This window comes from Pyrus communis, chromosome 2, assembly GCF_963583255.1.
Source record: "Pyrus communis chromosome 2, drPyrComm1.1, whole genome shotgun sequence".
Lineage (NCBI taxonomy): Eukaryota > Viridiplantae > Streptophyta > Magnoliopsida > Rosales > Rosaceae > Pyrus > Pyrus communis.
The window spans coordinates 3990003-4060032 of NC_084804.1; the positions used below are offsets into that span (position 1 = coordinate 3990003).

General features: G+C 36.8%; 9 protein-coding genes and 1 pseudogene across 9 annotated transcripts; 4 read left to right on the forward strand and 6 right to left on the reverse strand.

Annotated features, from left to right (window-relative positions):
- Nucleotides 1-4225: 4225 nt before the first annotated feature.
- Nucleotides 4226-9922, reverse strand: LOC137723232 (putative receptor-like protein kinase At3g47110; annotated as a pseudogene).
- A 6508-nt stretch (nt 9923-16430) lies between these two features.
- On the forward strand, nt 16431-20298 carry LOC137724454 (shaggy-related protein kinase eta). Its single transcript, XM_068463196.1, has 12 exons — nt 16431-16783; nt 17246-17335; nt 17524-17583; nt 17670-17942; nt 18024-18098; nt 18226-18282; nt 18380-18520; nt 18626-18676; nt 18750-18845; nt 19072-19155; nt 19433-19534; nt 19704-20298. The coding sequence occupies exons 1-12, from the start codon at nt 16769-16771 to the stop codon at nt 19794-19796; spliced, it is 1137 nt and encodes a 378-aa protein (XP_068319297.1). The 5' UTR covers nt 16431-16768; the 3' UTR covers nt 19797-20298.
- Nucleotides 20299-20430: 132 nt separating this feature from the next.
- LOC137724453 (probable LRR receptor-like serine/threonine-protein kinase At5g45780) lies at nt 20431-25003 on the forward strand. The gene is made up of 11 exons (XM_068463194.1): nt 20431-21129; nt 21243-21375; nt 21666-21737; nt 22183-22326; nt 22438-22509; nt 22600-22659; nt 22812-22894; nt 22973-23119; nt 23204-23542; nt 23890-24281; nt 24497-25003. Exons 1-11 carry the CDS (start codon nt 21015-21017, stop codon nt 24815-24817), a joined length of 1878 nt encoding a protein of 625 aa, XP_068319295.1. The 5' UTR covers nt 20431-21014; the 3' UTR covers nt 24818-25003.
- Nucleotides 25004-29655: 4652 nt separating this feature from the next.
- On the forward strand, nt 29656-31653 carry LOC137726702 (uncharacterized). Its single transcript, XM_068465637.1, has 2 exons — nt 29656-30548; nt 31296-31653. Exons 1-2 carry the CDS (start codon nt 29806-29808, stop codon nt 31513-31515), a joined length of 963 nt encoding a protein of 320 aa, XP_068321738.1. The 5' UTR covers nt 29656-29805; the 3' UTR covers nt 31516-31653.
- Nucleotides 31654-32696: 1043 nt separating this feature from the next.
- On the forward strand, nt 32697-35556 carry LOC137726109 (large ribosomal subunit protein uL5-like). The gene is made up of 5 exons (XM_068464979.1): nt 32697-32810; nt 32918-33025; nt 33132-33174; nt 33279-33474; nt 35187-35556. The coding sequence occupies exons 1-5, from the start codon at nt 32808-32810 to the stop codon at nt 35383-35385; spliced, it is 549 nt and encodes a 182-aa protein (XP_068321080.1). The 5' UTR covers nt 32697-32807; the 3' UTR covers nt 35386-35556.
- A 122-nt stretch (nt 35557-35678) lies between these two features.
- Nucleotides 35679-37280, reverse strand: LOC137726107 (SAP-like protein BP-73). The gene is made up of 3 exons (XM_068464978.1): nt 37046-37280; nt 36376-36687; nt 35679-36092 (listed from the first exon to the last, which is right to left on the reverse strand). Exons 1-3 carry the CDS (start codon nt 37146-37148, stop codon nt 35743-35745), a joined length of 765 nt encoding a protein of 254 aa, XP_068321079.1. The 5' UTR covers nt 37149-37280; the 3' UTR covers nt 35679-35742.
- A 1696-nt stretch (nt 37281-38976) lies between these two features.
- On the reverse strand, nt 38977-40945 carry LOC137726361 (receptor-like protein 51). Its single transcript, XM_068465280.1, has one exon. The coding sequence runs from the start codon at nt 40874-40876 to the stop codon at nt 39443-39445; it is 1434 nt and encodes a 477-aa protein (XP_068321381.1). The 5' UTR covers nt 40877-40945; the 3' UTR covers nt 38977-39442.
- Nucleotides 40946-43690: 2745 nt separating this feature from the next.
- On the reverse strand, nt 43691-49509 carry LOC137723252 (cellulose synthase A catalytic subunit 8 [UDP-forming]). Its single transcript, XM_068462410.1, has 14 exons — nt 49267-49509; nt 49161-49220; nt 48630-48706; nt 48480-48534; nt 48244-48394; nt 47447-47713; nt 46846-47191; nt 46557-46694; nt 46235-46360; nt 45934-46146; nt 45557-45821; nt 45269-45468; nt 44778-45131; nt 43691-44593 (listed from the first exon to the last, which is right to left on the reverse strand). Exons 1-14 carry the CDS (start codon nt 49442-49444, stop codon nt 44006-44008), a joined length of 3018 nt encoding a protein of 1005 aa, XP_068318511.1. The 5' UTR covers nt 49445-49509; the 3' UTR covers nt 43691-44005.
- A 1079-nt stretch (nt 49510-50588) lies between these two features.
- LOC137726312 (uncharacterized) lies at nt 50589-53803 on the reverse strand. The gene is made up of 11 exons (XM_068465224.1): nt 53661-53803; nt 53453-53549; nt 53310-53371; nt 53155-53217; nt 52994-53053; nt 52861-52917; nt 52592-52634; nt 52007-52084; nt 51307-51622; nt 51094-51238; nt 50589-51019 (listed from the first exon to the last, which is right to left on the reverse strand). Exons 1-11 carry the CDS (start codon nt 53760-53762, stop codon nt 50930-50932), a joined length of 1113 nt encoding a protein of 370 aa, XP_068321325.1. The 5' UTR covers nt 53763-53803; the 3' UTR covers nt 50589-50929.
- A 7388-nt stretch (nt 53804-61191) lies between these two features.
- On the reverse strand, nt 61192-61881 carry LOC137723268 (uncharacterized). Its single transcript, XM_068462426.1, has one exon. The coding sequence runs from the start codon at nt 61879-61881 to the stop codon at nt 61192-61194; it is 690 nt and encodes a 229-aa protein (XP_068318527.1).
- Between the last annotated feature and the right edge of the window lie 8149 nt (nt 61882-70030).

Consider the following 70030-nt stretch of genomic DNA (forward strand, 5'->3'; position numbering starts at 1 on the left):
GATTACCACCCAAAAGTAATTCAGCTAGATTGTCGAGTTGACAAAGTTCATATGGGATGTATCCTTGCAACTTGTTATTGTTCAAATACAAACCTTGAAGATTCCCTAATCTTCCCACAGAAGTTGGAATTGACCCACTCAATTCATTGTATCCCAAGTCTAAGGATGTCAGCTTGCTCATATTTCCAATATCACTTGGAATGTTGCCCCTCAAGTTGCAATTGCTTATATCAAGATATTCAAGCGATGTAGAGAGATTTCCAAAGGAAACCGGAAGAGTGGTGTTTAATGGATTTTGTGATAAAAGGAATCCCCAAAGATTTGTAAGATTAGCGAAACAAGAAAGGATGTTTACTTCTGGAGTTGAAGTATCAATCGCCAAATTATTTTTGCTTAAGCTAAGATACTCAAGGGTTTTCAAGAGACAGAGCTTGGTTGGAATAAACCCATAAAATGAGTTCGTGGACATATCTATCCTTGTAAGCTTAGAACCATTGGATATAAAGTTGGGAAATGGTCCGCTGAGTTGATTGTCTGCTACAAAAAACTTTTGTAGGTCTGGCACCCCAATACCTATGTCCGCAGGAAGGCTGCCTGAGAGTTGATTTCCAGTAAGAGAAATTGCTACGATCTTGGACATATTGAAGATTGTGGATGGGATGGGGCCATGGAGATTATTAACATGGAGTCCCAAACTCTGTAAAATTTTCAGATGACCAATTTCATCTGGTATGGTACCTGCCGCAATTCATATTCTTAGATGCTACAAATCACTACATATATAAATTAATCTAATATAACAACAAACTCATCTTACAAGACTATTAGTTAAAATGTCGCATTTATAGTATTGATCGATTCACTAGTTTCACCAAATTATTAAAGAACATATAAATGAAAAAGGATCCTTATTTGTTAAAAAATGAAAAATAAAAAAAAATAAAAAAAAAACAACAACAACAAAGAGGGCGAAGATGGGTACATATTCAGCTACATAAAACATCTCGAATTTTGTATATGCTATGAAATTTCTTTATGCTAAAGACGTGTCCTTTGTATTTTTCTTTTTAACTCGGGCTTCCTTTCGCTCTTCATGTTGAACATGATGATTTCAATTTTCAATAGAATTCTCATTAATCATATCCCCAAGTTACGAAAAGCATTTTTTTTTCTTTCTCTTTTTGACAACAGCAAGGTGAGAGAGACTTAAAATTGAGTACATAAAAAACTATGAATCATTCATGAGTAAGTAACTATGACCCCACATTTAATAAAGAAATAATCATGATTGGAATAACAAAATACGTTACTTGGAAGGTACCTGTCAAGTTGTTGTAGCTAATGGTAATCTCTGCTAACTGGGTAGAGTTCCCGATACTTTTTGGTATGCTTCCACCGAAGTTGTTATAGTCTAATGAGAACTGAAGAAGCTCTTTGCATTGCCAAAATTTGGATGGAAGTGGACCATCAAGTTTGTTGCGAGCCAAACTCAAGATCTGAATACTAGGAAGATGCTGACAGAAATCGTCCGGAATACTACCAGTCAAGTGGTTTATTGTTAGAGCCAAAATTTTCAAAGAAGACATGTTGAAGACCTCCAAAGGAACAGGCCCTTTTAGGTCATTAACCTGCACGTACAACTTCTCCACCTGATCTTTACTACCAATCAAGTTTGGAATTTCTGAAAAATCAGTACATACGTGTTTAAGTCATCAGCTGGTCCTTATGATAAGGGTTACATATAAATTAGTTTTCTTAATGCAGTACTGCAATGACAAAGTTTAGCTACCTTCGAACATGTTATAGTCAAGGTATATGACCTTGAGCATGGTTAAGTTCCCGATTTCTCTTGGTATGCTACCTGTTAATTAGACAAAATATGTGCATGCCGGCCTATGGTTAAGAAAAGTACCAAAAAGTAGGTTGCATAATCACTAGAACAAGTTAAGCTGATCGAGTCATACCTGTGAAATTGTTGTGTCCAAGTAATATCTCCTCCAGCATTTTTAACTTCTCTACTTCTTTTGGTATGCTCCCTATAAATTCAGGAACGCATAATATGTGTGCCCAGAAAGAGAATAGGGGAAAAGAAATTAAAATACCAGATAAATAACAAGCATGGTGTTACAACTTAAAACACAAGTAATGATCACCAAGAGTTCCATATAGCTTTGTTTGATAAGTACATACCGGATAGCTCGTTGTTTCTTAGATCAAGTACTTGCAGTGCAGACAAGTTGAAGATAGCATTCGGTATGAAACCTGAAAATTGATTACCATACAAATCGAAGGTTTGAAGTTCAGATAAGGATCCGAACCATGACGGAATGGTTCCTATAAAGTTGTTAAAGCTGAACCTAATCAACTTCAACCTCCGTAGACGAGACAATTCCGATGGCAAGGTACCATGGAAACTGTTGTTTCTGAATTCCAACTGAACAAGAAATGATAGGTTTCCTAGTTGAGGAGGAATAGAGCCTGTGAGACCCATGTAAGAGAGATTCAAGGCTGTGACTCTAAGGTGGCCTACACCGCAAGTAACGCCAACCCAGTTGCAGATATTCGAATTCGAGGTAGACCAGTTGGTGGTCAATATTTTTTGAGGGTCACTGGTGATATGGGCTTTGAGAGCAAGAAGAGCAGCCTGGTCTGTGCTGATGTTGGTTTGAGCGGCTACTGTGCCTATTAATGAGTTCGGCATATACATACAACAGCTCAGGACGAGCAACAAAGTTAACGACAAGAGGGAACGAGTTCTTTCCATTGTCCTATACAGCAAACACTTTCTGAAAACTAAGAAGACACAAGTGTCTGCAATTCGAAGACTGCTGAAAAGAAAATAATTTATTGACTACAAGGAGCCAGATGTATTTTATGGAATTTAAGGAGTGGAAGTAATGCCTTCGTTGATCCAACTAGCTAACATATACTGTGCCAAAGTGGACTAAATTAGCAGCTTCCGAAGTGGAGTGGACTCAATTATCAGCATCCAAATGCCGGCCAAGGCGTCCTTACCATTCCCAAGATACTAATTAATAATATCTTTGACTTTAGAATCGTGCTCACCTGAGCAATGACGACCCTTTGAACTTCTTTTCTTGGAGATCTTAGGAATTTTATGATTGTAACCGTTTATCATATATATTACGGTCAAAATTTATTTTAAAATTTAAAATTAAATATAAATAGTACATAATAATTTTTTATCACATGATGTACGATGAACGGTAACGATCATGAAATCCCTAAAATGTCAGGAAAACAATAGGTTCCCTTTCCCTTTGATCTTCATGGTACTCTAACCAATTGAAAAGTGAAAATAATAAAATAAAAGATTTTTTTAAAAATTTTGGTGAATATCTAATATGAACACATATATGCATCAAATTCTCAAGCTCTATTGAACAACAACGAGATAATTATATTGCGGAAATAATTGAGTAATCCAAATTTGAGTTTGTGGAGGAGAGATCAAATGGAATTGATAATTGACAGTCTATCAGCCCAAGTGGTCATTTGGATTACTTGCGTCTAGTTTCATACTTGTTTTTCTTTTGCGTGTATTTTCATAATTTTTTAGATTTGATTGTGTCAAGGGTGAAGATTTAAGAGTTTGGATGATGAGGTGGAATGGTTGATAGCGAAGGACGTTCAGCCGTGTGGCTTCGAAAGTTTATATATATTTTTTATTTTCATATATTACTCATTGATTCTTATCTTACTCAGTTATTGACCAAAGTTTATTATACAATCACATTCCTTTTACCAAACACTTACAAAAAATGGTTCGACTTTTTGAACAATTTCCGAACCCATCATTAAAAAAATGAGAAATCAAATGTAAGTCTCAGTAAAAATAAAAAATAAAAAGTTGACATACCTCTCATCTAGATTTCCCCAAACGACGTTTTCTTCATTTATTGTTTGAAAGATTTGTGTCAATACGTCAAGGAACCAAAATACAGTTGAGTCTTTAAGTGTTTGGAGGGAGTGAGTCGTAAATCTTAAGTGAGATTTGTGAGAATTTTGGCATGAAATGGTGGCCACTTTGCAAAAGGAATTGCAAGAACTACTGACCAATTTGGTGGTCAAGGTTTTTGAGGCCATTTTTTATATGGACTAATTGTGCAGTAGGCAAGTCCTTTGGAGAGAGTGATACAATTGTTCCATGAACAATTTTTATTAAATCACAACAATTGTTCCATGAACAAAATACTCAACGAACACACCAAACTCATTTCCATTTAAAATTTACAGAAACAAAAACTAGTATGTTCTGTTGGAGAGAATGATAAAATTTATCCAACCCAGACAGGAAGCACTGGAAGATTTAACCGCACACCTCTGGCAGCGTTGTCCAAAATCTTCATCTTGATTTTCTTGAGTGTGGATACAGCTTCGAGCATGTTTATCCTCTCTTCCGGTGATTCGGCCGCGCAAGCAAGGGCTAATCTCATTATGGATGATAAACAATCATTACAGGTCTCAAAGTCATGATCTTCCTGATGCATCCCAAGCAAATTAGCATCCACAACTGTAGATAATGAATTTGAAACCCATTGCTTTAAACTCATTTCCTCAACAAACATCTCATCTGTTGGCTTTCTTTTTGTAAATGCCTCCATGAGTACAATACCGAAACTGTACACGTCCCCTCTTGTCGAAACAATTCCTTCTGTTCCATACTCTGCAATAATTTAAGGGAAAAGAAATTGATTTTTTTTCTTAGTTAAGGACAAGATATACAAAATTGAAAAATAAACTAGCTGCAACAATACATCACCTGGTGCCATATATCCAATTGTGGCTAGGGTCATGGTATGGGTAACATAATCTCCTCCACCTAGCTTTGCAATGCCAAAATCAGCAACATGTGCAACCATATCTTCATCTAGGAGTATATTGCTTGGCTTCACGTCACAATGGACAACAGATATTGAATAACCATGGTGTAGGTATTCCAATGCCAATGTAACATCTATCATTATGTTCAACCTTTGTAAGATATTCAAAGATGAGTTTTGAGAATACAACCACTTCTCGAGGCTCCCATTAGGCATGTAGTTTAGTATCACGGCTTCGAAATCAATTTGACTGCAACAGCTAATGATTTTGATAAGATTTCGGTGGCGAATATTGCTTAGCATTTCACATTCCATTTCAAAACTCTTGAAAGCCCCTTCCAGCTGTAAATTGAAAACCTTTACTGCAACATGTATCCCATCTGAAAGTGTACCTCTATATACCGAACCAAAACCCCCAGTGCCAAGTAAGTTGCCTTCACGAAATCCATTTGTCGCCCTTACAAGTTCTAAGTGTGAAATGCTTCTCCAAAAAAATTCAGGTGACCAGGTAGTACTTGTTACAACTTGCACATTCTTTTTCCCACGTCGTATCAACATTGAAGCAATTGCCACTAGGATTATTGCTGAAATGAATCCTGGAATAATATATTTCAAGATAGATGTACCAGCTTTCTTTGAATGTGGTTTGAGGTCTGTACGACTTTTGCACAGTGGAACATGCATGCGGGGGACACCACAAAGCAAAGCATTTGAAACAAATGACTGAGCAGAGAAGTTTTGGAAAAGTCCACCTGTTGGAATTTCACCTTGCAGTATGTTGAAAGACAAATTTAGATTCTTGAGATGAGAGAGTGCTTCTAGAGACTTTGGAATCACTCCGGAGAGATTGTTTTTGGATAAATCCAAGTGTTCTAGGCTTGTCATCTTTCCAAGTGTAATGGGAATGGGGCCTTCTATACCATTGGTTGACAGTGAGAGTTTAAGCAAATTCTGAAGTTGGCCAATGCTACTTGGTAGAATACCAGATAAATTGTTGTTTGACAAATCAACAATTGTCACAACTTTCAATTTTCCAATATCTTCTGAGAGAGGTCCAAATAGAGAATTAAATGACAAGTTTAGGTACAAGATATCTGTCAGTTCCCACATGGTACAGTATTATGGAAGATAAGAAATTGGACTGCAAGGATAGAACTCTAAATCTTTTGGCTAAATTACCTAAGCAGGAAGGTATAGAACCAGAGAGTTGATTACCACCCAAAAGTAGTTCAGCCACATTGTCGAGTTGACAAAGTTCATATGGGATGTATCCTTGCAACTTGTTATCATTCAAATACAAACCTTGAAGCTTCCCTAATCTTCCCATAGAAGTTGGAATTGACCCACCGAATTCATTGTCTCCCAAGTCCAAGACTCTCAGGTTGCTCAAGTTTCCAATATCGCTTGGAATGTTACCCCTCAAGTTGCAATTGCTTATAGCAAGATGTTCAAGCAATGTAGAGATACTTCCAAAGGAAACCGGAAGAGTGGTGTCTAATGGATTATTTGATAAATAGAATCCCCGAAGATTTGTGAGATTAGCGAAACAAGAAAGGATGTTTACTTCTGGAGTTGAAGTATCAATTGTCAAATTATTTGTGTGTAAGCCAAGAAACTCAAAGGTTTTCAAGACACAGAGCTTGTTTGGAATAAACCCATAAAATGAGTTCGCGGACATATCTAGCCTTGTGAGCTTAGAACCATTGGACATAAAGTTGGGAAATGCTCCAGTGAGTTGATTGTCACCTACCAAAAACTCTTGTAGGTCTGGGACCCCAAGACCAATGTATGCAGGAAGGCTGCCTGAGAGTTGATTTTTAGTAAGAGAAATTGATCTGATCTTGGACATATTGACTATTGTGGATGGGATGGGGCCTTGGAGATTATTAACATGCTATAACAATCTGTGTAAATTTTTAAGATGATCAATCTCATTTGGTATGGTACCTGTCCCAATTCAAACTCTTAGATAATACAAATAACTATATATTTAAACTGATAATATATAACAAAAAATATCTTTAAGACTACTAGTTAAAAAGTCACGATTATAATATAAACCGATTCGCCAGCTTCACCAAATCACTATAAAGAAAATATAAATAGAAAAGAATCCTTATTTGTAAAGAAATGAGGATGAAGAGGATGGATTATGGCCAGCATTGTAAGCCACAGACCTTTTGATATAGACGCCTCAGTTTTGAATTTTCTAAATCAAATATCCATGTCTTTCAGTGATTTGATTGAACTTTTTTTTTTGTCATAATTTGGTGCTATATGCACATTATATTGTAACAAATTTCCTATAATCTAGCATTTTGATTACACTTTCCTCTGTTAGAGATAATTGTAAAAAAAAAAAAAATTGTTGGTTAGATTCAATTTATTTTCACAAGAATGATACAATTTAGCAATAATCATCTATGATTTAAGATATTTTCTTTCCAAAATAGTTTAAAATATTTTTAAATCCCTCAAAATCAAACGTACTGAAATAAGTTTTTCTTTTAGTACTTTAAGAGAAAATGGGATTGAGAATAATATAAACGTATCAATACACAATGTGTATAAAATAAAACATACCAAAATAAAAATAATGTACCAATATTAACGATATGTATCAAATCAAACGTACCAAAATTGTAAATAAACGTATCAATTAATGATTTTTTGTAAATTCAAACGTACCCGCAGATAATATATACGTAATGTATTGTACCTAATAATAATTCGTCAACAACTATACTTAAAAAAACAAAACAAAAAAAATATAATTTCACAAAAATTTTGAAAAAATTACACGGAGCTTTTATGTTGATCACCAACTATTTGAAAAAGAAATAATCATTTGGAAAAAGAAATAATATAGTTTAATTACTAATATCTCTACTAAATGGAATAGTGCATCATGCAGATAAAATGATAAATTCAAAAATTATTTTAATTTTAAAAAATAGAGATGACTATTGGTCAAAACACTTTAATCAAATTTTAAAAAGGCACATTTAATCTAAATAATTTTAAAAACATTCTAATTTTCTCTTTTGTTTATACATATTCAGCTACAGAAAACATCTCAGATTTTGTATGTTCTATGAAAGTTCTTTATGCAGAAGATGGGTACTCTGCATTTTCTTTTAACTCGGGCTTCCTTTCGCTCTTTATGTTGAACATGATGATTTAAATTTCAAAAGAATTCTCTTTAATCGTATCCCCAGTTTACGAAAAGCAATTTTCCCCCTTTTTAACAACACAACAGCAAGGTGAGAGAGGCCTAAAATTGAGTAGTTAAAAAATTATGAATCATTCATGAGTAACTACCACCCCACATTTATTGAATCAAGAAATAATCATGATTGGAACAAAACAATATGTTAGTTGGCAGGTACCTGTCAAGTTGTTGTAGTTAATGCCAATCCCTTCTAACTGGGTAGAGTTCCCGATGCTTTCTGGTATGCTTCCACCGAAGTTGTTAGAGTCTAAAGATAACTGGAGAAGCTCTTTGAATTGCCATAATTTGGATGGAAGTGGACCATCAAGTTTGTTGCGAGCCAAACTCAAGATCTGGATACTTGGAAGATGCTGTAAATCGTCCGGAATACTACCAGTCAAGTAGTTTGCCGTTAGAGCCAAAATTTTCAAAGAAGACATGTTGAAGACAGCCAAATGAACAGGTCCTTTTAGGGCATTAGCCTGCACGTACAACTTCTCCACCTGATCTTTACTGCCAATCAAGTTAGGAATTTCTGAAAAGTCAATACATACGTGTTTAAGTCATCTGCTGGTCCCTATGATAAGGGTTACACATAAATTAGTTTTCTTAATGCAGTACTGCAACGACAAAGATTTCCTACCTTCAAACATGTTTTAAAGTCACGGTACATATTGTTCAGCATGGTTAAGTTCCCGATTTCTCTTGATATGCTACCTGTTAATTAGATAAAACATGTGCATCTCAGCCCATAGTTAAAAATGTAAAACTAATGAAAATGGCTTGAAAATTTTGAGTTTTAACGATAAGGACAAAATAAATGATAAAGTGAATAATATCATGATTGACTTTTTAGTGTAAAAATGGTTTTTTGTTAAAGTGAACAGTACTGAGAGTTTTTCGTTAAAATTCCCTATTTAAAAAAAAATAACCAACAAAGTAGGATACATATATAATCACTAGAAAGAGTTAAGCTGATCGAGTCACACCTATGAAATCGTTGTGTCCAATTAATATCTCCTTCAACATTTTTAACTTCTCAACATCTCTTGGTATGCTACCTATAAATTTAGGGAACACATAATATATGTGCAGCGGAAAGAGAATAGGGCCGGGGAAAAGAAATTAAAATACCAGATAAATCACAAGCATGGTGTTTAAACATAAGTAATGATCACCAAGAGTTGCAGATAGCTTTGTTTGATAAGTACATACCAGATAGCTGGTTGTTTCTTAGATCAAGTACTTGCAGTGCAGATAAGTTGAAGATGGCATTTGGTATGAAACCTGAAAATTGATTACCATACAAATCAAAGGTTTGAAGTTCAGATAAGAGCCCGAACCATGATGGAATGGTTCCTATAAAGTCATTAAACCTGAACCTAATCAACTTCAACCTCCGTAGACGAGACAATTCTGGTGGCAAGGTACCATGGAAACTGTTGTTTCTGAATTCCAGCTGAACAAGAAATGAGAGGTTGCCTAGGTGAGGAGGAATAGAGCCTCTGAGACCCATGTAAGACAGATTCAAGGTTGTGACTCTAAGGTGGCTTACACGGCACGTAACGCCAACCCAGTTGCAGATATTGGAATTCGTGGTAGACCAGTTGGTGGTCAATATGTTTTGAGGGTCACTAGTGATATGGACTTTGAGAGCAAGAAGAGCAGCTTGGTCTGTGCTGATGTTGGTTTGTGCTGCTACTGTGCCTATTAATGAGTTCCGCAGGTACATACAACAGCTCAGGACGAGCAACAACGCTATCGACAAGAGGGAACGAATTCTCGCTGTTGTCCTATACAGCAGACACTTTCTGAAAACCAAGAAGACATACGTGTCTTCAACTCGAAGTTTGTATATATTTTTCATTTAGAAAAATTTATCTGATAAAGACTGCTAAAAACAAAATGATTGTTGACTAAAAGAAGCCTTATGTATCTTGTAGATTTCAAATGCCGGGTGTCATTTTCAGCTGCATTTTTTTGGATTTTATTGTGATCCTCAACTATTTTTTATGTTTTTTTATGACTCGGTTTACATTATTCGCTGATTTGCATTGCTTTCGTAATTTTTAATTTCAGGGGAAAAAATTTTAAGCATAAAAAACATCAAAAGCTAGAGGGTTGACTGTAGACAAAGATAATAGCATTACGCGGAAGCGTCAATTATGAAACCAATAAACCAATACGAAAAAATATGACAAGTCAAACAATCCATGATTTATACTGATTTGACGTAAGCTTACGTCCAAATTGGAGACAACGAGGAAATTCCAATAATATCAAATTTGAAAATTACAAATAGAGTTTACTCTCAAATCTCAAAACCCTCTCACTCAAACAAAGAACAAATAGAAAAGATGGAAATACATACCAAATCCCTTCTCACCCAAAACCCACAAAACGTAGGACCAATATCATTGACACAGTGATTATCCACAAAGGGGAACATTTCTTCCTCTCTTCTTCCATAGAGCAGTCGGCCGGTCTATCTCTCCCAAATCTGCAACTTTTAGTTGCTGCCTTATATACATGGGCTGCTGCCTGCTGCCTGCTGCCTTAAATCCTAAAGCCACTCACCTGTCGTTCAAATGGGAAACAGAAAAGGCCAAGAGGAATGAGCCACAAGGTAAAAGGATGTTCGTCAGATTCTTTTTCTGGGGATTCTAGGGATCCCGTGATCATGATCGTTTATCGTACATTGTGCGGTCAGAAATCATTTCAAAATTTAAAATTAAATATAAATAGTAACTAACGAAAACTGATCGCATGATGTACGATAAACGATTATGATCATGGGATTCCTAGGATCCCCAGCGAGGATCCTTTTCCGGTAGGTAGCTTAACTCTCAAAAATTCCCAATGAGAAATGTGGTTAGTGTAATTCAAGCACACACTTCTTCGAACAATTTCAGCACTGCTTGAAAAGAACAAGGTTTTATTATTTGAGTTCGGACCCATTCAAGATTAAAAATTTGTTATTTACAATTTCTTGTAACGATGCCAAAAGAGAAGCACCGTTTGATTAAGATTACGAAGAAACGTCATTTGCGGGGAATGGTGGTTTGTTTGGTTTTGTTACTGTAGCTGCACTTGGAAGAAATCCTAAGTTGCCTGTATATCCCTTTTGAAGAGAATGAAACTCGTAATTCAGTGGAATTTTGGTGATGGCCATTTGGATTTGGCTCTCGAAGCGTTTGTGGCGAATTTGGTCTAGAGTATGTCAGATATTCGTTTGAGTTGGATTTAGTTTTGAACTGGTTAGAGATTCTGTTTGGATTTAATTTGGTGAATATGAAGAGCGTGGTTGCATCTAGAATTTGGTACTAGATTGTCTACATACTTTCTTTGTGAGAGATCAAATCACGCGTAGTTTAGATTTGGATGTGTTTGGTTGTGTTTGAGATTGTGTTAGAATTTGGTACTATATTTCCTACATACTCTCTTTGTGAGAGATCAAGTCAGATGTAGTTCAGATTTGGATTTGAGTTTGGTTGTATTTGGTCCTAGATTGCCTATGTACCATTTGTGGGATCAAACTAACATAGTTCATTATTTAGAATTTGGGTGCAGCTTTGTGCTATTTAGGTTTGAAGCAGCTTTGTGCTATCTTGACAGCAACATCCATCCCATCTAAAAATGTTCCTTTGGTATGTTGAGTCGAAGCTCTAAAAGCCAAGTAAGTAGCTTTCACTAGTTTTTTAACGATGTTCACTTGCTAAAAATTGAGAGTTTCTCTTAAATATGCTCTTGCACCAGTGGTCCAGCCATTTTTTCATCAAATGGGAAACGATTTCTTTTTGCATTGGCAAAACAAGCATCCACAAAATACTGCAAATCCCCACACCAAATCAACGCTACTTCTTCCTGCAAGTTAACAACCTCAGACAAGCCCAGGTTGGCCCAATCAATGCCTCATGCTCACGGGCCACAAGCACTCCAACCCATCAACTTTACAGATCCCAGAAATGCTGTAACCTCATGGGCATAACTGTTTCTTTTCGAAACCATCACATCTCTTTGAGTATAGTCAAAGCCCAACATCAAGCCATCTCCCTGTCGCGACACGTGATGCTTTAGGGACCGTGAGATTCATCCGCCCTAGTACCCTACGGGCACTGCAGTGGGCTCCCCAGTAGCAGCAGCAGCAGAGGCCGCAGAGTTCAGACGACGACGACCGACCAGGCTTCGACCAACACATCTAACTACACAGTTGCCATTTTATCCAGTTTTGACCAAAAGTGTGAACACTGTTCCTCCACTGACGACCGACGCTACAGTTTATGGTAGTAACTATTTAACCCACTTTCTTCTCATATTTCTATGAAACTAATTTGAAATTGTTTGTCTTATTTTGCCAACACATTAAATAAATAGTTTTATATGAAACCACAATCATTACCATGATGAAAGTTATTGTTATAGTTTTGTAATAGATTTTTTTTTTTTTTTTTTCGGTGATGTTTGTATATTTTTCGTCACAGGTCGATAAAGTTCTGTTAAAATGCAAGTGGTGGTCTTTTGAACTTGGATCCATACGATCGGTCATTCTATTAAAGTTGAAAGTGAGAATATTACAAAGAAAATTTACGTTGAATCCAAAAATTATACATATAAAAATGTAATATAAGAATAAGAGAATAGTAAGAATTCTTAAATCAGATGCAAGACAGATTATAAAACAAAATCATCTATTGCCGTATTTCACTCGAGATAAATATGTCTAAAAATGAGAATTTTACTAAGAACAAGAATCAGATATCCACTAAAATATAAGACATTCTTCGTGAAATATGAATCTCATCCAGAATTGCTTGTTTAAAACCTTTAAATCACTTTTTATGTGATGACTCGTTCAAATTTCATACGAACGAAGAGCTTGTTTGAGTGCTAAATAACTTTTAAGTAAGTAGTCTGACTTATATCAACAGTTACAATTTTAGTAAATTATGATCAAATAAGTATACAAAACTAATGGCTTTTTAATATGAAAACACACTTAAAGACCTACATATTTTTCGGTTAGAAGATGAGTCTATAGGACGAAGACTCAAGGTAAAAGGAGTAAAGGAAGACACATAAAGACTTGAAAATAGATTTTAAGAAAAGATATAGAGTTCTTAGAGCTAACCCAAAATATGGCGCAAAACTGAAGAGAGTAACGTTCTATGATTCATGCAGTCAACCCCGTTTAGTAGCTAAGCTTTGATTATTGGTGTGGTGTTCTAACGAAAAAAAAAATTTGTTAAGGAGATTTTTTCAAAGTGTGCCTCGCTATAGTCTCTATGTTTTTTTATATTTTTAGTACAATGTTTATAATGTTAGTACGAATCGGAAAAAGATCTTCTTCGGATTCCTTTCACCTAATCCTTTTTATCAAACAATTCGAGCCTTTGAAATTTGATCCAACGGCTAAAAATAGGGGCCTACTGTAAAAATTATAATAACTTTATTTGTTGGATCAAATTTTAAGGAACCGGATTGTTTGATGAAGAGGATTAAGTGAAAGGGATCCGGGGAGGGTTTGCCTATAACAGTTCCTAAAACTATTAGAAAATTATATTCAAATGTAATAGTGGTCAAAACAGTTGTTCAGACAAAATGATTGGGCATGCCCTTTTCACACTTTGGCTAATGACTAGGCTACTAGTTGTAAAGAAAAATGTCCAGGGCTGTGAGATGAGCTGAAACAAAAGTGGAGTTTGTGTTTTCAAGGTGAATTCAAATAAATCATTTTTCTTCTTGTCCAACAAAAAGAAAGGAATTTTCATTATAAAATAATAATAATAATGAAAAAGATTTGAAAATTTTAAATTTTAACGATAAATATAAAATAAAAGATAAATTAAATAGTACAATGATTGATTTTTTAATATAAAAATGTGGTTTTTCGTTATAGTGAACAATACCAAAAACTTTGCGTTAAAGTTCCTAAAATTAAACTTGGACTATGCATGATCCAAAAAACAAGCAATTTTCTTTTGATGAATGTAATCATTTTAATTTACATGCGAACCACAATTTTGTTGTGCCTTTTTTATGAGTTATTTGCATAAAAATGAAATAAAAAGTACTCGTTGATTGTTATTATATAGTATTGATGCTCACAACCGTTTTAAAAAGATGTGTCGGTGAGTAAAAACTCAACCTATTATTTTATATAAGTAGCGGTCATTAAAATTCACCCATCATTTTAGTGGCGATAGCAGAAACTCACCCTATTTTATGTACTTACTTATGAACCATAATTCCACTTGTATGTATAATTTTTCTTACGTAGTAATTGAATGAGTTATTCTTGCATATATATATGTGTGTCTTCGATTTGACAAGAAAGATGAACCCAATATATTACATACACGGTCCGATACATTAAATGTAATGATACAATTGGTTAGAAACTTATAAAAATTTCAAAAAGTAGTGTTGTTACACTTAGTTTACCATGTTGTGTTCTCAATATACTAAAAATTCTCTCGTTGAGATGGAGCCAACCAAAATACTAACGGTTCTATGAGTAATTAATTAAGATTAAAAAATATTATAGTAACTTTAAACCTTTTTCTTTCGGCTAATCAAGAAGTAAAGATTGTATGATTATGTAGTGCTTTAGTGGTGTTGAATTGGGATTATAGATAATAGTAGCGTGAAATTTTTAATAAGAAAATGCATAGGTTAATAGAATAATGGGTCAAAGAATAATAAAATATGGAGGTTTATGCAAATGGTCAATGCATCTCTCTAGTCTTTGAACACTGCGAAAAAGACAATCTAACATTCAAAAAATTATAGGATATATTGTTCAGCTTTCCAACTTGTGAATCACTCTGCTCGTTTCATTATTCTTTCTTTTATATTATATATTTTGTGTAAGTTTTGTATTAGTTATACCAATCAAACCATTAACTGCCTAATCCACATACCAGAGTTTATCAATGGTATATATGCAATTCAATTTAACTTCATAAATTCAATAAATTTTTTCAATGTCCTGAGAACGCAGTTCGATACATCAAATGTCATAATACAATTGGTTGAATTTTTTTTGTTATTTTTAATTGATTATATTATTATAATTGGTGTACTAAAATATAACTCGACACACTGAAAAATATGTCTAGAAACCCTACGTACCATTGATTTTTCTTCGGTGCATGCAACTAAGCACCAATACATAATTATTATTTTTCAGTTTTAATATATAAACTACCCATTAACAAAACATTTTTTGGTTAGTTAAAAGATAAAATTATGAGCAGTAATATAATATTGATGTTTTCTTTAATCTCACTCACATGTAAGAAGATAATAACAATTCTATATGGAAACTGGGTTGCACTGAAATTAAATCGACATACCATGTTGCCATCGGACCACAAGGGTTGCAAACACTAGGAGTGAGCAATCTTGTCAATTCTTATTGTCGGAACAAACATAAAACTAGCTACTTGAAATTTTTCATTGGATGAAGCCACAAACGTTTAAAACGTTGGACTAGCATGCGAACGTAGACATAATAATATTGGTAAAAAATTGTGTTTAATTAGGCGTCTGAATTCGAATTTTTCACTTTATCTGCATTATATTTAGTTTAAGATAGAATATCTCTTACCTTTGGCACATAAAGCTTGCGCTTCTGGTACTTTTTGACATGTCGATGTTTGGGAGTGTTTGCCCTAAACTTGTACGCATGGATGGTTCATATCATTTGATTGGATTAGCTGTTTACCACAACAGTCACAACTTACATGTATAACAAATTAACAAATAATTCATGGGGAATTGTTAGTGTAATTCTTACGGTTTATTTGTTTGTTTGTTTTGATTTAAGAAAATAAAAATAGGCAAGGAAAACACGTTCACAGATCTTTATTGGCGGGAGAAAACTCACATGTAGTTGTTGTTTATATAGGTAGGTACATATAACGGAACATCTAAGTGTATTTTATTAGAGAAAATAGTCACCGTAACTAATTATCTAATCACGTGATCAAAGATAAAAACAATAATCATAACGTACAATTTTATTATTTAAGTTTTGCGAGGATGAATGAATATAACAAAGTATGCTAATTGTATACATCCGTTAATACTAACGGCATGAAATAACAATCATTATGTACTATGTAACTAATTGTGTACGTCTGTTAATATAACCGAAGTATCCAAAGTTTCTTCGACGTGTCCAAATAAGATAAACTCGTCGTTTATTTAGTCATATGATAAGAAAGAAGACGTAACCCACAAAAAAAATGACAAGAAAATTTGAAAAAGGAAATTGCATAATTGCAGGGTGAGGAAATTTGAAAAGGTGAAAGAAAGACAAAGGCGGTGAGAAATCGGGCAATTGACGACGTCGGCGGACGACAGAAAGAAAAAGGCGGGGCAAAGTCGTAATTGGAGGCAAAGACTAGACCAGAGGGCCCACTCCGTTGCGTAGAGAGAGAAAGAGAGGAGAGAGAGAAGAAGCAAAAACTGAAAGAAGAGCTGGAATCACATGGGGGTTGTTGTTCGTCTAATTCCTTTTGGCCACACCAGACACCTCTAATTCCTCTCCCCTCTTCCTCTTCCTCTTCTCTCTCAGCCACCGCCACCGCCACCTCCACCTCCACCGCCATGGTCTTCTCCTCCTTCTTCCCCGCAGAATATACAGTCTGATTATCTCTCTCATCTTCCTGTTTCTCTTTTTCTCTCTCCTCTGCCTTCTTCTCTGAGCATGGCTGACGATAAGGTACTCTCACTCCTTCATTACTTTCTCAATATTTTGTTTGGTTTCGAAAGGAATAAACTATCTCAGCTGAGCAGCAGTTTTGTTTCTTTTTCTCTGATCTGGATTTTGGTATGAGCAAGGGTTCTTCAAATTCTGGGGGTGTTTTGAGTGACTTCCAGTATTAGCTCAGATCACACTGAGATAAATCAACTGGGTTTGATTAAAGTCTGAAGCTTTTGTATAATTTGGGTTTGATTTGCATTTATTTAATCTGCATCACAATTGCCTGCCGATCTGTGAAAAAGGGGAAAATTTTTGTCGATGATTTTGGTGAATTTTCAGGGATTCTGTTTCGTGAAGTTTTCCGGGTTTTTTCGTGATCTGCGGTCGTGTTTTGTGTGTTTCTGGTGGTTCTAATTCGTGAATTTCCTATGTTTTGTGGCCAATTTGTTTACTTCAAAGTCTGAACTTTGTGCTGTGCAGGAAATTTCTGCTCCCGTCGTGGACGGTAGCGATCCGACCGGTCACATCATATCCACAACCATTGGAGGCAAAAATGGAGAACCAAAGCAGGTTGTTATTATTCTTTGAATTTGCTCTATTGCCTGTGTTTCGTTGCTAAAGTTTGCCTCTTGATTGTTTTGGATTGTGAAAATGTAATTGTAAATCCAATTTTGGAGATCTAGATGTTTTTATAGCTGATCGGGTTTGTTTCCTCTCTTCGGAAGTTGATTTGTTTTGGTATAATGCTTCTTTTGCAGACCATTAGTTACATGGCGGAGCGCGTTGTGGGAACTGGTTCATTTGGAATTGTTTTCCAGGTATGTCACAATATCATCTTTGCAGGTATTGCGTCCCGGTACCGGTTTATTTGTCATGTCAGGAGCGGATAATTCTTTTCTCTCAGGCAAAATGCTTGGAAAGCGGCGAGACAGTGGCCATAAAGAAGGTGTTGCAGGACAGAAGATATAAGAACCGGGAACTTCAATTGATGCGTGTGATGGACCATCCAAATGTGGTTTCTTTGAAGCACTGTTTCTTTTCCACTACCAGTAAAAACGAACTCTTTCTCAATCTGGTTATGGAATATGTCCCGGAGACTATGTACCGCGTTTTGAAGCATTACAGCAATGCAAACCAGAGAATGCCACTGATCTATGTCAAACTTTACATGTACCAGGTAATATATAAATATAATGCATCTTTCGTATGTTGACTTGTTTTATATTCTTCGTGGCACTAATTTGGCGAGGCATTCCAGATTTTCAGAGGGCTGGCCTACATACACAGCGTTCCCGGAGTTTGTCATAGGGATCTGAAGCCTCAAAATCTTCTGGTATTCTATTCACTTTTTCTCTTACTTAGAATAATATATGGTTTAGTTGAGATACAGTCTCATACGTGCTTGCATATACCCATGTATATGGTTCTGATTTTCTAAAGTTGCTCTCGGCTTCTGACAGGTTGATCCTCTTACGCACCAAGTTAAGCTTTGTGATTTTGGAAGTGCAAAAGTGCTGGTATGTTGACTAATTCTTCAGGCTTTAAATATTTTTTGTATTTCAGTCTCTATATGTAGGGTTTAGTTCACTTATAGTAAATTTTCCTTGTGTGCAGGTGAAAGGTGAAGCAAACATATCATACATATGTTCGCGTTTCTATCGGGCTCCAGAACTTATATTTGGTGCCACGGATTATACAACTTCAATCGATATCTGGTCAGCCGGTTGTGTCCTAGCAGAGCTTCTACTGGGCCAGGTTAGTAGCTCTTTATAACATTCAATGACATTAGTTGATTGTGTTTGCCTAAGTGATTTTGTTCCAACTACAGATGTACTCATATATACTCTTACTGTTTTGCAGCCATTGTTCCCTGGAGAAAATGCAGTGGACCAGCTTGTGGAGATCATCAAGGTGAGTAGTGATCAATGCGTAAATTGTGTAATTCTTATAATCACGCGTCATCATCTGACACTATGTCTTGCAGGTTCTTGGCACGCCAACACGTGAAGAAATTCGTTGTATGAATCCAAATTATACAGATTTTAGGTTCCCCCAGATAAAAGCTCACCCCTGGCACAAGGTATTTGGTGTGCTTCCTTCCATTACTGCACTGATCACATTAATGTAGAGGAACATCCTCGTCTATTGGCTTTTAGCGATAATCTGTTGGGGACTTGAGGCATTTTTTGTAGAAGTTTGCATTATAAGCATATTTTATCTTGCTTTTGTTAAATCCATTCTGATGTTTAATAAAAAAAGATACTTGTACTGGATTTATAAATTTCCATTTTGTTTCCTTGATTTAGGTTTTCCACAAACGGATGCCTCCAGAGGCAATTGATCTGGCTTCCCGACTGCTGCAATACTCACCAAGCCTTCGCTGCACAGCTGTAAGTTCATTTCATTTAATTTCATATGGTTGTCATTGTGTATTGTTTCAGGATTCATTTTTGTTTTATGGTCGCTTATGAATACTCCATCCGTGTTTGTTTTTGCTCTTCCGTGTGATTCTCAATACTCATGAGTTCAGTTTTGGTCACTACCGAGAAATGAATTTTCTGGTTCAAGGGTTTTATCTTTCGTGTCTTGTTTTACATGTGGAGTTGTCCTGTTTTCATCTCTGTTTTGTGGCTCTCCTGTTTGACTGTTACGTTTTTGTCTTTGCAGCTAGAAGCGTGTGCACATTCGTTCTTTGATGAACTTCGTGAGCCCAATGCTCGTCTTCCAAATGGACGCCCATTTCCACCTCTCTTTAATTTCAAGCAGGAGGTATGTTATTTTTTTCCTCATCTTCAAAAAAAAAAAAAAAAAAAAAAATCTTCATGTTATCGGGTGAAGGAGCCTGAGCATGCCTGTCCAAGAAAAAAAAGAAGCATGAATACACATCAGGGTCTTTATTATCATTTACCTAAATACAATTACCTAATCCTCCTTGCAGCTGTCCGGCGCCACCCCAGAGCTTATCAATAGGTTGATACCTGACCATGTGAAACGGCAGATGGGTCTGAACTTGCATCTGGCTGGCACATAAATGTGGATAAGTTAATATGTTCTGTTGATGTGTGACACAAAGGTTTTACTGTCTTTGTGGGTAAATCACCACGGATTGAAGGCTGACGATTGTCATTTTGTTGCTCTACCAAGAAGAGTACACAAACCGCGGCGGGATGGATGGCTTCATGTAATGTGCTATCGTTTCTATGATTTCCTCCCTTTTCCCAAAATTCCTTTTTGTTCCTGTACATGTTTGATAGTAAAAGATATTCGGAGATGGACCGGACTGGTAAGAAAGCTAGTAGAAGAGGAAAAGCTAGGAAACTGGAAAAATGTATTTATATAGCTAGGAAAGAGGGCTCTCCTAATAGAGAAAGTTGTTGGTTGCTGCTGGATGGGTTTCCTCTGCTTTAATGTTGTTTCTTATTTAGTCCTGCGGTGGTTTGTGGTGGCTCGCTGACTTGAAATTCCGGACAAATATTGTTACTTCCGCTACTGTTTGTGCAAACTTTTTAGTGTAATGCTGTCTCGTTAATGTATGGCTCCGTCCTCTCCCACCCCCAACTTTCCTATTGGTTTATGCGTCGCATTTCCGATAGGAATGCTCTATTTGATTGACTTTCTGCAGAGGTATCATCAGAGTATAATTTACGAAATGAACAATTTGGTTACCACTGAAGTGGCCAGGGAGGGAGTAGCGGTTTGAGGCTTTGAGCATTCTCCAAATAAACATTGAAGTAGCAAGTGATGAATTATCCCGAATAGATAAGATCTTAATCTTAAATTTATTTCGTTGCGAGTTGAAATTTGGTAATTAATATTTTAAAAAGAAATGAAAAATGGTGTGTTAAAGGGTAAAAGACAAAGAAGTATACAAATCCAACGGTCAGAATACAATCAGATTTAGGAAAATTTTCCAAAGCCAATCACAGAGAAGCCCTCAGCCATGTCAATTTGGCAGACAACCTCTGTCGCTTCCCAAATCTCGAGTTTCCCTCCCCTCCTGGTCTTACGATCCTAAACCAAACTTTATCTTTTTCCTTTTTTAATCATTTCACTCGCAACGGTTTTCGAGGTAAGCAGTAAGCAGAGATTCCAAACCGAGAAGAGACTAAAGAAAAGAAGAAAGAGAAAAGCAGAAGTTGGTGGTGGTGGTGGTGGTGGTGGAGCTCAATTTCTATCAACGAAATCTTTCAATCTCTGCATTTTGCACTAGTAAAAAGTTGCTTTTGTCTTCTCTCTTTTCCTGTTAAAAATGGAAAACAGCTGTGTAAAAAAGCTGCTTTTTGGCTTCTGCTTCTTCTGTTTGTGTGTGCCATTGGCTAGTGCTTCTGACAGCCTTCTCTCCCCCAAAGGTGTCAACTTTGAAGGTACGACCCCTCGAGATTCAAAACCCAAGTTCCATTTTTTCGATTTGCTGAGTTACTTGAATTTTAATGGTGAAATTGTGTGTGTGATGTTCTTGTTTTTGGTGGGGTTTTAGTGGCGGCATTGATGTCGGTGAAGAGAGATATGAAGGATGAGTTGCTTGTGATGGCCGGTTGGGATATAAACTCCGTTGATCCTTGCACTTGGAACATGGTTGGTTGCTCCACTGAGGGCTTTGTAATCTCCCTGTAAGTGTCCCTGTAATTCTCCATTGTGTATTGGTTTCTGTTTGTTTCTCGAGAAAATGCTCTGGGAAAATATTGGTGTAAAGTATTGAATGGTGCATTGCGTTTGTGTTATTTGGAAATCAATTAAACAAGAAAGAAACAAAGAACGTTTCTTTTGTGAGCATCTGTTGAAACGAGAGTGTTTTCTACAGTCTGTTTCCATTGAAAGCTATGAATTATCCTATTAGTAGCCGTAGGATGCATTTGTGGCTAAACTCGAAAATGGGGTTTAATGTTATTACTTTTGCCAGTGCAATGGTCAGCACGAATTTATCTGGGATGCTCTCGCCGAGTATTGGGAACTTGAGTCACCTTCAAACACTGTAAGCCACTCCAACTGTATTCTCAATTTGATTTGTATTCAATCATGTGGCAAGCACTTCTTCATTGTGTCGTTCAGTACACAGTAATGCTGAAAAATGAAGTTATGGGGTGTGTCCAGCGAAAAATCCACGAATTATTTCAGGCCGGGGAAGTAGATAATTGCCTTAGTGCGAGTTTGCACTTCTGTGAATTAACATGAGTAGAACACAATAAATTCGTTCAATCACACGCCATTTGGAATGAGATAATCACAAGTGTGTAAGGAGGCCTTGTTGTAGGATATTTTGCTAACTTTACTCTGAATCTTGTTGATTGCTAATGTGAAAATGAAGTACGGTAACCATCCCGTGAACCTTGAAGTGCATTCCTAACCTGGGAAATCAAAAGTTAAGTTCTTGTAGTTTATGACTTGTGAACTTATATATATGGTTTCTATGATTGCAGGTTGTTACAAAACAATCAGTTATCTGGTCCAATCCCGGCTGAGATAGGGTGGCTTTCAGAGCTTCAAACTCTTGACCTCTCGGGTAACCAGTTTTCTGGAGACATTCCGAGCTCTTTGGGGCTTTTGACTCATCTAAGTTACTTGTGAGTAGGGTTCAATATTGATGGTATACTAATATTTTGATTTCTTCTAGCTACATGTTTGCTAGTGATATGTATTTGTATCTGAAACCTTTTCCATGCCAAGCATTTCAGGAGGCTGAATAGAAATAAGTTGTGTGGTCATATTCCAAAACTTGTTGCCGATCTCACAGGTCTTTCATTCTTGTATGTGTTCCTCTCATCTCTAATTGTGTATTCTTATTTCTGTATTGATTAAAGCGACTCTAATATTTGTTTCCCAACAATATTACACAGGGATTTATCGTTTAACAATCTTAGTGGTCCTACACCAAAAATACAGGCAAAGGGCTACAGGTGAGACCATCAGCAGAAATATTGTTTGAGAGAGGGAAATAAAAGTTCTTTAAAAAAAATGAATGAGGGTGGGATGGTAATAAAATTTCAATCTGTATGAGGTTTGTTTAAACACCTTAACTTCAGCTAAGAATTTTCTTGTTTTACTGCAGTGTTACAGGCAATAGCTTTCTTTGCAATCCTTCATCACCAGACTCGGCACAAATCTGCACTGGTGTCTCCAAACCAATAAACGGTAATTCAACCTCTCAAACCGTTTTTTATTGTACTGTTCCTTGGGTATGGTTTCATGCTCATGCATATTTACATGTAGGGAGAGGTTCACCACAGAAAGTCAGCAGTCACCACCGATGGGTGCTTTCTGTTGCTCTAGGCATTAGTTGTACATTTGTCATTTCCATAATGCTGCTTGTTTTTTGGGTGCATTGGTTCAGATCTCGGCTTCTCCTTACATCTTATGGTACTTCCTGATCTACACTGACTTATTTTATTGAGCACAATATATGGTGGATATATCATGACATACTCTGGTTCATATTTGCAGTGCAGCAAGATTATGAATTTGATATTAGTCAATTGAAGAGGTTCTCCTATCGAGAATTGCAGATTGCTACCGGCAATTTCAGTTCCAAAAGCATCCTAGGGCAAGGTGGATATGGAGTCGTTTATAAAGGATGTCTTCCAAATGGGACAATGATAGCAGTTAAGAGACTGAGAGATCCAAATTTCACCGGAGAAGTGCAGTTTCAAACTGAAGTTGAAATGATTGGCTTGGCTTTGCATAGAAACCTTTTACGTTTATATGGATTTTGTATGACTCCAAACGAGAGGTTGCTTATTTATCCTTTTATGCCAAATGGAAGTGTGGCTGACCGCTTGAGAGGTCCGTCTACATTTCGCTGCGTGCATCTCTCTTTCTCTCTCTCTCTCATAAAATCATTACGTTGCTTTACTATTTTGCGGTTTAATTGCAGAATACTGATGCATGCTATATGTCTCTACTTTCTTTCTATTAGAGAAAATCTCTATCCAATTGTTAATCTTCGTGAGGAATATCAATCACATTTCTATACTTTGACTAGTAAGGCATTCTATATGTTTTTCTCGGTTCAAGCAGTTTAACAGTTGTTCATGTCACATTCATCTTGTTAACTTTGAAAGTATATCCAAGTAGCTGATCCGTTTTACATCTTTGTTAGTTGTTCCTTATGATTTGATTCTTACCAACAGAGACTGGTCGAGAAAAACCGTCATTGGATTGGAACAGAAGACTGTGTATTGCCCTTGGGGCAGCCCGTGGACTTCTATACTTGCATGAACAGTGTAATCCAAAAATTATTCACAGAGATGTCAAAGCTGCGAATATTTTACTTGACGAAAGTTATGAAGCTGTGGTTGGGGATTTTGGTCTTGCCAAGCTGTTAGATCGGAGGGAATCACATGTCACTACTGCAGTGCGGGGCACTGTAGGACACATAGCCCCGGAGTATCTCTCAACTGGACAGTCTTCTGAAAAAACTGATGTTTTTGGATTCGGCATACTGCTTCTGGAACTCGTAACTGGGCAAAAGGCATTAGATGCTGGAAATGGTCAAGTTCAGAAGGGAATGATTCTTGATTTGGTAAGTAATAATTTCACATGTATTTTTCGTGTTGTTTATCTCATGTAAAATTGTCTGTCTCATTCTTCGTGGGGTTGGTTCTCGGTATATAATTCATCCTTATGAAACTTCTAAGCCACATAAAATTGGATTTATTCTTTCAGATTACCTATTTTTGCACTGTTCTATTGTTTTCGTGTATTTTCAAACATTTCACAGATTGTTGAATTTTGCAGGTTAGAACCCTACATGAGGAGAAAAGGCTCGAAGTGCTAGTAGACAGAGATCTTAAAGGATGTTTCGATGCAATCGAACTGGAACAATGTGTCGAGTTAGCTCTTCAATGCACTCAATCAAGCCCCATCCTCCGACCAAAGATGTCAGACGTCTTGAAGATTTTGGAAGGCCTTGTTGGGCAATCAGGACATACAGAGGGATCACAAGGCGGAACCAACCTCTTTGAGGCCAGGGCTCATGATTTCTCCAGGACTTGTAGTGATGTGCATCAAGAGTCGTCTTTCATCATTGAAGCCATGGAACTTTCAGGACCTCGGTGACAAGAAAATATGGAGTTGTAGAATTAAAGTGAAACTGTAAATGCAGACGTGGATTAGGTCAGGTCGCCAGGGCCGTTTTTCCGCCCTCTCGCAGCTAAGTTCAAAAGGAAAGTGCAACTGTAAATGAATCTTACATTTTGTTGTTGGGATAGAGTTGCTAATTTCCCTTAGAGTTCTTTCCTAATCAAACTAACATGATTACTTACAAATGAGAACTGGAATTAATCTGATTTTTCTGCGTTTATTAAAACATCGGTGCTAGAATCATTTCAAGTCTGCACCATTTCAATTCTTAACTTTCCATGTGATTATTAGTAACAGATATAGAACGGGAAAACATGCGGATTCCACCTTAAACTCCATAATCCAATGCCTGAAATTTTAGGAATCGGATCAAGTAAAGAAGACTAGTTCTATTCTTTCTTTCCGTTTCGTGATTAAAATGGTGGCACAAACAGATGGTAGACAGCACATTCAAGTGGGAAAGAACAACCCAATTACCAATGATTGAGACCTTTTTTGGACAAGAATCTTAATGCACTTTTGTCAGTTGCAACCAAGTAAGATTGGTTCTGGATACTGGTTGGCAAATCACCATCACCACATGCTAATGGCCTAATGCCTTGCTTTTGTTTTAATTTTTAATTTTTTTAAAGGGAACGACCGGTGGCATGCCACGGTTATCCATCATTTTCGGGGGTCAGGAAGACTCACAGAAACATTTCAACCTTCCTCTGGCCACAAAAATGGCTTCCACACCAGCAGCGGGTTTCGAATCCGAAACCTCCATATTTTGGTTTTAAGGAAACATCGTAATCTACCTTTTACCACTTGATCACCAGCTCGTGATTCCTTGTTTTCTTTCTCAAGTTCATAGTCTTTTTCTTAATTAGGGTATACATGTGTCTGATTTACACAGGTCCCATAAGGACGAGGATTGTCTGCCCTCCCACTTCCGGTGCCCTCCCGTGCCCTCCTGTTTTGTGTGGTCACGGTTAAGCCACGTCAACATTTTATATTATTTTTTTATAGAGATAATAAGACAAAAATGAATAGTAATATAAAATGTTGACGTGGCTTAACCGTGACCACACAAACAGAAAGGCACCGGAAGTGGAAGGGTAGACAATCCTTGTCCGTCCCATAATCTACCAGTATAATTTTCATGGCCTAGGACCTAGGTGAATGTATAAGGCACAGTCACGCGGGCAAATTAACACATATAACAACGTGTTATTGTTTCGTTAGTGTTTCGGACATACATAAGTTAAAATCAAATAGTTGAGATAGAGAAAGATTTACATGAAATGAGTTTATCGTTAAGTGATGTCTCTTGTTTAATAATGTATTGTCATGTACAAATTTTTTTTTACAAGACAATGTATTATTGAATTAAAACGTCACTCGACGATGAACTGGTTTCATGTAAGGCGTGAGATAATATATTTTTGATACATACAAAGTTGACTGAGTTATCTCTGCAATTATTGCAGGGGCCTTGTGTATCTTAATCATAAAATGTCCCTTTAGGAACTATTAATATTATTTCATACATTTTCTTTCTTCAAATGAGAATATATAAAATATTATGAGGTAAAATTGTTTGTTTAAACGATTAGAATCTACGTATGCACTTATACTAAAAACAAAGAAAAAAGACCAAAATTTCAAATCCACTACATTTCTTTTCTTTCAAATTCCTCCATCCAAATGGGTTTCTTTATTGCTATGAGGACAAAGGATTATAATTATATTTGATTTATATATATTTTTAAAGAATATATTTATATTGATGCTTATTGTTTTGCGTATAAGTACAACAAGGGTCTGATTAATTCTAAGTTAAACAAATGATAATGCTAATTGTTGTCAATTAGTTAGGTAACTTGCACCATCAAGAAAATAACTAATCCTACTTAACTTGTTTCCTAAAAGAGAAATGCTAATGAGACTCTTTGGAAAGTGATACTCTCTATGGACTTTGCCGTATCATGTTTTTAGCACAATGTTTCATAATATTTGCACATAAATTAGCGTAAAACTATGAGATGACAGAGAGATTCACTTCGAAAGAGTCTCCTTAACAGTTCTCTTCCTACAAATCAACTCCCCTAATTTCCCATCACACTACCTCGCTACCTTATATTAAAGTATTTTATGCTTTGACCTCCTTGAGTTAAGGAATTTTCATATATAATTAGAGACTGATAGCAAGAATAAGAGAAGTTGTTTGCCGTCCAAGAAAAGTAAGCTCATCCAATTGGTTAATCGATATTCAACAAATTATAACTTTGGGTCGCATTTGAGGTTTTGTTTATCGCGTAATTTCTGTTTGCCTTGAAATGTGCTCTAATATTATTTACGATTCAATCTTAAAAGCATAGTTTCCAACCAGGCTAAGTCTTACATCCACTATTGTAATTCTTGAGTCAATCAACAAAACTTTCTTCATATTCAAAGGAAAAATCACATGCAATATTTTTGAACTTATATTTCGTGATAAATACACCATAGCTTATTAGTTTTATATGCATTATTGTAAAGGAAAACTAATGAAAAGAGTTTGAAAACATTGAATTTTAACGATAAAGATAAAATAAAGGGTAAAGTAAATAGTATTAGGATTGACTTTTTAGTGTAAAAATGTGATTTTTCGTTAAAGTAAACAGTACCGGAAGCTTTTCATTAAAGTTCCCTTGTTGTAACCCTAGTAATATAATTTGAGTTTGAGCCAATGACAAATTAAGCTTTGACAAACAAAAATGACAAATTTAAGAATCCAACTCCTAATATCTTATATTTTTAAATAGAGAAATAAAGCCTTCTATCACTGAAGATAGAAGCTTTGGAGCATCAACATATTTTTGTCAATAGGGTAGGGTTGGTGGTGTAAAGAAAGTTGAGGTTCCACCATAAAATCAATTATTAATATGAGGAGTAGCTCAACCTTTAATGTGAGATTCATTTTCACTATAGTGCACCATTTTTAGTATTTTTATTCTAAATTTAACCAGGCATGACGAATCGTGAATCTTGTTCTTAACTTGTAAACCAAAAAAAGAACAAACCAAAAAAAAGAACAAAGGGAAAATTTACCTAGATTTCCGTGTTTAAAATATCGATATATGTGAAAATATCGATATGCAAATTTATGGAAATATCGATATCGATATCAGTTCCCTTCGACATAAATTACAAAAATTTGCAATGAGGTGGGTATATTAACTCATTCAGATTTAGTCAAAATTAGAGGAAAAAAAAAATTTCAAAAAAAGGTTCCAAAGTTCGAAATTTGCAATGGGGTTTCGACTAGATTTATGTAGCGAATCGGTCAATATCATCGATATTATTCATTGATTTTCTTATACCACACTAATAAAAGGTGACGTTTACATTTCACCCGTATTTCCATAATAATCCTTATTTTTTTCGGATATTTCAACGAAAATATCAACAATTTCATGGATAATTTAAATATTGGATCCAAGTTCATCAAGAAGTAAGACCTCACTATAGGATTCAAGAGTTATACACATCTTATTGTCAATCTAGCATCACTCTAACTACCATACATAGCGACTTATTGTTGGTATCCCAATGAAAAAGGAAAAATTGACCTAAATGATCCAAAAGAAATTTTCCTCAAAAATAGTAGCCAAGAGGCATTGAGACCTGACTACAGAATTCTACATCAAGAGTTATACACGTCTCATTGTCAGGAGTACTTGGCCTTGCCAGTAGGAAGAGACATCACATCTAACCAGACATTGAAAGTAAATCCGCAAACAATTGAATCTACCTGAAGACTTCCTTCCCACCTTGTACACTCCTCTGGTTTCTCAATTCGCGGCAAAAATAGTCCGACACAGCACAAAACGCCACCACACAACAGTTTACCCATCCAAAACGCAACTCTCAGCAATTTCTGCCAAATCGAATTCCTGTCCATTTGGTCTTGAAAGCTTCTGGGCAATAATCAGTTTTTGGTCTCGTTGTTTTGGCATGTTGAGAGTTGTTTTGAAGATCTTGACAAGGGAACTTTGGCATGTCTACAGAAAAAAGAATCTGTAGCAGATAGTTTAGCGATTTATAAACTTATAGTCATGATTTAGATTTGGGTAATTTTACCTTAATCATACGTGTGCAGTTAGTTTTATTCATGAAGATCGACTTGAGATATCTCGATCTAGATTTATTACTGAATAAAAATTCAATTTCCTGTCTAAATAAGAATACATTAAAGGGAATTTTAACAAAACATTCTTGTTATTGTTCACTTTTAATAAAAAAAAAACATCTTTTTCCCTACATTAAATTCCCACAACTAGCAAATTAAAAAAAAATCTTTTTGATTAATTTTTTGCACATTCACCTCCAACAAAAAAAGAAATAAATCTCTGCACTTTCCAACCAATCCAAATTCAAGGGTTATTATTTGTTCATTCCCTCAACCTTTCTATGTTCTTTTATCCAATTTATATCTTTTGTTTACATTCTTCACCAACCTCCTACTCTTTCCTGTGTGCCTACTATATAATTTTATCGAAACCCAATTCCTAGAATTTTAAATCACACACTTGGTGGAGTTGAGATCGTATAAAATTAAAATCCCAGATCTGAAAGTTCCCATATTTTAGTTTCTGAGGATTAAAGTTCTGTTTTTTGCAGCTACTTTTCTGGGATTGAGCAGGCGTGTACGGATAAAGGTTGGATTTTTCCCTATTGGGATTTTCTAGTTGTTTTAGTTTATTCATCGATTATTTTATGGTTGGAGATTATATATACACACGCATGGAGTGCTTTTTTATCACATTGCTTATGGTTTAGAGAGATAAGAATGTTATGTGAACGTTGGTTGTTCAATTGGATTTGTGTGTGAACTCTTGGAGTTAGTGTTTTTTCTGTGAAGTTTTAGGATTGGGTGTTGTTTTGCTGGGGGTGTGAGAAAGTTGGTGTCTTTGGAGGTTAGAGAGAGCTTTTGTTTAGCAATGGATGCCGGGGCATGTGATTTGCAGGATAGGAGTGAGGTGTTGGGTGGAGTTGATCAAAAGGGGAGCGAAAAGTCGAAAGATTCTGTTGTTTGGTCGGTTGTTGAGACTGTCATTGTGATTGAATCCGAAGAGGATGTTCGTGTCAACGGGAAAAATGAAGGTTTGGACACGTTGGGGAGTGAGCTGGGGTCTGATAAAGCAGTGGTAGAAGGGCTTGAGAAGCCGAATGATAAGGAGGCGTGCGGACAGCGTGGTAGTGATGAGGTACCTATACAAGTTGAGCAAGGAGATGAGGTACCTAGTCAAGTTGAGCAAGGAGCTAATAAGAATTCAAACAATTTGGTTGATGGGAATGTGTCTGAGACTGTTGTTGTCATTAATTCGGGTGAGTCTGCGAGCGTAGTTGGAGATAATATAAGATTGGTTGCGAAAGTCGAGGAATTGGAGTCGAGTAAGGTATTAGCAGAAGATTCAAAGAAGAAGGTGCCTCAAGCAGAAAAGGATTCATGTGTGATTGATATGAAGTGTGGGAGTGGTAAAGGCTTTAGTGATAGATGGGATGGGGAAAGGGTTTGCAGGATTTGCCATTTAGGTTCTGATATCTCACCGGAGAGAAAAATGGAAACTGCTAATAGTTCTATCACAGCGGATTTAATTAATCTCGGTTGTGGGTGTAAAGATGAGCTTGGCGTTGCTCATGGTCATTGTGCCGAAGCATGGTTTAGGCTAAGAGGAAACAGGTAACTCTTTCCTCGTTTCCTTTTAACAATACATGTCTTTTGACAATATGCTTTAAGCTTCATGCACTTTGTGCTCGGCAGCACTGCCTGTAGTTTCTATGGTTTTCTTATTTTGGATCTCGTGTTTGATGTTTCTGAGCTCATAATGTTGGGTATGTGATCTTAATTTTTATTTATGCCCGTTAAAATCTGGACTTCAGACGATGGTTCCCGATAAACAAGTTTTCATCAACTTGTTACTAAATGTTCAACTTAGTTGCTTGCTGGAAGAACGATGGTTTCTTTCCTTTTCGGAATGTGGAAACAAACTGAACCTCCTTTAAGTGTATGAGTGAAAACTTATCAGATTTCATTTTGTACAATAGATTGCACTACCACTCTTCCTTTCAATCCATTTTTGTTTTCCAACTCGGCGTTTTAAGTTAGCAAATCTCATGTCAGTGTGGAAGTGTTGCGACTCTGAAATGTTAGTTGTGTGAGAAAGTAAGTTTCACAAGTGATGATGTCTTCTGCTATTTTATAATTGGTGGTCTAGAACTTAATTTGTAAAATGGTTCTTCTTCCGTTTGGAACCCCGGTTTATAGTTCAAGTCAATACACCATGGAATAGCGGTAAGGAATCTCACGAGGTAGCAGAAGAGGGATAGAGAGAGGGTCTTCATTTCCAACAACTAAGCAATCCTAGTTGATTTTAAAACTGTTTTTGTTACAATTTATGCAAAATCCCTTCTCATTTTATTCATGCAGGACATGTGAAATATGTGGTGAGACTGCGCAAAATATTACCGGTCATGGGGATAACGGATTTATGGAGGAGTGGCATGAAGCAACGCTTGCTGATATCGGTAATAATTCACTGGAGAGGAATGTATCATGTTGGCGGCAACAGCCATTTTGCAACTTCTTAATGGCGTGTCTGGTAATAGCTTTTGTACTTCCATGGTTTTTTCGTGTGAATATGTTCTAGCAAAGGGATGTGAATGAAATCTCAAGGTTCCTCCGTTGCATTATGTTTCAAGGCTGTATGTGTATCGTGCGTCGTGTGGAGTATTGTGACATGTTGCTTTTAATCGGATTGTTTCCGGTCTTCCATTCACTTGTAAAACAAACTCTTGTGGTTTCTGCGTACACGCCCTGAAGACTAGAGGTCTCACGCTAAATGAGTTGCCGTCTTGGCAACTAGTGGAGTGCAGTTATTTGCTGCTTTCTTGCAGTGTGACCGGTGATGTTGTTAGATTGTTTTTGTGGGATTTGGCGTAGATTTTCGCAACTGTAGCTCGAATATGAAAACGAAAAGCTAGGACGTGAAATACAAAGGGAAAAAATTGTCGTTCTTTGTTTGTTGTAGACTCCGTTTGTTAAATTGAATTGAATAGACATGTTTCCATGAATTCTGCACTTTCAGTTCAAATGGTAGGTTGCAGAGACTTGTGATGCAGCATGACTTTTGTGTGTAACTTTGAGAGAACAAGCATACCGGGAGAGAAAGCGACCGTTTTGTTTCTGTTTTCCGGTATCTTTGCCTCCACGCCACGCTAGTATCAGCACAAAACTCATGAACTCGAGCCCGTATTTTTTACAGTTTTATGTCAAGAAACACGCAATCATGGATTCGAATCATTGACTAAGCGAGTTTTTTTAATCTATTTGCTATGGTGACAGTTTTCACTTAAAAATGAGAGATTGAATTTCGTAAATGGTGAGTTTGATATCAATTTATTTTACCGTTCTAAATATATCGTTATAAAAAGGAAGTGATTTTCACACTCTTTTTAGAATGTCAAAAGTGCCAAGTAGATATTCAACGGTAACAAAAAGCAACAAAACTTTCTCCAACCGATGCTTCATATTTGACATGGAATGGAATAACGTCTAGGCCCTTGCTGCCTAATTTGACGTAGCTACCAAATTTTGTTTTTGATTTTTTTAATAGATGGGCTCTCATTCCAATTGGACATCTTCTTTAGAGATGCTTAGACACACATAAGAAGTTAACGATGGTGTGTGAAAAATTATCTCTAATAAAAACGTAAACATTTATTGCTGGGCCAGAAAAAATCCACGAGCCCAAAAAAAGTGTTGGGTTAGATTATTCACTTCCGACCCGAAACACTGTCGGGTTGAAGTCAAATTAGGGTTCCGACCCAGCCCAAATGAGAAATAAAAACCCTAGCTCCCTCATATCGCCTCTTATTTGTACTCCATCTTCTCCAACTTCCGCTGCTGCTCCGCCTTCTCTGCAACACTCCTCATCCCACAATGGTCTCTTTCTCTTCACTCTCCCTCTCTCTCTCTCTCTAACTCTCTCTCTCTCTCATGGTAGTATGGATTTCTGATGAATTTGTTGTTTTTGTATATTGAATTATCAGGCGACGGAGAGCAAGCTGGCGAATCCCATGAGGGAAATCAAGGTTCAGAAGCTCGTCCTCAACATCTCCGTCGGAGAAAGCGGCGATCGTCTCACCAGAGCCGCCAAGGTTTATCCTTTTTACTTACTTCTCAACCTCCCCCCAACCACCCACTCAAAAATAAATCAACAATCGTATACTGATATTTCATTTCCTATTTTGCCCCTTGCCCTAGGTCTTGGAGCAGCTCAGTGGCCAGACCCCTGTCTTCTCCAAAGGTGAGATTTGATTTGATCAGATTAGATTATCTCTGATATTTTTTGTGTGGTTATTTTTGTATTATTTGTTCGTGTATTTATTTGGGAGTTGTGATTCTGTGCAGCTCGGTACACTGTGAGGTCCTTCGGGATCAGGCGTAACGAGAAGATTGCCTGCTACGTGACTGTCCGCGGCGATAAGGCAATGCAGCTTTTGGAGAGTGGACTGAAGGTCAAGGAATACGAGCTGTTGCGCAGGAACTTCAGCGACACCGGATGCTTTGGTTTCGGTATTCAGGAACATATCGATCTCGGAATCAAGTTAGTGCTTCTAAAATTTTCATCTTGCCATATGCCCTCGTTAAAATTGTCTTTGCAGAATGATTGTGTTTGATGATTTTGTGGAATGACATGTAGTACTCTGGTTGGTTTTGTGTTCGCGCTTTAGATTATAATTTATGAGATTGGGAAAAGTTATTTAGCTTTTGTACGGGATTTGGATATGATCATAAACTTTTGAATTCTTAAAATAAGTTCCAACTACGTATTCGATTACAACTAGGCTGCCGCTATTCAGTTTACATTTCAGAATGAATGGTCTGGAAAATTTGTGCAGCCTTGCGTATCAATCGAGATAGATCCTTGTGAACGGAAAATAGCATTTTCGCGAAAGCTAGTGTTTGATGTAATTTGGATTATCTCGGGTTTGCACGAGGCACTAGTTATCTCGCATCACTAAAATTATTTCAAGTTTGCGTGAGGTACTATATACCTCGTGTTGGGAATGATGTGCTTACCTTGCCCTAGGGTGGTTCGGTATGGGATCCCATACCGAAACCCTTGTCCCGATTCCCAAACCGAAATTTTTGGGAATCCCAAATTCAATACCAATCCCAAACCAAATTTTCGGGAATCCCGAAATAATTTCGGGATTTCGGGACAAATCGGGAATCCCGAAATGTTTTTGGGCTTTTGGACTAAAATTTGACATATTATGTTTTTGGGCTAAAATTTGACATATTATGTTTTTGGGCTAAAATTAAGTTTCAATCTACCCACTACCCATTTGTGCACAAAGTTTTTGGGCTAATGCCATCTCACCCCACATTCCAACTTTGATTCCTCCTCCACATAGTTGTAATTAAATGAAAATTTTGGCGGCGCCCATGTCTGAAAGAACAACTATATTGTGTACTCGAAAACAAAAGAAAAAAATTTGAGCTCAACTAATTGCATGCCCTGTACCCACCTTGTCCGTGTATATATATACAATATATGTATACTGATATGTTCATGCATGCATAATGGTCTTTGCTCCTTTGTTTCCTTGATTTGCCTAGGTATGCAGGAAACTAATATCCACATATTAATCACACTAGTGGCTAGGTATGCAGGAAACTAATATCCAAAGATTAATCACACTAGTGGCTAGGTATGCAGGAAACTAATATCCAAAGATTAATCACATTAGTTGAGACAACTGGAATATAGAAACAAACAAATTGAACAAACAAACATTAGTTATTTAGTTGAGACAAAGATTAATCACACTAGTGGCTACCAATACCATTAATTAAAAAATAATTCTCTTATAATTAAAAAATAATATATATATATATATAATATTTATTTCTATTCGGTATGGGAATACCGAAAAAATGGAGATGTAATCCCGAATCCCATACCGAAAATTTCGGTTTGGTTCGGGATGACATACCGAAATTTTCGGGAATTTTGGTTTGGGATTTTTTTGGTTTGGGATCGGGATTTTTTCGGTTTGGTTTGGGATTTTTGGGATTTTTTTCCAGCCCTCCTACCTGTGGTTATCTCAGATTCCCTTTGAACATCTTTTTGTCCTAGTTATTTGTTCTCAATCATGTTTATATCTTTCTACGGTGTTAAATTTCTAGAAATTTAATACCGCTGACTTTGTGTTACAAACGATATTATTTTAGATACGTGTTGAATATAATGTGCAAACATAGGCGGTGTATGATTTCCAATCTCTAACCAGTTTGTTTTTCTTTCATCAGGTATGACCCTTCTACCGGTATCTATGGTATGGACTTCTTTGTTGTTCTAGAGCGCCCAGGGTACCGTGTGGGACGTCGCCGCAGATGCAAGTCGCGTGTTGGCATTCAGCACAGGGTTACCAAGGAGGACGCAATGAAGTGGTTCCAGGTCAAATATGAAGGAGTCATTCTCAACAAGTCCCAAAATATTACCGGCTAGACAGATCAACCACAATCCTGGATATTTTGTTTTAGGTTTGGCAAGTTGTTGCTACTTTGTGTCAATTTTTATGTATCAGGAGCTAGTATTTTTCTAAGACGTGCGAGTATTTTTTATGTTTAGAGCTGTGCTCAAACTCGTTTTGCTTATATGGGAGCGTATTTTATTTCTGCTTACAGTGCTTCCTTTACAACCGCTTTAGCTAAATTTGTGATTGCTGTTTTCGGGTTAGAAAACAACCCCGATGTTTTGCTGTTTTCGGTTTATCTGCTTAAAACCTGAAGAGAAAAATGTGAAATTCGATTTCTTTCATACACATAATGCTCTGATACAAATGTTTCGGCTTTTTACGCTGCCTTATGACTTGAGCAGTTTCACAAGCTCCCTTTTTTTAAGTTTTGAGTAACCTCTCATTCCTCTCGACTTTGCGAGCTCTTTCAGCTCGGGGAGTTTCATTTCTTCCACCCTCACTAAATCTAATTCCTCTGCACCGGACCTTCCAGTCGCCGAAGGTGTTGCTCCGTTATCCAGCTCAAGAAACTGTGATCTCGGGGTCGATGGATGTGGAATCGGGGATCGCTTCACAAATTTTGATGGCGGCCGTGTCAACTTGAACTCTGCAACTGGGGGATTACTCTGCATTTGCTCCTCTCTCGTATCGGTTCTCCTTGTGAAAACCTTCTTCCCGTCCTTCTCATCAGCTTTGCCTGCAGTAATTATAATTTGATTAAGAAATAGTACGTGAAAGATGATAAACCTAATCATCATAACTAGCAACTAATCACTTTAAATTGCTTCGACTCCTCTTTGTTGCAAGCAATCGATATTCTAAACTACTTTGATCTACGGGGATAGAAATCTAAACTCAGATGGAACAAGGTAGGCACACTGCAATCGACACCTAAACCTAACCACGAAAAATGAGCATGTCTAAGTTGCAAAAATTGTGCATGATGGAACCAAACAAGGCATTCATCTCATCGACATTACCTTTCGGATTCCTTAACCCATGAAGAGCGCGAAGAATCGAATCAGAATGCGGCCTATCTTCATAGTCATCGGCGCTAATCTTCTCGTCATCCACAGACCCTTCTTTTGAGATCGAAGTCTGAATCCGTCTGAATAGAGAAATGATCTCTTCCTGGTTTGCGTTCGATTTTCTGGATCCCCGTTTCTTGCTTCCGTCCTTGTTGGCTCTTTCTGATCGTCGCCGAGGAGGTTGGTCTCTTCCATTTCCTTGAGATCCAACGCTGCAGGTGACTGTTAAGTGAAGCTCCTTGCGCTCAAAGAGTGAGGACACATCTGCAATCTCAGCCAAATTAACAAGCTGCATCATCAAATATCCGAACCTCTGTTATCAAAACAGGAATGATAATTCAATAGCTACTAAATATTTATTTTTTTCAATTTAGTCCTCGCGCTCAAGTTTGAATCCCTTCCTCATAGATCAGAGTAGTTTAAATTATCGTTTGAACCCCTCTTCCCGTCTCCCGTAAATTAGAGCAGTTTAAAAAATCGCAACGTCTGACAAAAAATAGTAAAACATTGGTAGCGATTCCAGACAAGAAAATAGGCAAACCAAGCTAAGAGATCTGTTTTAAACAGTTCTGAGAAGAACCCAATTGCAAAATTTAAGGTGGAATTGCAGAAAAGTGAATACCTTTGAGAGAGAAAATGGGGTTTCCCAGCTTGGGCTGCTTGCTGAAAGAGAAGAAAGTCGGAAACCGAAGCACAGAATCGTATTGAAAACCACTCGCGCCCATATTTTCCCGGAAAATTTTGGGTTTCCGAATGCGGAAAAGAGATTTTCCTGGAAAATTGTTGTCGAATATTCTGAGTATACAAACGGATTAGATTCTGACACTTCTTTCCCCTCGCTTAATATTTCACTACAAATTTTCTCGTCCACAACTTCTCGAGGGGTATGTAAACCACGCGCCAGTACTTATTTGTCTATTTTTGCTAGTGTTGTGGTTTGGGCGGAAGAACACACGTACACGGGCGGCCGACGCATCGACACTATGCGTTTGTACGGTAAGCGAAATAATCAAACGCATCGAAATTCAATTGTGACCATCAGTCACACGCCCGTGGACGACCGACCATATTATCGTTCTTTGCTCAATTGTCGCTTTTGGTATCGAAGTCATCTTTCTTTCACTTGCAACTTTCCGAAACAAACTGCTTCTAATATGATCGTGCCTATTATTATCCACTAGCCTCGGAATATATTTTTTTAATTATGACGTGCTATGCGTGACTTATATATTTTAAATATATATATATGTGTAAATTAAAAAAAAAAAGTTAAATATTTAAAGTAAATGAATAATTTTATATTATGCTAAAAGAAATCACTCATAAACCAATTAAAGCAGTTGAATTCACATAATAAAATTGGTCTTTATAGAATTTACATTAAGAATAAAGAAAATAATATTTAATAAAAAATTGATTGAATCACATTACTGCTAGTTCATTGTGAGGCTAAGTCCACTCCCTTCCCCTTAGTGTAGATAATATCGTTTGTTGAAAAGAAAAAAAAAACAATCATTTAACAACTAATTTAATCACATTATTATCCACGTGCGAAAGATTTTTTTCATAACCGGAATTACACGCCTCTTAAGATGTTTTGAACATGTTTAAAATAGAGAAAATAATAGTTAATAAACAACTAATTGAATCACATTGCACATTGTTACTATTCCATTGTGAGGCTAAACCCACCTCTCTCCCCCTTAGTATAGATAATATCAATTGTCACAAAAAAAAAAAAAAAATCATTTGACAACTAATTTAATCACATTATTATCCGCGTGTGAATGATTTTTTTTTTTATAACCAGCATTACATGTCTCTTAAGATGTTTTGAATGTGTTTAGAAATAGATAAATTGAATTAAATTATTGCTAGCCTATGAGATACTAATTAAAAAAAAAAAACCACAAAATAATTTGATTATTAAAAATATATTATTAAAATGACGAAAATACCCCCATCTTATTTGATGCATTATTTGGAATGCCTTTGAAATTTTTTGTTTTGAGGGCATTTTTGTCCAATTGTTTTTGTTGAAGATTGGTGACACCAAAACACTATTCTCACTTTCTTCTCTCTTTATATATAATAGATAGATAATTTTCCACTTGGAGATCAATCATAACCAGGATCAAGATCCTCTCCTGATCTAAGGATGAGGATCCTTTTGACCAAAGAGTGTGAGTCGTTAGATGAAAATCCAACGGCTACAAACAGAGAAATCCCTTTAAAGTTATAATAATTATAACCGTTGAATTTTCATCCAATGATCCACATTTCTTGATCAGGAGGATCCTCATCCTTAGATCAGGAGAGGATCCTATCCTCATAACCAATCCACCATTGTCCTCTTCTCTATTCAAGCAGAAACAGCTGTAAATATTTCTTTTTGTTCTTAGCATCATAAAAAGGAAATTCACCGTTTTAATACGGCGATATTCTAAACAACTTTAATGTGGAATTCGTATTTTGGGTGTTAGGCAAGCGGAAATATTGTCTTGGCATGCATCTGGCATCAACATTTTTTGAATTCCAAAAGAGGCATACAAGGATCATGACTTCAATCAACTAAGAAAATACCCAATTGTACCAAAACCAAAGTAAATTTAAGCAAATGCTTGTGGCAGAAGGAGGAAATAATACATAATTATATTATATATATTTGGAGAACACATGAAAAGAATAATAATACACCCAAGTGGCCACTTGCCAAAACCTATCAGAAAATAATGAAAAAACCCCACTGCTCTTTTCTCTCCACAGCAATCCATCAAAATTCATCTCTTAATAACCAATTTGGCCTAATCTAATCAACTTTAAGCAATGAAACTAAAGGAAATGTTTTCCGCACTCTTTTTTTTTTCTCCTCGGGACTCTTACCAATTATTTTTCCGGCCTTTGGATTGAATAAATCATAAAAAAACCAATCGACAGAGACGAGGAGAAAAATGGTGTGCAAAATTACTTTCCCTAAAATTAATCAACAAAACAATGCAATTTCAAGCTTGATCAACTTTCAACGACAGCATTTCGAGAGAAGAACCAAGAAAATAATGAGGAAGACAATAGAAGAAAGCCCAATGGCCACACCAAGAACAACCTTATTCGGACCATGATGTCGATCCTGCTTCTGATCATCCTCGTCAGTGTCGTCGTAGTCCGAATCGCTGCTGTTGTCCGCCGACGAATCAGCTTTCGCCGGTGGCGGCGACATGGGCAGTCCATGTTTGTCGCAGGGAGAAATTCCCAGCTTCAGTTTCGACGACAGAACAGAGTGGTTGTAGCAGAGGTCGCTGTTCCTGCTAATCTTGAACACTTGCAATCTGCTAATGAACGATACATTGAACGGCACGACACCGTGAAATTTGTTGTTTGCGAGATTCAAGTGCTTCAAGCTCTTCATCTCGGAAAGGAATTTCGGGATTGTTCCGTTGAGCTGATTCGAGCTCAGATCGAGATGGACTAGGCCCGGGATTGCTGAAATCGACTCCGGGATGGCGCCGGATAAAGAATTTGAAGACAAAGACACGTTCTTTAACGAAATCAGGTCCCCGAACGAAGTGGGTATTGAGCCATTGATGGAATTGGAGGAAAGGTTTAAGGTTTCGAGGTTTTCCAGGAGTGTGAGGCCACTAGGTATCTTCCCCTGAAGCTTATTGCCGGAAAAATCTATGTGGGTAAGGTTTAAATTCATGTGTTTCGGAATGCTGCCGGTTAAATTGGCGTGGGAGATGGTGACTGACCTGAGCTTCTTCAAGCTTCCCAGGATGACGAAGGGTCCTGAGGCATTGACTTGGACGTTGGAGACGGTGAGATCGGTGAGGTTTTGGAGGCGGGCGAGCCAGACGCCAGTGAGGCGGCGGAGGGAGTTGATGCAGGTGAAGGAGTGGAGGGAGGCAACGAGGTCGGCGGGGAAGCGGATTGGGGCAATGGGGCAGTTGAGGAACTGGAGGGACTGGAGGGTGGAGAGGGATTTGAGGGCGGTGAAGGAGAGGGCGACGTCGTCGGAGCAGTTGGCGAGGCGGAGGGAGAGGAGGTGGCGGAAGGGCTTGGAGGAGTCGCAGATGGTGGTGTTTGGGGGGAGGATGGATGGGTTTCTGCAGGGGTCTTTGGAGGTGGGAATGTTGAGGGACTGGAGGGCCCTGAGTTGCTTTGGGTCAAGTGTGCTTGAAGATGGTGAGGATGGTAAGGTTGGGGACCTTGGGGTGGTGGTAGAATTCGGTGGGGTGGGGGAGGAGGTGGGAGATGGGGTCGGAGGGAGTGGTGCTTTGGCTGAAGGTGAGGATGGTAAGGTTGGGGACTTTGGGGTGGTGGTAGAATTCGGTCGGGTGGGGGAGGAGGTGGGAGATGGGGTTGGGGGGAGTGGTGCTTTGGCTGAGAGGGCGGTGGCGGAGAGGAGGAGGAGGAGGAGGTGGAGAAGCAGAGTGAGAGGCAGTGGTGGTGGTTCCATTTTTTTTTTAGAGAGAGAAAAAGAGAGAGAGAGAGAGAGAGAGCTTTGGCCTTATGGGGAAGAGTGTGAGTGTGTATTTGTGTGAGGTGCTTGAGTATGTGTACAGTGACTGACCAGTGAGAGAGCTTGGGAACAATGAGATGAGATTTAGGATGCTGTGTTGTCTCTTAGAATTACTTTTATGCCCTTCAATTCTTGCAAAAATTGCACAACGGGACTTTTGTTTTCGTTGTCCAGCTGGTATCCCTCCTGCATTTACATGTTTAATTTCTAATATGCTTTATTTCACTTCATTTTCAAGATATGAGCATGAAGATGAACTCACCTATTCGCACGTTTGAGTTTACAGCTCGTTTCATGTTTGTTTTAAAATTAATGTTATGTGCTTGTTCACTATTTATATTTTTCCGCTACACTTCAAAACCGTGATAAATTCTTAGCTTATTATTTTCGAGCAATTATGATAGGCTAACAAATGTTATTTGAGTTTCATACTCATCTTATTAATGCTGGTTGGTACTCATTCATTGTTTATATTTTCTTACTACACTCTAAACTAGAGGTGGAGTCACCAAGGGATTAGAATGGTTTTGGGCCATTCTGCTTTTTATTTTATTTTATTTTATTTTTTCTTCTGCTACCATAACATATTGTTCTTGTTGCTTATCAGACGAACACAATCAAAATTCAAGTGCACCTCTTCTCAGTCCAAATTCTCTTTTCCTTTACAGGCCTCCTTTTTCACCCATCTCTCTTATTTCAGTGTAAATTTCCCTTCCCCTCATTTTGCTATTAACTTTTCTTTGTATTTTCTTTAGTCCTTTTGTCATATTTTTAAATTTTCTTGCTTAACTATTTACTTCATATTCAAGCGTTTGAGTTTCTACAATGTTTTTAGTTCACTGAATAGAATTTGATGGGTCTTTCAATGTTTGTGCAATTTATTCTAAATTTTCATGTTGTGAGGCTCCTCCTCATATAAAATTCTTGAATTTAAAATTTTTCTCTTACAAGTAGAGAATATTATTTACTAAATAGTAGTTCTAAATGATAACTTTGAGCGATCAACATAATAATAATTTTTTTTTTCCGGGGAGTAAAGTAATTAGTTAATTTGAAGTTTAATGATGATTTGCAGTTGATAAACATAAAGATTTGTCATGATGATTTTTACCATCCTTCTTCGTTCCTTTAATTTATCAAAAAAGTGTTGAATTAATCAAGTTGGAGAAATTAAACCAGCAGCAATTAACACCATTTAGGCAAACAAAATAATAATCTACCAACTTTTTCACCTTTGTCTTTTTGCAGCATTAATTATGGAAAATAAAAGAGTGGTTGCCTGTGTGGAAAGGCTGGCCTGGTTGAGTGTGTAAATAACGGATAAAACCAGGGGCATTCTTATGTGGCCACACGTGTACATTCTTTGAACATATGTGCTGCTGTTAAATAGGAAATGATCATCTCCAAATCCCTTTTCCGGACCGTTGAAATTTGATCCAAGGGTTACAGTTATTATCATTTTTAAAAGGCTCTCTGTTTGTAACCGTTAAATCAAATTTTAACAGTTCAGATCCTGAATTAGGTGGATTATGTGGAAAGGGATTAGGAGAAGATCATTTTCTATTAAATACAAGAACATGGGTCAAGGACTCAGATTTGGATCACATCCAGATTTAAATTGTGGGAATCCTAAAGTTCCTCATATTCTGGTTATCCATCGTATATTGTGCGGTCAGAATTATTTAAAATTAAACATAAATAGTACTTAATGAAAACTGATCACATTATATAAGATGAACGGTTAGAATATGAAAATTCTAAAGATCCTGACAAAGAAAATCTAAAAAACATTCTCATCAGATGGACTCTAAGGCAGATTTCAGCTTTCCAGCTTTCAACAGGTTAATTAATGGAGTAATTAATTAAATAATAAGTAAATGGCTTATTAATCCGACAAATTTCTTTTAAATATTTAGCCTTCCATTAAAGGCAAAGGCCAAAAGTCCAAGGGGATTTATAATATAAAATCTGAAAATCCAATATTTTTTAGTTAGAGTTGAGAGATTCTTTGAAATTTTGTGTCTAAAACAACCTATTACACTGGCGCACTTTACAGAAAAATGAAGTTTTAAACGGTTATGATCTCTTTTTTGAACAACTTGAATTTCTGAGTCTGTTCAAAACACAGAAATTCAGAAAGAATCTCAAGTAGACTTTTGTCGTGTCCAGCTTTTTTGCCTCATGGTATACTCTTTTTAAAAGAGAGAGTGCGACATAGAGGTAGAAAGGCTTGAGGAATTTAGCTGTGAAATAACGGTAAGATTTCTGGTTCTGAGACCATGCGAGGGAGAGTGACCATTCGATCGGGAGTGGGGGCCGTATTCTGATGCTCATATTTCTGCTTTTCCATCAAGAAAAGGTTACTAATAAGAAAATATGTGTTAGCTAGCGTACGAGAAGAAAAGTCTTGTTTAGGGAAAATGTTTCGGTACAATCACAGATTACATCATTCATTCGACCTTTCACATAAAACAATGTTATTTTATGTTTTGTTCGGCACAACTTCACACTAGTCTCAAACTCCTGGACCTTTTTGAGTCTGCTGCCCTATACAGTTGATACCACCGAGTCCATTCCATTGTGAGTGTAACTCCGTGGGGCAACTGTATCCATGACCTATTCATATTGATGGAGGAAAACTTCGATACAAATGCTTAACTATGACAACTCTCATATTGAATTTGACAAAAATATAAAATATCCCATATTTTACTAAAATTGTCTTACAAATCATGTGTTAAGGATCCCGTACACAAGTTTTTCTTCCTAACGTTAACGAATTTAGAACAAAAAATAGACAAAAATACATCACTAAGTGATGATGAGACATGATCCAAATGCAATTGGAAGGGACAATTACAACATCTTCTTACACTGATATTGTAGGACAGCAATGCTTAAATCTTTACACACTGATCGTCAAAATCCGAAAGAACAAGGAAAAAAAAAATCATTACAAATCTTTCTAAACTACAAAGAACTCACTTCTGATTCCCAGAAATCGAGTTTTTCCTCGCATTCAAACTATAACGAATTCAAAATCGTGGAAAACTTTCGTGTAATGTCTCAGCAGTCTATGGAAATGCAGCTTTCAGCAAGCGTTGAGCTGTCCACTTTGCTCACAAAGGGATTTATCTTCACCCAAACAAGAGAGAAGACAGAGGCCAAGAGGACTGACCACAAAACAACGATGGTTGGAGTCCGGTTTTGGCGTCCCATGAGACCTTTGAGGAAGGGATAGAGATGGAGAATCACCCAGAAGGCGAAGAAAACCTTCCCGAAAAGTGGCCCCCAAGCTTCGTATCCCTTGTTAAGGGCGTCCGAAAATCCAGCTACAACACCAACCATGTTTATAATGAGGAGTGTAGTGGGGGGAATCAAAAGTGTGGTCCATTTGATCAGATAGAGCTCTCCGAATTCTGTGTCCTCGGCTGATTTGGTTGTGACGGTGAAGTTGGTGTCAATTCCGGCCAACATCTTTAAGAAACCTTGGAAGACGGCGAAGAGATGGGCTGAAACACCCCCGATCACCCAGAACTGCTCGTTACGCCATAAGTCCTCGATGCGGACTCCACTCCACCGCAACTCAAGCACACTTGTAGCAATGATGGAGATGAAGAGGCCAAGAAACAGGGCACTTGCCAGGTTTGTAAGCTGAATCAAAGATCAAAAGAATTATACTTAACTCGATTAATGCAGTGGCCAAGTTTCTTGAATATCAAGAAACACATTCAACGACTCTAAAGTTTAACATTATCGATGTGCTAGCCTTTCTGCACGTGCGAGAGGCGGTTTATTATGTCTGTCTCATAAGACAGAGAAGGTAGAAAAAACTTACCGTTGGGATGATGAATTTTCCTGTGAGAAGGCATATTGCAGGGAGTGTACAGTAAGCAACGAGAGGGAGGGATGTGAAGGGGTAAACAATAGTGTTGATATATGCCATTCTCTGAAGCAGTTTGAGGCGGCCTCCTGCAAACCCGTACCAGAGAGGACAATGTCTACTGAGGAAAATTTCCACCGAACCAAGTGCCCACCGAAGAACTTGGTGCAGTCGATCAGAAAGGTTAATGGGAGCTGACCCTTTGAATGCAGGCCTCAAGGGCATGCAGTAAATTGACCTCCATCCACGGCAATGCATCTTGAAACCGGTTAAGATATCCTCCGTGATTGATCCATATATCCAACCAATCTGTGGAAAAAATGAATATAAACCATTTGGATAGAAGAACACGGTGATTATTAATGGAAGCCATAATTCGTTTACAAGCTTCTAAAACTTCAAGATTCCAATCAAATACTTCTACAAAAATTAGAGTAGGATCCTACTTCTTTTCCCCACGCGGTCTTCTCTTCATAACCGCAGCTAATGACATGAATTGCCTCCTTGATCAAAGTTGATGGGTTGGAAGATTCGGCCACTCCTCCGTTCTCCATTAGTGTAGACTCTATGAATACAGATGATAATCCAAAAGTTTTCTCAAAGCTCGTCTGCGAGATCAACATTGACCTCTCAAACTCATCATAGTCTGCATAAGAAAGCGCAAATAATTTATATACTGAAAGCTCAACAACCATTTGTCTAAATCCAGTTTCAACGAGTGATTAGATACATACTCTCAATCTCCCGGAGGTTGAATATGGCAGCATCAAGCTCCTCGCGTTTTGCATCTCGGTAAGCCTCTGACAGATCTTTCGACGGCTTCTTAGAGGGGCAGCAACAAGAGCAGCAACCACACCATGAGCAGGAGGATGAGGAAGCAGCCTTGGGTAAGTTGGGCATAGAAGGAGGACCGTAGCCATAAAGTGCTTGCCTATTGAAACAACATCCTGTCCCCACATATACTGGACCTTGAATTCCATCCAGTCCTTTCATGTTAACCTGCAAATTGAGATTGAGAGATATTCAAAACTTTACTAATTCGTTTCAATTGTGCAGGAAATGTAAGGCTACTGTCAAAATGTCGAGATCTGTATGATAGCTTCAAACTCACATCAAAGAAAACTGTGTTGCGGTTGGCATATCGATCACTGCGATCAATGCCATCAAACCTCTGAGGAAACTGCACATAGCATACTTCTCGACCAACTTGCGGGTCCATCAAGAAACACATTGCCTCACGAATTGCCTGGCTATTGTTAACGTAGTGATCGCAGTCAAGATTGAGGATGTATGGGGCATTTGTGAGAACTGCAGACACCCTTACCTGCACCAATCCAATCAATCAAGTTATGTATGTATATATACCAAATCATGAGGTAGCAATTTTTCACTCTAAAACCATGTATTTATACCAGAGCATTTTCAGCACCAGCTTTCTTGTGATGTGGATAGCCGGGTCTCTTCTCTCTCGAGACATAAACCAATCGAGGAAGTTCATTTCCTTCGATGTCATAGGCACCACTGTGTCCCAGGAAAACCTGAGAAGGGTAAACAAGGAGTTATATGTCAAAATTAATTATTTACAAAACGATGAAGGCTGAAATCTCTTTGTAGAGGGACATAAGAAAGATCATGTATCGATAGTTGATTGAAAACAAAAGCAAAAGAAAGAAGAAACAGTGTTCACCAAGGTTATCATTATTGATTAAAATGAATCATAGGGTATCTATCTACCTGAATCATTCCGGGATGGTCACGTGGGTTATTTCCTGGCCAAGGTGTTCCGTCTTGCATAGTCCATCCTTCTTCTGGTGTTTTTTGAGCCTTTGCAACTAAAGCATTCATTCGCACTTTGAATTCTTCATAATCTCTCTGTAAACAAATTATGAAGTGATTATTAATGAAAGCTTTCTGATATTTAGACAAACAACTAGCACATTTGCTTCCATTTAGTTTTGATATCAAATTATCATGAGTGATATTCAGTTGCAACTAGAAGAAGCTTCGGCCATTAGGTACTTACTTTCATCGCTCTGCGCTCCTTCACAAAAGATGGTTGCACTTTATCCTTCAAGTAGTCAATCTTTTGTGAGAAGTAAAACTCAGGTGCACGTGGTTCAATCGAAAAATTCTTGCAGAATGGTACCCACTTCCTTGCAAATTCAGATGTCTCGGCAAGAGATTCAAAAGAAAGCATGGCAGCACCATCATCAGACACATAGCAAGAAACTTTATCCACGGGGTAGTCTACAGCAAGGATAGAAAGAACAGTATTGGCAGTGATCAGGGGCGGTTCTTTCAACGGATCAACTGTACTCACGAAGAAATCCACTGCAGCAAGCTCAGAGGGTTCACCCTCTCTTTCAAACCTGGCATAGAAGTTTATACAACCATTTCATAAGTACATCCATTGCGAAAACTTAAGACTATGTTTAAAATCCAATTCAGAAATTAGGGTCATTTGTTTCCTCCCCTTCACTGGTTAACAGTTTTTACCAACTCAGACTTTGCTCATACTTTCTTTTCATAATCTTCCAGTGAGCATGAAATTAAGATTCGAAACATCGATAACTAATATTGGTAACCAGTTGAAAGCATAAGAAAAATCAATTGAAGATGCATACCTGGCAGATAACCTATCAGTAAATGTAATCCGATTAACTGGAGACCACTTAGGAAACTGATCCAACACCCATGAAAAAGCGAACCAGATCTCACATATGATAGAAGTGAACCATAGACCATAAGCGCTATCAACAGGATTTGTTACTCGATAATGGAAGAAAAGGGCAAGAATGATCAATCGCATAATTATTACAGTTCTGTATGGTGTGATTCTGTTGGGTGGAAGTGGAACAACAGTTGAAAGTGGTTCCGCAGCCTCTGAGGAACTGCATAGAAGGCCATAATTCAATTAACACACTAGTTTGCGTAAAAAGAAAGCGTCAAATGTTATGAAATGGATATGATCCAAAGTCCAAACACATCTAAACTCATACATGCATAATATTCGCCCTTTTTCTTTTGAAAATTACACTGAAACTTCCCAAAATATTAACATGCTTTTAATCATTTCATTAACTGTGTTTATGAAGCACTGTTAGGATACTGATATGCATTTTTCTACTCTTTCGTGTCCAATATTTGGAATCGCAGGATAACTATAATGAACATAGAACACCATCCAACATGAAATAACAACATACGAGTAAAAGTCATCTCGTCTAAGCCAAAAACAATTTTTCCTTTCATGAACACCTGAACCTTTGCATGACATAGACAACAGCGTTATGGAAAAGACTCAAAAACACGGAGCCTAATCAGAAAACTAGCACCGAAAGGCCCTTATACGTTTGAAACTGCTTTATCATTTCTGTTTTAGAGTGTCCTCTACATAAACCCAAGTTTTAGTTGTACTTACTATTCCTCTGTCATCTGCTGCTCAGGTGGAATTTGAGCCTCCTTTTCCCCCTTAGGCGTATCCTTTTTCTTCTTGCTCTTTTTATCCTTCTTATCCTTCCAACTATCCACTCTGTTCTTCCAAATTGGATTGCCATATTCGTCGTTTAATTCTTCAAGGATAACGAAAAAAAATGCAAATTGGTAAAAATGAGACAAGGAGGCAAAAATCATGTAAGGAAAAGAAGTACGACTCACCACTATCCAGTGTAGACACACTGCTGATATGCCTAGCATGAATTCCGGTATCCTGCTGAAACAAGTATGTGGCAAACTGTAAGAAACTTCACTCATCTCATTTCACATAGAGTACCTATAAGTTACAGCATTGTAGATACACATTTGTACCTGAGAACTATTCAGGTGAGCCTCCATTGTGGATCGAGTGCCAGACACTTTTGTTTCATAGTCCGCCAACGAGCTATCTGAAGAATTTAACAGCCAATATCATAGCTTAGGAATCATGAGAATCACAAATTTGATTATATAACGAGCCGTATAAATGATAAATATCACATTATCAATCAAGACAAAAAAAATGAGCCCTTTTTCAATCTCTTTCCGAAACTCAAGGGGACTCAATTTCAGAACGGTATTTCACCTATATGCACATTTGGTTTCATTACTCTCGTCGCATCATTTCCAAAATCCAAAATCCAAATAGCACATAGAGGAACCGAACTTTGAATATGTAAACGCACACGATGAACTTGCCCAAATCAGCTTACGAGAAAGAGAAAGTTCGATCTTAATCCATCATCAAGTGCGTGCGTGGGAACTTAATCAGTATCCTAAAGATTTTGTTATAATGTGATCAACCAAACTATTTCTATAAATTTAAAATGTACATAATTTCCAATTTCATGTACAAATAAGTACAATTATCACAGAATGCTGCCAATATAACCAAATAACAAATGTAGACATACACCAAAGCATCTGAAAACACAGACATGGTTCAGAGAAATCCAAGAACAAGACATACCGTCATAGGGAATGCCACACTTTAAGCAGAGTTTACGCCCGGCCTTGACATCATCATCGAAACAAGCCTTGCAAACGGGGAAATTACACTCGTGGCACGCCACGAAAATCTCCCCATTAGCATCAAGCCCCACCTGCTCGCCGCAGGCATTGCACGGAGGAGCAACAGACTGCATCATTTTCGACAAAGTCGAAGCCTTTCCTCAATTTCCAGAGAAACCCAAAATTCCAAATGATCCTTGGAAGAGGCTGTTTCACTCCACTTGCCAATCTGGGACTTGTTGCTGGTCTTATACAAAATGCCGAAACCATATTTTTGCAATGGTGAGAAGGAAGAGGTGGATGGAGTGTGGTAGTTGGAAGGGTGTGGAAGTTGGGGTGTTGGTGTCATTGTTTTTGCGGAGAGAGAGAGAGAGAGAGAGAGAGGGTGGTGGGAAGCTTAAGCTACGCATTGTTTTTCCTTTGTTTTTGCCAAAAGGAATGAGATTTGAAATTTTTGCGGGAAGTGTAAGGAAGGTTTCGGTTGGGCAAGTTACATCCTTGAACCCACCAAAAACCTCAGAACAAACGTGGTGGACTGGAGTTGTCTTTTACGTTTTACCTATACCTGGCAAAATAAAGGCCCTACAAGCATGCCTTATAAAACGGCTTTGGTAATTATGTTAAAGACTAATTAGGGCTTTTACTTACCCTACCTTTAGGAAATTAACCAGGAATCTTCGTGTACTTTCTATTAATCACAAGCGTCCAAATTTGTGTTATTACAAACATTTTGACAGATAACACTTTACTGCAATAACGGAATACAATTATACATATGCACTCTGGTGTGGATTTGATTTTCATTGATCTCTCCTCCTAACAACTAACAATTAGCCTAACACCATTTTTTGTATAAATAAATTAAAAAAAATTGAATTTTGTCACACATTGATGATTATGAAAGAGTTAGGAACATATCTCCACTTTGGAAGAGACGAGAAAACTACATTACCATAAGTCGGATAGAAACATGCAACTTCCTATTCGGTGACAATTTCACAATTAATACGTTACACAGTTGGTCTTCATCCTGCAGGTTTATTGGGTAAAGGTTCTCAAATCTCAAGTACATCCTTCTCCTTTCTACTTGTGATACGTATAAGAATTAGCCAAGTACTTCGAAAGGTGCGTGTTAAGAGAGGAACTTGTATAGAAGGCCATTATTAATGACGTTCTGAATCACTAATACAATGTCACGTTTAAAACACCCTCTACTAAGCTCTGTACGTGACATTAACAATAAACCCGTTCCACAGAAGTCACTTGGTGACGCACAAGGTATTGAGTCAACATCGCTTCAACAATATTATCATATCATGGATTACAACGGTATGTGATATTGCATACCAACCAAAACTCCAAAAGGAAAACAACATAACATGTGATACCAGCAGTGACATGATAGAGTTACAGACTAGCATCTGATTTCCCAACTTACACATAGGAAACGTCTACATCATCGAATACAGGGTGAGTCCCGAAGCAGAAGGTTGCCGGGTCAAGTGCAGCAAGCTGATTATGGCGATTAAGGATTTGCAGATCAAGGCACAATACACAGAGAGTAAACAAGTTTTCAGATATCTGGGAACGAGTTTGCCAGTCATTGATTGCGCGGCTTTAATCTAGGCAACAGAATAAACCTTTACCACCTTTGTTGTATCACAAACAACTAGGTTTTCTGTATCAGCCGGAGTGGTACAGAGCCAGTTGACCTGCCAAGGCAATCAATTTCATGATGAGAAGATAAAATGAAAAGGAAAGAGGCGGTAAAGCAACGGTAACTCACTTTTTTGCTGTGGTTGATATTCAACTGTAGAAGATCGCTGCTGCTACCTTCATCAATACACTTGGTCCAATCCCAGACCTTTACCAACTTATCATTTCCACCTGAAATTATAAATCTTCCTCTATCTCCAAATAACGAAAATGCCCTGAATAACATGTACTAGTCAATGTGTGAATTAAGTTTCCTTGAACTGCATTTAAGTTTATTACTTACACGCAAGAGACAGCAGCAGTGTGACCGCCGGATGAGTAATCCAAATGCAACCTTTTCCTTCCTTCTTGATCTGGGTCTTGATCAGTACCTTTCGATCTTGATTGAGATCCTTTCTGAGGTTTTTTAGAACCTTTTGACCTCAGGGGAGCAAGTTCAGCTTCTATATTAATTACATCAACTGCACCATCACCCCTAGCCACAATGCAAACCTTGTCCGATTTGTCTAACATATCCATTTCTGGAACTGCTATTGAGTGAACAAAAGCAGGATTAAAACACTGTTCCTTGGCCTTGCCATTATTTGCATCAGGCAAATCTGCAGTGAAAAACAGCAAGCACGGATTGTATAAAAAAATTAATCCAACCACTGACCCACAATGATTTTAAATTTATATGTTCTTCCAAAAAAAAATCATCAAAATGATCATTTTAGTAGAAACAAAATAAAGTGCATCAACGTGTTGAGAGGAGGACACGTATGAAATAAAAATGAAGGAAAAAAAAAAAATCATATTTTGAACCAGGCACTGGCCAGTGGCAAGGCAAGAGAAATGGTTAGGAAGGGTTCAAGTGCCTACGATTTCCTAAGTGCGTGATAGGCCTGGAACCAATTCCAATTTTGATTTACTCTCATAAGGGATACGGAAAGCAACAAATTACGGAAGAGAAAGTTGTGGATTACAAAAGATAGAAGTTTTACCAAAATTCATAATTTTGTTCGGGCGCCCCTTGGAGAAATCCCACATTACAAGCTTTGAATCAAGACCTCCCGTGATAACTGTCCAAGATACCCCAAGATAGAAGTTGGTAGTCAATTATCTGTGAATAGAACGAGATGAGATTTTACTGGATTCTTCAACAAACAAACCCACACAATCACACTCATATGCCATGTATGCTCCATGTGCCTTGTTCAAGTAAATCCTAAGATTTTTGTAAAATATATTAGCACAGCACCAAAACATGATAAGAGGCCCTCAAAGTTCCGGTTGAAAGCCCTATTCTGGATTAAAAATGCTCACCGGAAGCTTTAATCTCATCCATCCAACTAATGCCCACTAACATTATCAATTCAGGAACAAATATTTTGTTGTTCTCTTAAAGTGAATGTAACTATTAACTTTAATTTATGGTAAAGATGTATTATTTTTTGTTTCTTTCCACCTTGTTGCAAACTTAGAGTATGCTTGGGTTCTATCCAGTTTATAAATTGAAAACAAAAATCCATGATGGAAGAAAGCAAGACCAAGAAGGAGAGAGAGCAAATGAAATCCTGCAGACATACCTTCCCAAGGTTTCCAAGGAAGGAATTGCGCGGTGCTACAAATCTACAGTGTATGGTTAAGGTGATAGAATTGCAAGGGTAGGATAGCAAAAACTTCAAAGGAACAGATCATGCTGGGTACTAAGCAATTGAAATTTAACGAAAGAAAGAAGGAAAATGAAAAGATATGCAGCACAATATTTTGTTCAAAATCCAACGCTGAATCACATTCTTTGTAGAAGAAGCAAAAACGGAAGTGCTTGAATTATGTACAACAGAAAAAAGGATACACTTGTATGGCCATCTCTTAATGTTTTGTAAATTCGTTTCTGGCGAATGTCAATAATCTGCCACAATGATTACAGTCAGCCGCTTATGAGATAGACATTCAATTACATATGAACGGAAAAAATCAGTAGGGACCTTAATTTCACCGCCGTCATCGGGAGCAGCAAGAAAAGAGGACTTAGAGCTGCAAGCAATCTGCAATCACAAACATACAAACAAATAAGCTCCAGAAATGGGGCACCTGAACTCAAAGTAAGCAATCGAATTCGAAAAAATGTCTACCTCAACTCCAATACCTGATTTATCTCTTCTTTGTTATAATCAAAGCTCTCCAGGGGCTTCCACGAGCATGAACTCCCCTTGAAAATGGAATGACAAACTCTAAACATTCAACACGTAAAAACATCGAAAACACGAAAACATAGAGTGAGAGGGGAGGGTTGATGATTACCAGACGGACATCAAAGCTCTTGACTTGCTTCCCGGATGCAACATATATCATATTTTCATTTCCTGATTCAACCCACAAAAATAAATTTCCTAAATTTTCACTCTAAAAAACTCAAATACTCAAAACTTTGTTAAACATTTTACCTGCCCTGAAACATAAGGATGAAATGGGTTCCTCTCCCACCTCCATGATATCAATCGCATCTTTGAATCGCATATCGAACCAGCAAATGCAGCCATCCTACAAAGTTTCGATTGTTCCATTTCAATACCAAAAACCCAATTTCCCAAAAACATGCAAACGCCACAGAATGTTGAGTTTTCAAATTTGAAATTTCCTCCATAACCATACCTCGCCGGAGGAGGCGACGAGGCCGGGTGTAGCGGCTGAGGCGATGCAGCACGTGGCGGTGGCCTTGTGACCCTTCAGTCGCCTTGGTTTCGGGTCCGCCATCTCCTCCTTTACCTTTGTCACTCTTCGTTTTAGTTTGGTCTTTCGTTCGGCGTGCGCGGTGGTGTTGGCGGTGCTGCTGCTCTCTTGGGTTGGGTAAGGTTTGCCGCCATTTCAAGCCCAGCCCATTTTTCTGACACTCGGGCCCAGCCCAGTCCAAATTGCAATACCCAAGAAAAAAATTAAAGTTAGAAAACTAGTCGAACTGATGAAACAAAAAATAAAAAACTGATAATTAACCCAATTTTAACATAATTAGTGTACTAATACTTCCAATCATGGCAACTGAAGACGTTTCATCCTTAAAGCCCTCCGTTTAACCAAAATTGCCTCTTACACGTTACACGACTCGAAATTTGCGTGAACTTAAGACACAATTAATACAACTAGAACATGAACACAATGCATTGCCTCCTACCTGTAGAGTTTAGACTATGGTACGTTTCATCCTGAAGGCAACGCTAGTCAGCGGCCCACACATAATAAATTAACCGAAGAAAAAAAAAGAAATAATACAAGTTCAAATCACCTCACAAATTAAAAGATAAAAAATATTTTGAAGCAGAAATTGCATTTCCTTGTGGGACAAAATCTTCTCCGGTGGAATATATTCAATTGCAACAGCATTATGCATGTGATCCCTTTCTTTTTTCAAGCACACGTGAACTCAAAAGGTATCTGCACAAAATCGACAAGATTTGTTGAATAGAAATTTCCCTGTGACTCTACTTTGGATTTTTAGTGACGGAGTTTCCCAAAAGTGCTTCTAAATAAGCCAAAGCTTTGGCATTTAACTTGTGTACCAGGGGAAGCTGACACCCAAGGCTGCTTGCTTGCTGAAAAAGCATCGTTTCACAAGAAAAGGACGACCTATTTGTTGCATATATATGAAGGCTGGTTAGTGTTAGAATTCCTCTGTTCCATATCGACCAGCAGGTTTGAGAACAAACCCTTTAAATAGAATTACCTCACTCTAACTAACACGGAGGCCTTTTGTATTAAAACCCCACACTTGACAGATTAAGCGGGTGACCAAGTGGGGACAATATTGATATTGTTGGAGTGGGCTCATGACCCGTCTACTTGAAATTTAAGAGTTACGACAGGTGTGAAACACACAGCACCCCTCACTTGAACAGAAATTGAGATTTTATTGCATATTAAATAGAATCTTCGGGTAATAGTTCGATTATGGAACGAACATCTGTTTTAAGAACGATTAATTGATAGGACCAAATAGATTGCTTAAATTTTCCACGCATGTTAGAATGTGATTAACAAGAATCTAAGGCTGTTTTCAAGGAAAGGAGCAGCCAACCATGTTCCTTGTCAATATGTTATCGATATTGTAATGATGTCATAGCTACTAAATTAAAGCTTGCTGACATGTTATCGATAGGGCCCTGACAGGCTGACACAAAACTAATTTGTTTAATCAAAGAATGACAGATGATGCAGAAGAAGAAGAAGCAACAATTTTAATTCATAATTAAATTGGAATCAAATTAGTACAACCTTAATCACATATCAGAACCATTACATTGTCAAAGGAATGCCCAAATCAAACAACTTAATCAGTCACATATGAAATCATGTTGAAGTCTGCAATTAGCAATTAGAGAGTCTAAAAACGAAACGGTTATCAAACGGCCGCGCTAAAATTTATCTGACAGTGGAAGCAACAGCACAAGCCCATGACTTCAGGTGCTCTTTCATTGCCATATTATCACTGATTGAAGGCATCCCATAATTTGCATTCTGATATTCTCCAAACCTCTGATTGTTAAACCCACAATTCCCCTCAGTCGTCCGATTAAATGACCAACAATTCCCATAACCCACTTCCTCCGCACGATCATCAAGAACCAATGTATCTAGCTCTCCAAGAATCTTCCTCTTTCTCTGCAGACCCCTCTTCCTCCTCCTCCTCCTCTTTGCCTTCTCCGTTGACCTTTGACTTGCGGAATCATAATATTCCACCACCAATTCCATGGAATCTGGCTCCACAATTTCTGGTTCGTCGCATTTGGGGCACACTGGAGTTGAAATTTCAGCCCTTGGCGGCGACTCCGTTCGCCGATTTTGAGCAACGGGCGACATGGGTTTGGACGAGAAGACGTTGCCGAAGAACCAGAGCGAGTCAAAGCTCTCCGCGACTCGCGAATCGTCCATGTGGAACGACGCCGGCCCGAGTCACAGAATCACAAAGGAAGGAGCAGAGAGACCGCAGAGCTTTGTAGTTGGGCGACACTAGCACTTTCTACTTGGACTGACCTCAAATATTCTCATTCTATGTTCTGGATTGACCAAACTGACCTTACCCACCTGAGGGATTCTGTGAGGAATCTGTGAGGGTATTTACGTCATTTGAGCAGCAAACAGTGGGCGGCAGGTTTACGTTGTTCGAGTGCGGTGGGCTGAAAAATTAACCAACGGTCGAAAATAACGTGGGAAACGATATGATTGCATTAATAATTGTTTTTTTTTTTTTAAAACGAGGTATTATTGGTACTCCAAAAATCTTATTCTACACTCCTTATAAGTGTATTTTTCTTTCCTAATATATAAATTTTGGAGTGTAGAATAAGATTTTTGGAGTACTAATAACAATTTCATTTTTGAAACGGCTAAGTCTGATTTCGATTTCTCTCTCTTCTATCACAGTCACTGATCTCTTGTTGGAAAATATTATTATTTAGATTTTCTTTAATGTTTGGTATTTTGAGCTTAACCCGTTAGTATTAGGGTTTTGTTTCCTTGCCTATTAGGGTTAGGTTAGTTTTCTATATATATGGTACTTTGTAACTTTATAGTATAACAAGTCATTCACAATGTAGTCTCTTGGGATTCGGTAGCCATTTCGGCATTTCGTTTGTTTAATAATATTCTATTTTTGTAATATTGTTCGTCACACACTTTGATATTCAACTCTAACCTTTATTCTCCAAAAATCCTGGATCTCAAAGCATCATAGCCACCAATCAACTTGGGGCCGACGACAGCCCTTCCTCCCGTCTCTCCTTCCCTTGTTTGCCACCACGTTGCCCCTCTCCCTTCTTTTGCCCGGCACATTACCTTTGTTTCCTTCTCCTTTTCCTATTCCTTTGCCCGCGCCTCAGACGCCCTCCTTGGTGCTACCTAGCATTCCATCCCCCTCCTCTCATCCTCTCTCCCACTTTTTTGCATACAACCCTCCAAAGCTTTTTGGAGTCTTCTTTCCAAATCTGGTGTGCCCTTGACTTTGACCTTGATTCGTGGTTGTAGGTAAGATTTGTGGTTCTGGTTGGTCGGATCCACCTCCTACGACTCGATTTTCATAGTGGTTGTACGTTTCTCGGCCAACCCTCGGCTAAGCCGCCATACAGATCTTTGGTGTCTTTTTGATGGAGGTGACAAATCTTTCTAGAAGAGGTGTAGCCCTCGGTATGAAGATGAACTGATTGCTAATTTCATTCATTTGAATATCGAGTTTAAGAATGGGATAAATGAACAAACTTTGAAATAAAAAGCAAATAACTAAGACAAGTAACACCAAGAATTTACATGGTTCGGTTATGCTTTTACATTCATGGGGTAGCAACAACAATATTTCACTATATAAAGAAGGAATACAACAAATAATTTTGACAAGCCTCTAGGATTAAGACTTGACAAAAAACTTGAAAAAACAAGACCAAGAATATACAAACTCCTATCTATTTTCTTTTCTCTTGCACACACTTTGTCATCACAATTTTCTCTCACTTTAACTCCTTGAGTAGTATAAAACTTATCATTTTGCTCCAATTCAAAACTAGTGCAATAGTCCGTTTATATATACATAATAAAAGTCTTCTTCAATAAGGATTACTAATCCTCACTGGAATCTAGTTATTAATCCTTCTCCAATTGAGAAACCAACTCCAATTAGGAAACCCACTCCAATTGGGAAAACAACTTTAATTGGGAAAACACTTTTATCTTCTAATAATATGATTCCTCATAGACTTAGGAGAATTCATCATGGGCTGGAAAAACCCAACACCATTCTCAGATTAGCTAATTTATTGTTTTGTGGTTGCTTAGGCAATTTTTTGGCCTTGTTGTTTTAGCAATGGTTGATGTAGCCTCACTTGTTTCAACGATGGTTTTGTGTGGACATTCAATGCCAATCCGTCATGTCTATTGTCTTTGCGTCGAATTTGCATTATTTGTCATTCGTGTTTGTGGTAGTTGTTAGTGGTAGCCATGTAGGGATTTATATGATGTGTTAGTTGTGCAAATTTCTCTATGATCAAAGATTTGATCATTGGAAAATATGTAACCAGTATGAAACTGAACTTCAGAAAATGATGTACTCACAATCGATACAGGCACTCTAAAATTACAAGTCTTAAAATTTAATCAAGCATTGACATGTAAAAAGTAGAAAAGAAAATTTCCATTATTTATCAAACATATGAGAGCGAGATAAGCAAGCCTAAACCCCTAAAGAAAATTTTAATTTCCCATCCCTTAGAAACTACAAAAATTTATTTTACATGAATTTATTTTCGTATAACAAACATAGCCGTAGGTTAATTAAAAGCTTAACACTATGTTTGGATGAAGAAAATAAATTTGGAATTTTAATAAGTGTTTTTATCACAAATGGTCCCTGAGATTGATTAAACTCATCATTTTAGTCCCTCACTTTCAAAATCAATCAATGTGTTCCTGACATTCACTACCCCATATCAGTTTGGTCATTCTATTAAGATTCTGTCAACTATCCTATTAGTTTGCATGTGGGACCCATAAATCCAATGAAATGGTTACACGTGGATTACACAAAATAAGAGATTTTATTGCAAATGGTCCCTAACATTGATCCAACTTCTCATTTTGGTCCCTGAGTTAAAAAAACCGATAAATTTGGTCTCTGACTTTCACTACCACATATTAATTTAGTCATTCCGTTATCATCAATATTTTTTCGTTTGTATGTTAATGTGGTCTCACTAATCCAATCATATGGCTCCACATGGATTAAATATAAGAAACAAATTTTTTTTAAGAATGAACCAACGGGTGAGTATTCTATGCTGACATTTTTCTCGCATCCCACAAACCCAATTGGCAAAAAATTCAATCTAAATTTGATAAAATTGAATCCAAATTGAATTCAAATTTGTTAGGATTATAACCAACTAGAGAAAATGTGGAGTGAGCTTAGGAGGCCAAGTACTTTAGTGGTGTCAATTCTTTTCTTTTTTAGCATACCTTGATGAGGATGAAGATGAAGATGACGATGACTATTTTATTCTTTTAGTTTTGGTATTTCATTTCTTATTTTACTTTTAGTTTAAATCATTAAAAAAATAGTTTCTTGTAGTTAATCCATGTGGCACCATATGATTGGATTAATGGACAAATATTGACGAAACTTTAACGTAATGATTAAATTGACGTGCGCCATTAAAAGTTAGGGCCCAAATTTATCGATTTTTGAAACTCAAGGACCAAAATGAGGAGTTGGATCAATGTCAAGAATCATTTGCGATAAAAACCCTTATTTTGTCTAATCTACGTGTCACAATTTCATTAGATTTATGGGTTCCACATACAAACTAATAGAATAGTTGACAAAATCTTAACGGAATTACGAAATTGATGTGTGGTATTGAATGTCAGGGATGACCTTGATTGATTTTGAAAGTGAGAGACTAAAATGATGAGTGTAATCAATCTCATGGACCATTTGTGATAAAAAAAAACCCTTTAATAAAAATTAGAATTTATAAATTAACACGTACCAATTCCAGTGTTTGGATTCATAAACATAAAAATTCTAAATTTCCACGTGAGAAAAAAACTTGAAATTTGAGACATTCAATTCCCAAATTTAAATTCCATGCAAATATGTGTCATTTCTGAATTTTCATGAGTGTGAGAGTTTAAAATAACAAATTCCATCATTTTAAAATTCCGTTATTCCGTCATTTTAAAATTCCTTAGTAATCTTAAATTTCCTCATCCAAACAGAGTGTAAAAACAAATTAACAACGAGAAAACCATAGCACATCACGAACCCAGTACGCAGGTTTTTTTTTTTTTTTTTCCCAACGGTACGCAGGGTTTGAATACGTAAAATCATTTGTGTTTTGATCGTTTTCTTCAATATCATGATCTAGTTCTGCTCCGATCCTTGATATGCGTAGTGTTTGATGAGCTTGGTTGTTGAACTCAAACCAGACTAACCGGTAAGACTCATAGAGCTTCATGACTTTATCTTCTGCCATCAATGGCGTGGCGGCTAAAGAGATATTAAGAGCAAATTGAGTTAACAAGATTTTTGCGTTTACAATTATTCAATTCGTATTAGGTAGGCTGCACATAAATTTAGGGAATTTTAATGAAAAACTTCGTTACTGTTCACTTTAACGAAAAATCACATTTTTACACTAAAAAATTAATCCAGATACTATTCACTTTACCCTTTATTTTGTCTTTATCGTTAAAACTCAAAGTTTTCAAGTCATTTTCATTAGTTTTCCTTAAATTTTAAGTGAATTAACTCTATTTTTTTTTCCTGTTTTGGAAAAGTAAATCAACTCGAGTCAACAAGATTTTTGTTATTTAAAAATCTGATACCCTTACATTAATGATGTAAATTACCTTGCTGACTGGGTCTCAGGGCCAAGTTGTCAAACCCTAAAATGCAAAACCAAACTCAACTAACTAAGCCCACGTGAATTAACACACAAATAAATACGATTAGTTTTTTATTTTGGACTGAGATTGACCGTGATTATCATATTAAACTAAATGATAACGATATTAACAATGATTCTTAAGATAAGATATTAGATATGCATGAGCAGAAGTAGATATGCTTCGTGGGGACTCGGTAGGTTAGGAATTTCAATGCTTTTTAACTTTTCTCTCCACTTGCCAAGATGTTTGAATTCTTATTCCTCTAGTTGGCTCGATTATGTATCATTTGACAGATAAGAGGGAAAATGCCCCGTCAAATTATGCTTCAAATTAAAGGTTCTTTTCATCACAAAAGGAATGGCAATAGGGACTATTAAACACAATTTAACATTATGACATTTTGCAAAGGTGTTTTGCAGCTCAGTTTGTTAAGAGCATTCATCAAAATATTATCGAGATTTTAAGTTCAAATTTTTTTCCTCGGCATTGTTCATATATAAAGTAAAATAACAATGAATGCTCGAGAACAAATCGAAAGAAATTCTTATGTTGCATTGCTAAGGTTTTCCAAATTAGAATGCAGAGGAGGTTAAGCACGAGTATTCATAAGCTGATCAAGAAAAAGTTTCTACCTTTTATTTGCATATACAAGATTGTAGAACAATGTTAATTGACATCTTCTGTATAAAAACTGTAACAAAAATTGAAGCCAAACAGAAGGAAAAAAGATACAAAAATCTTAGAACCAGGCTATTCGTCATCTAACTGCAGAAGCAACAGTATGAGCCCACCATTTGAGATTGTCTTTCATGTCAATTTCGTTCTCCAAAGCGGGAAACCTCCAATTCATCAATGGCTTCCCTCTCTTCCTCTTCTCCCTAACCTTCCAAGCTTCAGAAAGGTACGGCCTTGAAATTGCAGACTCATCAAAACTCTCATATCTGCTATCATCCTTCTTTCCCAATCTTTGCAGCCCAGGAATGATTGAAACCAAGTTTGAATCCTTATCTTCCTCTGAGAAAACAAAACCAAGATCCATAAACCCTTTTAGCTCTTCAAACTGAAGGTCCGTCAAGCTCTTGCTCTCACTCTTCTTCTTTCCTCTCCTCCTTTCAACTTTCTTCGGTGTTTCTTCTTCTGCACATTTCTGTTTCTGGTTTTCGATTTCCCCGGCTTCTTTTCCGGAAAGAACAGTTGAGAGCTTCGGTCTGTCGAGGACAGAGTCCGGCGAGAGAGAGCTCAAGTTGAAGGTCGTTTTGGAGCTCAACTCGTCGCTCATGGATCTGGTGTGCCCGGTTGGAATGCGTAAAAACTCTGGCTTTGATGGTTTTTCTGGGTTTTCTTCGATTTCATGATCTACGTTTTCTTCAATCCTTGATGGGATTGGTGAAATCGGTTGTTTTTTTATGATTTGGAGCTCAAACCAGAAAGAATCATATAGCTCCATTACTTCGTCTGCTTCCATAAATGGCGAGGCGGCTGAAAAAAATTAACAGTTTTTGTTTTTGTTTGTGTTTGCGCAAGTGCGTGTGTGCAAGGCCTCATAAGTACATAGACTTCCCATCAAAGTTACGTAATTGCCCTCGGCCTTGCCTGATATTACTGAAATAATTCAACATGTCATGACTCATTACACGTTTTCCATCCGAGTCTTTTCTTTCTTTAATAATTAGATTTGGTTGATTTTACTTTTATTTGCCGAGTGTAGTGTGTACATTCATAAGCCATATGAACGTGTAGGGAATTAATGCGTGTCTTGAAAAGGTTTTTCGAATATGCTGGGCTCACGGCTCCTTGTGGTTGAATTTTCTTTTTTTTTTTTCAAGTAGGATTCATGAGTTTTCAAATATCATATTATTTGTATTATAATACTTGCTGTATTAGATCGTGTTTTCAGCACATTAACAAATAAGTAATGCTAGGAAGTAGGAAGACTCAATTTAAAGATTAAATTTTGAAAACTAAAGGACATGAAAGTTGATGATTGATTTATTACTTAAACGTTGATAGACGTGTTCATTTCTATTGGTAACACATAATTTAGTTTGTAATTTTAATCTCCCTAGCATTACTCTTAAAAATTCATCGTTGAACTTTTGTGAACATTGTGTGGAAGTTAGTAGATAAAACCCTAGATTGTGACAAAGTTGTTGCTTATGTGATATATGATTATTTGTCTGCGCTATAAACCACAACACCTTGTCAACGTAGTTTATAGTTTTACGGTTTAACCCGTTCTATCTGCTTGATTTAAAGAGTTTTTCAAGTTAGACTCACGTAAATTTTCATTCGTTGCTTAATTATAATTGTGCAACTTGTTACATGCGCATTATTTCGTTGTAAAATTTAAAAGAAAAGCCGTAAATATGGTTGGGATATATATATATATATATATATATATATATATATATATATATGTGTGTGTGTGTGTGTGTGTTGGTGGCATGTCTTTCATGTTAGATGACATAAGTGTGCACCTAACAATGGCAAATCAATGATATGACCATAGCAATGATGCTTGCTTCTGAATTACACAAATCTAACTGCAGCTTTCATAAATAGGGTTCATGCGCATATATGTATCATAAAAGCGGCTTGGTCCAACATTTGACATGCACTTGCAACCATACAATTGGGTAAGAATTGTGTGCACCGATCGAGTTATCTATCTCCTCTTCAAGTAGATAGAATCAAATTATTGAATTGGACTATCAGTGCATCGAAAAAGTATTACACAGACTATATATGGGGACTCTTTGTGGGAGCTTAAAGGAAAGTATGGTTCTGTTGAGCCAAAGAAAAAGGAAGCACATGATCATGAGATTGAGCACTCTTGGGACCATCTTTTTGGGGGATCCCCGCTACTTATGATCATGTGCTGAAGCCTGATCTTCTCATTACAATAATGTGTGATATAAATAAATAAATAAATAAATATATATATATATATATATAGGATGATACTATCCACACATTCATTTTTACTTTCCATACACTTTTTTGTTAATTTCTGTTATTTTATCTTCTTCAATTCTTCAATCTGATGATCATAAATTGAGAGGAGTGTGTGGAAAGTAAAAATACGCACTCTCCTATATATATATATTAGTATTATACTCATTCATGAAAAGCAGATCTTAATTATTGAATTAATGTGATGAATAGTATAATCGAACTAATAATGTTTCAATTTGTGATACATTAATACATTATGAGTTTGATTTTCGAGCAAACAAAATTAAGTATCACAAATAATTTATTCATAAAGGTATGGTCTAAAAGAGAAAAGCTCCGATCATGTGGCTTTAGTTTCACAATAAGCAACTACGGTTGCAAGGAGTGACAAGTTCTATGAGCTCTCTGCATGGGGTAAGTGTGAAGAAAATGTTAGAAGTAGACTATAGCAAACTACAAGTCAATTAGGAGATATCATGTGAAGGTTGAGAACTTTGTGTGAGAAGATGTTTATTGTCTCTCACGTCAGAAAGTTGATAAATCTTACAAAATTTATAAATAGTTGGGTTATTATTTTTATTATTTCAATTAATTTCAAGATAAAATTTTGATTTTTTTCATGTTATCGTAATATCTCGGTTTATATGTAAAATCCGATTACTATATGTATTTCATATCACCTATAATATTTAATATCGGTTAGCTATGTGTTTGACTTTGAATCTCGGTTGTGCATTAACAAACTGATTAGTTTTAGAGTGTAATCTCAATGAGAGTACATAATATAACAATTAGTTTTATTACGGAGGAACCAGATTTTAAAGAATATTCTCATACTAAGATGAATAAACCCAGCTGACTGGATCAGTGAGTCAAAACTCATATGCGTCACGTTTTGACTAAATAATCCAAGTTTACACAGTTCACACTACACGTCCCCCTCCAAACCCTAGCTTCTCCTCCTCCTCCCTCTTCTTTCTTCTTCTTGTTATTTTTTATCTCTTGGAAAAATTAGGTATAAACTAACCTTTGCTAACGAACTATTGAAGTCAGATTAAATGCTTATACAGATGTTAAAGAAGTATATACATATTTATTTCCCTTGATTGATCGATGCTTGATTATTGATTAACAAAAAAATATATATTCTTCTCAACTACGGAAGAAGGTGGCCACATCAAAACTGGTCAACCCTATAGTTTGATCATGCACCTATAAGTGAGTTATATAAGTTCAACGATGAATTTTACGGCACATGTATTCTATTATAGTGATATCTTATACTAATATAATATAATGTTACAGATAAGTTTTTTATTGCATATATAATAATGGCACAAAACTATGATCTACTCGCCGCATCATGTAGGCCCTTCTTATATATATAAGTTAGGTGATCAACCTAAACCCATGTGGTGCAACCAAACGGTTTTATTGCTTTTTTCGTTCAGGCTAGTTGATATCAAAACACATATGGTGCAATAAGAAAATGAGCTATGCCCTATATTCTCTGCATGTTATATCAAAGAACAAAAAAAAAGTCATTATATACTAATCTCTTCAATATTTGTGAGCTACATTATATATACATACCCACCAGTGATGCGTGCATATATACATAACGTAGTGGCCTAGTCGGAGTACTATATCCTTACCTGCAGTTGGGACGTCTTACATGAGTTGGAGACGATTCATGATCACATGCATATATGGCTGGGTTGGATATGAGTTAACTTGCATAGCTGATGAATTGCGGGGCAAATCTCCTTTGGCAGTGAGCACAGACTACGTTTAATATAATCATATAAACATATATAACTGTATAGTATACATGCAGGTAGCAGGTCACTGACCAACTGCCAAAGGAGTAATTGCCCAGTAATGCATCCATGCATATCCACCTTTGACTACTGACCAGCTCACTCTCTCTCTCACTCAATCTTTTTTTTTTTTTTTTTTTTTTTTTGCGCTATTTATTTTGTCTCTTCCGTCTCCTGTGGATTATCTCACCCTAAATATTTAGGGAGAAGAGGTGGATGCTATATTTATATGAGTACTAATCAAGGGCCAACAGTTGTGACTCGTGACTTGATTTGGGGAGGAGTACAGAACGGTTTCATTATGTTTATATACAGTTATATGGAAAAGAAAAGTCTGGAACCGGCCATGCATAATAGCATATCCTGAGCACATCCAATTTACCAGCTAGTTAGATTAGTTTGTTGAGTAGTGCAGTGAAGAGAATATGTGGTCCTGTAGCTTTTATTCCATCGCCACCACAACCTTGTATAGTTTGCCTTATTTCCCAGTACTAGCTAGCTAATATGCACATACGTTTGAATAATAAGAAAAGAAAAGATTAGCTACTACATTTATCTTGAAGAAAATAATTATTTTATGGATTTATTTATCTACTAGAATGATGTTTGTGTGTGTGTGTGGCTATATATATATATATATATGTATGTATGTATGTATGTATGTATGTATGTATATGTATATGTAGTCGACTAGTTTCAGTAATTTAATTTTAATTAGACTCCTTACTCTTTCCACTTTGCATTTTTTGGTTTGAACAGCACCACACGTGAGGATTTAGAGAATTGTTTGACAATGGAAAGCTTAGTCGATAGAAACAGAGTATTCATATACACTATGATGTTATGCCTGGTTACTTGTGTCACATATGAATTACAGAAGAAGTAAGAAAAAAAAGGTCAAACAAGAAAACTCAAAATCCGCCCAAAAAAAAGAAAAATACTCAAAAAGGACTTTGATGGAGGACGATCTAACAGAATGTACAAATCACCAGGCATGCCTTTTTTCCAAGTACGTATTGCTTCCGTAATGAAGGCTGTAAATACGTACGTATATTTGTATATACAGACTTTTGCATGTAACATGCATATGGACTAAAGGAGAGATTGATAACCGGACCTCACAGCACAAAGATGGCTAAAATATTGAGATGGACAGGAGAGGAAATTGGTTTGGACCACAATCACATGATGGAGAAAGGGAACCTATTGCTAGCTCCAGGAGGAATATATCGACCCGTCCGCAGCATATGCGACTGTTTTCCTCAGCATATCCAATTACCCTTTTCATTTCTAGTGATTTCTGAATGTTGTTTTCTTTCTGTTATTGACATATTGTTTGAGAATATAGAAAAAGGTCAATTATTACAACAGGTGTAAAGTTTAGAAGCGTAATATGCTAAGTTAATAAATTTGATCGATACAAAAGCTCCTATATGTCCTAAACCTACACATAACTTTATTGTTAACATATATGTACATATATGGTAAACCCTAAACCTATCTTACGTACGTTGTATAATTTAGGCAGAAGCCAGAGGACTCGACAATATTATTTAATCAAGACAGATGAGTACAAACATAATGTGAATAGAAATTTGAACTAAACATTTTTGATATTTGTGTACATGTGTGGGAAGAGAATACACAACAGCTTTGTTAAGGGAAGGGGAAGGGGACCATGATAGCATATAGCAAGAAGAGAAGCTCAATAGAGAATGATGCCTGGCATATACTGATCGTTCTCCACGGAATATCCATGTCAAATGTGCGAATCACACGATTCATACCCTAATAAAAACCATGGCAAGCAATTCAACTTCCTGCAGCAACGCTCATTAAGAAGTATATATGCATATGCATATGCATGACGCATGGTGCACAGTTAATTAAGGACCGTGCTGAGGGTAGGGATGAATAACAGTGCAATTCTCCTTTGGCAGAAGTCATTCTGGTGCATGTACTCTTGAGTACTGTCGCTGGATACATATATATGCTTTCTGCCAAAGGAGAATTGCCCTGCAATTCAAAAACTCTACCAAGGAATATCCATGTATATATATATATATAGATATGTCCAGTCCAGCGACTTAGTATTCATGCACTTCCATCTATCGGTTTCATATATAGTAAGTATATCTTTGTCTTCTTGTCATTTTTATTTGTTGCTAGCTGTTGCTGTTAATTAATATTATTGCTTTGGCATGACGATGATGATTGTTTTTTTAACAAATGTACTAGTAAATTAATAATGATCCGAGGAAAATATACATATTTGTGCCAATATTGAAATCGCAAAGAGGTGGGGTGGCGCTGCAAGGAAGGTTGATCTTGTAGTTAACTTGATGGGGTGGAGATCAGATTGTTTAAAAGACAAACAGGATATGCCTTACGTTATTCAACTTCAACTTGGGAAACTCATCTGCATTATCATGTCACAACAATCCTCATGAAAGCCTGATACAGATTGATAACTGCAAATTTGCAGTTTGATTTGTACGTACTAAATTTTGCCCAGCGCTCCAGAACCCTAACTAGACTTGATTCTTGGAAGGCTAGTGATTTCAGATGATCTTGATACAACCGTTTAAAAAGTACTGAGATGATTCAAATTAAGCAACAAACACAACGGATGACAGAGAAGTACCACTATATTAGCATTGACATAATTACGTCTTTGATAGTTTGTATAAGTCAAGTGGTGCTTGAAAGCCGATAAAAATAAATAAAGAAATAATTAATTTTTTTTGTACAATATATTCATAGATGAAATTTCACTCAAGAAATTGTGAATAGTTGAAAACACAAGTAGTTGTAACACAAAGCCTAGAGGGGGTGGGTTGAATAGGCTTAATCCAATTTTCACAAACTTTAATTATTAATCGCGTTGATCAGGTATGCATCGAAAATAGAAACCAAGTTGTGATCAATAAGTGCAATGAGCGAAAGCAAATAACAATTAGACAACAATACCGAAAGCAGATATTGATTCTGTTATACGAATAAATAAAGTGCAGAAAACTAAATAACAGTAAGTACACTGTAATTTAGCAAGGTAAAACTTCAACACATGGAGAAACATCCTTGTGTACACAACCCAGTGAAACAAATCCATTATGAAAAATATAACTTTATAGGACTCAACTATTGGGATTAGGCAATCACCATGACACCTTAGCCTAGCACGCAAGGACACCCTCCTACACTCCCGAGACTTACACAGCCGCTACGTCGTCTTAATGACAATTTCAATTCACGACTCATCTCCACTGGATCTTCCACTCACAATCTCAAGATATGGAATTATGTTTAAACCCTAGCTAGAAAGATCTCAACCAAGGAACAAATCTTAGGATCATGATATGCACATGAACCCACTCAAAAATTGTTTGCACGCATAAATAATTTCTCTCTAATGCATATGTGAGTTCTCTCTATTCTCTATAACTTTTAGCATATATGTAATATTTCATGTGTAAACCCTAGCACCAAACCTTCAAGTCTGATTAGCTTAATTAGTTGGGCTTAATCTTCGACAGCTTGAGTAGAATCAATCCTAACATCTAAGACTGGACTTAGACACAAAGGTTTAGTCTAGAAAAGTGCCAATTAAAATTGATATATATTCCCTATATATAACCACTAACAATAGTTTTGAACATTTCAGATAATTAATTGATTTAATTCCTTCTCCACTTTCTAATATTTTCCCTATGTATAGTTTTGCCACAGTCGTATTAAAATTGGATCCAGTAATTGGTTTCTAAGTGGGCTACAGATCCACATTGGTTTCTGTGATAAAATACAAACCTAATTAGAATTGAATTTGGGAAAACTTTATATAGGTCTAATTTTTTTAGCCAATAGTAAGAATAGTCCAATTTATTAAAATAAGTCCAATTCCTTAAATCTTATTATTTTATTATCAATAATTATCTCTTAAATGATAAGATTTATTATAAAAATCAAATTTCTTCCTAATTATCTCTTTGATTATTTATTTATTTTTTTGTTCTTGCTTGTTCATTATCCCGTTTTAAACCTCATTTATAGATTTTATTTTTTATTTTTATAATCAACCTATATCACAGGTTAATTATATTTATCTACCTATATGATAGATTTTTTTTTTATAATCAAGTAAGATTCATGTGTCTTGCTTGTAGATATATTATGTTTTTTTCTACGTTTTAGTTAAGTTTCATATCTTACTTATAGGTATGATATGCATTCATATATTTGTTACTTGAGTTAGGGTAGAATGATTTGCAGATAGATTTATGTCAATATATTATTATTTTTTGTTATAAGATATTAATTATATTTTTTGGGGTTGAAAATTCATAATATTAGAAGATTTTAATTGATTTTTAATATTTTTAGAAAATATAAAATGAGCATTAAAAAAATAAATACATATAATTCGGTAATTGGACTCACTCCTAAAAATCATCTATGTTTTTGGACATGGATCTAAAAGCCCCTTAGAATTTCTTCTCCCACAAAACTTGCAATTACTTGTAATTTACTTACTCTTTAAAAAATCTTATTGGGAAATTTTATTTGAACCCATCTAACTTCTTTCTACACTCAACTTACTCTCTTCACCCATATTGTTTTTTATTAAAGAATTAATCTCTTTAAACCCAAATTTATTACCTACACTACCCTCTCAAATCCAATTCAAAATGTAAAATTATCTTTACACACATTCTCTTTTTAAAATAACATCCCTAATTGTTTTTTTTTTTTGGTTATCAAAGAGGCATCCTTTGCCCCCCCTATAATTGCATCTGCCGTATAGGACTAGCATGTCCATGACTG

Bases quoted from the DNA above. Each gene is read 5' to 3' on its own strand.
- LOC137724454 (XM_068463196.1), top strand. The intron at 17,584-17,669 runs GTATGTCACAAT...CTTTTCTCTCAG, and splicing joins CATTTGGAATTGTTTTCCAG to GCAAAATGCTTGGAAAGCGG. The intron at 19,535-19,703 runs GTATGTTATTTT...TCCTCCTTGCAG, and splicing joins TCTTTAATTTCAAGCAGGAG to CTGTCCGGCGCCACCCCAGA.
- LOC137724453 (XM_068463194.1), top strand. From the start codon at position 21,015: ATGGAAAACAGCTGTGTAAAAAAGCTGCTTTTTGGCTTCTGCTTCTTC. The intron at 21,130-21,242 runs GTACGACCCCTC...GTGGGGTTTTAG, and splicing joins CAAAGGTGTCAACTTTGAAG to TGGCGGCATTGATGTCGGTG. The intron at 23,120-23,203 runs GTACTTCCTGAT...TCATATTTGCAG, and splicing joins GCTTCTCCTTACATCTTATG to TGCAGCAAGATTATGAATTT.
- LOC137726702 (XM_068465637.1), top strand. From the start codon at position 29,806: ATGGATGCCGGGGCATGTGATTTGCAGGATAGGAGTGAGGTGTTGGGT. The intron at 30,549-31,295 runs GTAACTCTTTCC...TTATTCATGCAG, and splicing joins TTTAGGCTAAGAGGAAACAG to GACATGTGAAATATGTGGTG.
- LOC137726109 (XM_068464979.1), top strand. The intron at 33,175-33,278 runs GTGAGATTTGAT...GATTCTGTGCAG, and splicing joins GACCCCTGTCTTCTCCAAAG to CTCGGTACACTGTGAGGTCC. The intron at 33,475-35,186 runs GTTAGTGCTTCT...TTCTTTCATCAG, and splicing joins CATATCGATCTCGGAATCAA to GTATGACCCTTCTACCGGTA.
- LOC137726107 (XM_068464978.1), bottom strand. From the start codon at position 37,148: ATGGGCGCGAGTGGTTTTCAATACGATTCTGTGCTTCGGTTTCCGACT. The intron at 36,688-37,045 runs GTATTCACTTTT...CTGAGATTGCAG, and splicing joins CCCCATTTTCTCTCTCAAAG to ATGTGTCCTCACTCTTTGAG. The intron at 36,093-36,375 runs GTAATGTCGATG...TAATTACTGCAG, and splicing joins TGGGTTAAGGAATCCGAAAG to GCAAAGCTGATGAGAAGGAC.
- LOC137726361 (XM_068465280.1), bottom strand. From the start codon at position 40,876: ATGGAACCACCACCACTGCCTCTCACTCTGCTTCTCCACCTCCTCCTC.
- LOC137723252 (XM_068462410.1), bottom strand. From the start codon at position 49,444: ATGATGCAGTCTGTTGCTCCTCCGTGCAATGCCTGCGGCGAGCAGGTG. The intron at 47,714-48,243 runs GTAAGTACAACT...CCTTCTATGCAG, and splicing joins CAGCAGATGACAGAGGAATA to TTCCTCAGAGGCTGCGGAAC. The intron at 46,695-46,845 runs GTAAGTACCTAA...ATTTGTTTACAG, and splicing joins AGGAGCGCAGAGCGATGAAA to AGAGATTATGAAGAATTCAA.
- LOC137726312 (XM_068465224.1), bottom strand. From the start codon at position 53,762: ATGGCGGACCCGAAACCAAGGCGACTGAAGGGTCACAAGGCCACCGCC. The intron at 53,054-53,154 runs GTATTGGAGTTG...TTGTGATTGCAG, and splicing joins ACAAAGAAGAGATAAATCAG to ATTGCTTGCAGCTCTAAGTC. The intron at 51,239-51,306 runs GTAAGTAATAAA...CATGTTATTCAG, and splicing joins ACTGCTGCTGTCTCTTGCGT to GGCATTTTCGTTATTTGGAG.
- LOC137723268 (XM_068462426.1), bottom strand. From the start codon at position 61,881: ATGGAGCTATATGATTCTTTCTGGTTTGAGCTCCAAATCATAAAAAAA.